The sequence below is a fragment of the Oncorhynchus nerka genome, linkage group LG24 (genome assembly GCF_034236695.1).
Source record: "Oncorhynchus nerka isolate Pitt River linkage group LG24, Oner_Uvic_2.0, whole genome shotgun sequence".
NCBI classification, from domain to species: Eukaryota; Metazoa; Chordata; class Actinopteri; order Salmoniformes; family Salmonidae; genus Oncorhynchus; species Oncorhynchus nerka.
In genome coordinates, this window is record NC_088419.1 from 19600983 (window position 1) to 19673071 (window position 72089).

A 72089-nucleotide genomic window follows, 5' to 3' on the forward strand; every position below is an offset into this window, starting at 1 on the left:
ACAGCCAACTGTGACACAGCCTGGGATCAAACTCAGGGCTCTAGTGACACCTCTAGCACTGTGATGCAGTGCCTTAGACAGCTGCGCCACTTGGGAAGCCACCTTCTGAATTTATTTAAGCTTAACATAACAAAAGAGTTGAATACTTATCGACTCAAGACATTTTAGCGTTTCATTTTTTATTAATTTGTAAACATTTTTTCAAACATAATTCCACTTTGACATTATGGGTTATTGTGTGTAGGCCAGTGATACATCTCTGTAACACATTTTTGGAGGAAAACGTCAAGGGATGTGAATACCTTCTGAAGGCACTGTTCCTCCTGACAAAACTACAGATGTAGGATATTAATTTAATCTGTCTTCTGTTGCTGAGAACTTGTAGTGTATTCAAGGTTTAAAAATACTTTTAAGACTTTGTAATTTCAGACTTGATTTGCCCTCACGAAAAATGTATCAACCCCTACAAAACTAATTCCATTAATTATAATCCACATAATAATTCCCATTTCCTGCCGATTCAGGATTATTTTCCTACTGTGGCAAACTGTCTCAATTTAAGATCCTACATCTGTAGGAACTCCAGTCCTGACTGTAACTCTTCCACATATTCAGCATTCTTTACTTATTGATTTAAACCATAACCATTTCAAGTGTGGTTTTCCCTTTTTTATCAAAGACAAAGCACATGTTTTTGTGTTCATTTTTTCCCCTACACAGTGGGGGGATGAAGAAGTAACCTTCGGTGAAGAAGTGAAACACCTACTATACCTCTGATACATGATCCAGAATGATAACCACACTGAAACACCTACTATACCTCTGATATATGATCCAGAATGATAACCACACTGAAACACCTACTATACCTCTGATATATGATCCAGAATGATAACCACACTGAAACACCTACTATACCTCTGATATATGATCCAGAATGATAACCACACTGAAACACCTACTATACCTCTGATATATGATCCAGAATGATAACCACACTGAAACCATACTATGTCCTTTGGGTTATGCTCATCCTTCGCAGGAAGAATAAATAACATATACGCTAGATAATGACTTTCCTGATAAGGATAATAGTGCTGCCTTATCCTATAGAATTGTTATACAGTGATATACAATGGTTGATTTGACAACCCTGAGCTGAAGGACCATTGTATCCCAGTAAAAGAATGCTGCCTGCAGACTCCAGTAGCCTCCTTCAACCTCAGATCCTCAGGAAGGAGCATTGTGAACCGTCATCCATCCTCCCCTGGACAATGGCTAGTATCCCTTGTTTCCTCAGTGCACTCTCCACCTCTTTCATACCCACAGACAGACATGCTCTGTGAGCCTGGAGCAGCACATGGTGTGCATCCCAAATGGCACCCTATTCCCTACATTAGTGCACTACTTTTGACCAAGCACTACTTTTGACCAGAGCCCTATGGCCCCTGGTCAAAAGTAGTGCACTATATAGGGAATAAGGTGCCATTTGGGACGTACAAGAGTTTCATTCCCTGCAGCCAGTGGCACAGATGTTAATCCCATGGCACAGTGGCACTCTGGAAATCTTGTCTACTCGTCTAAGTGTGGCCTTGCCTGGCTGCCTGGCTGCTGGTCGTCCACTCCCTCTCAAGAGCTCTTCACGAGGAATCTGACCGACGCCACAGTCTATACAGGCAAACGTATATGTCCCGAATGGCACCCTATTCCCTACATAGTGCACTACTTTTGACAAGAGCCCTATTGGCCCTGGTAAAAAGTCGAGCACACTAAATAGGGAATAGGGTACCATTTGGGATGTAGCCTGGATAGAACGCATGTCTCACAACAAAACAAAACACGACACAACAAAACACAACACGACACAACACTCAGGGGCTCCTGAGTGACGCAGCGGTCTAAGGCACTGCATCACAGTGCAAGAAGCATCACTGCAGTCCCTGGTTCAAATCCAGGCTGCCTCACATCCGGCTGTGATTGGGAGTCCCATAGGGTTGTGCACAATTGGCACAGCGTCTTCCGGGTTAGGCTGTCATTGTAAATAAGAATTTGTTCTTAACTGATTTACCTAGTTAAATAAAGGTTTAAGTAAATTAAAAACAACACAACAGCCCCAGGCTTTTATTTTGGACTGAATATACCTGGGTGGCAATGTAGGGGGAATTTTCACCTCTTGTTCACCATAAAGATGTCAGTGCTGTAACTTGCATGTAAGGTGAACTATTTAAATCACTAACTGAACAATTCCTATAAAATGTTTGAAACCCTATCACTCAAAATAGTATCCCAAATAAGCACTTCTCTTTTCTTTTTGCATTGACTTTACTGATAACAGCTTTATTGAGGAAAAATGTACTTACTATGACGGTGATATGTGGTTGTCTCACCTAGCTATCGTAAGGTGAATGCACTAACTGTCAGTCACTGTGGATAAGAGCATCTTCTAAATGTATTTTGTCCATAGATTTCATAGATTAGTGGGTAAGAGGTCAACGATTACCCTCCCCCTCCCCCCTCTTCCTCTGGCTGGGAGTTGGTTGCTGGGCTGGCCAGGGCAGGAGCCAGGTGGTCTGGATCCCTCCTGTGAGTGGCTTGAGTGGCTGCCTTTCCAAGAGCCCCGGAACACAGCTGCTTGTCCCATTGCTCTTCACAAGATCAGGGGATTAAATGGAGAAGAGAGAGAATGAGGGACAGAGACAGAGTAATAGGTAGAAATTGAAAAACGGGAAATGGAAAAAAGGGAGGGTAAATCGAGATCTTTCTAGCAAACATAGTAGACCTATGTCATACTGCATACAGACATGAACCAGGGTTGTGAGAATAGAGAGTTTCACAAAACAGCATCTTCAATTCAAGGTGTTCTTGACAAAATCTGAATTTTGAACTACATTCCCTGTGTATACGTGGCATGCGGCTCTCCCACCTTCTGTCAAGGTTCATGAAAGGTTAGTTTAGCGCGAGGAAGTTAACCTCAAAAACTGGACAAAATGGAAGTAAGAAATTATATTTTTCCTACAGCTTTATTTCTAGAAACTCTAATGGTATTACGTGGGGAGTCACACAAGGTAGGTAGGGATAACACAGAGAATGGCCCTGACGAGAAGATCTCCGGATGCAATTAACAAAATAGAAGTCAGAGTTTATTCAGCAAGGGTGCATGTCAGGAGACCACTCCCCCGTATAAGACCGACACAAAATCAATAAAGCTTACATCGGGAATGTTAATGATCATTCTCTAACATGAGGGATAAACTGTGGGTGATGTTCTGCCAGGTGGGTGTAAATCCACGTTAACTGTTTTTTCACATCATAATGACTGTGTAGTGTTCTCCTTAACACAAAAGAGAACCCACAACATGATTAGTCTCGTAATATCCCAATATCAATACGTCGTTTCAAATATTGCATTTTTCCTGATCCGCAGAGGGCAATCTTCTTCAGTTAGCTGGGACAGAGATGTGGGTGATTTCGATGAAAATGCAATCACTCTCCTGAGTGTTTATGTGGTTTGCTAAATGAATTGTGACGTGCGCTGCAAAGAATAGGCGGGAGAAAATCAATTTAATTGCGATACCTAAACTGCAAAGTGCCACTTATACTCGCGGTTGGGCACTTTGTGGCTGTGCTTTTCATTACGGTGTACTAGACAGTAGCATAAAATCATATTACACGTGAATAACCTGATTGAAATAGTGATAATATCTATCACATTACACAGTCAATATACAAAATAGCAGAATTTTTTCACAACCTCAGCATATTGTACTAAGCTCATAAGGTACATTCTTCAAGAATCAATGGGTATAGCCTACATTTCATTACAATAGAACAGTAGTCAATCTTACAATCTATTCCTGTAATGCTCCTTACACAGTATGCTATGGCCCAGCTGTGTGAGGCTGAAGTGAACGGCCGTCATATTACACATGGCATATGCAAACTAAATTGGCTAGCATGATACAATGGCTCACATCAAAGGAACCATCACAGTTCATTTCAAGTGCATGCACAATACACCAGGCCAAGGATCAGGCATGTCCAGCGAAGTAGTCTTCTTCACAGAATATAAAATCTTCCTTGTTCTTGGTGGATGTCTTTGCATATTCATCTATTTTCAAGTGACCCTTTAATTATAGAGAGCAGATTCATATTCTTTGGATCTTTGTTTTGTACAGATGTTTTCATGCCAATAATTGATAACACATATTTCATGACTATATCTCACAATTAATTTCAGCAATAGGGGACAGAATCACAATAGGACATGGTTATATATACATATATAAACATTTACATTCATATAATTAATCATTTAAGCCCTTAAATGGCTCAATAAAGACATTGAAGAAGGTGATATGGAAATGATGTAAAGTCCCCATTCCCTATCATATCAGTCTTGATGCTTTGCCTCATGGTGTAAAAAAAAAGACTAAACATAGGCTATAAAAAGAGCTGTTGTGCTGCGATATATTGCTCCCCAAATTTGGGACACCGTACATGTAGAAATACCATGGAACTGGAAATAGATCTTTATCTCCTTTTGGAGTTACCATGCTAGCCTGCCAATAGAATACCATCAAATTGACGTGTGTGCCCTTGAGATGATTGGACCTGATATTGTTAGGTGTGTCATAGAAACACCTTGGAAAGATGACCTTGAGATAGGCTAGCTACATACAGTATGGGCGTATACTAGGCTATAGGCCTATAATCATTATTATCCTCGTCATTGGTATGTCTACCAGTCTAACAGCTTACTATGGCATTTGACCAATTTCGCTTCGAAATGGATTATTTTGCTTAATTTGCCATAAAATGCGCTATAAAAATAGAACCTGAAAGTTTCAGATGTGTCGATAATGCACGTATTTCTTGGTGTAGGTGTATCAATTTCTATTCCTGCTACTACTAGCCTACAGAAACACCATTCAATTCTAAATTATTATATACGATCATTTATTTGATATCGGCTGCTGATATCCTTTGATTGCACTTGAATCAATACAGTTGTCCACACTTGAACAATATAGCCTACTGCGGAGTCCAAAGCTAAAGCCACCGTCCCCAACGTATTAGCATTTCATTCCCTAAGAAACATGAATTGAAAGACAAAGAATACTGGAGCAGATGACAGGGTCTTGAGTAGGCTCACACTTTTATCACTTGGAAATATGTACAATGCAGACCCACGTACCTAGACGACTGCATGCGAAAAATTTAACAGTTTGGTGCACTAATCTGCCAAAACAATCAGCAGTTAATAAAAGGGTCAATCCATAAAATACACATTGGGAAAATCAAAATATAGTAAAGCAATAAATTAAAGCCCTCCGTGAGCAGAAAGCTTGAGAATAAGATGCTATTATACTTATACTAATATGTCCATATTTGGCTTTAAATTCGCTTTAAAAAGTAGTACGTATATGCTACATATAGATGCCGCTTGAATTTCCGGATAGCACATAGTAATCGATTATGTCTAGAATACAACTTTTTCTTAAAATGATCTTTTACACGATACCCAAGTGCTTCCATTAAATCAAGTAAACATATGACAAAATATTTGTGTGGTATCTTATTAAATAGCCTGTTATCATGTTGAAAAAATACTCTATTATACATAACTAAATTGAATGTCAATTATAGGTCTATCTTCTTGTGATTTTGGTGCACTGCTGTAAGTAATTCTAACTTGTTTTCTCAGGTAAAGAGGTGGTCTTTGGCGACAGGTCAAGTTACATTTGATTGCAAAGCATAAATGACTAGGCCTGACATCTCATCGTGCCATGATATTTCTCCTGAATGTCAAAATTAAGATTAGTTCAGTAGACTTGACTAATTTCACAACTGTATCAAGTAAATTCCCTTTCCAATTGTTGATTTATGCATTTAGGCTACTATGCTCTTTAGACCAACGAGATTTTGCTCGTGCATGCCCCCAAAAGCAATTTTTATAGGGCATAGACTACCTACCTACAAGAGAAGCCACCGTGTGCATGCAGTGGAACCTAATATTTAAATCTGACCTCTCCTCTTGTGAAACATATTGTCATTATTTACAAAATTGTCAGACAGTGTAGTCGGCAAACATAGCCTCTAGGCCCTCCGTTGAGCAAATACCCAGGGGGTTTGGTGTAATTCAAATGAACTAATCGTTCATAAGGGATTGACTAAACAAAGAGAGCAGACATACAGGTTCGTCTCGTGCACAAGGAATGACGTCCCAACACGATTCGATAAGATTAGTAGTTTGTAGCACAGCTGTATAACTTAATATAGCTGCCCTTTGTCTTGCAAACAGGACTTCCATTTCTGTAAATGTCTCTTCTGCAGGAAAACGAATAGGCGCCAACTGTCCAGCAACATTCTGAAACCGTCGAACCGTGTAGGTTACAAAATATACTTCGGTAAATCATTTCTATCCATCTTGTTTATTTCTTGTTGACCTCGACGTGACATGAAAGTTGAGATCATAGCTTTTCGTTTAGTTGAATTGGGTTAGATAACAAGCACGGACTACGCACAAGCTCATTTGCTTCACTTACATCTCCGGTGTATTAGCAGGAACGGTTCAGGACCCGGCCTTCACTCTAAGCGCACAAACCCTTTACTGACCTCTCCAAATCTCTCATGTTATTGAGCCAGTGATGCCGAAATGCATCAAGTGCCCCATTGATGGCAAATATGCCATCCCTCTACTGCAAGACATAGGGGTATTTTCAAATATAACCTCAAACGAATTGCATGCGGTTTTTGTGTATGATCCTAAAATATTTTATATGCATGTTTAACCCCATAAATGTGTAGGGTGTACTTTTATGGGGGATAGGTGATGCACAATTATTATATAGAGGTAATATATAGCATAACAATATTTGAACACAATTCAAATATCATTTAGAATTCACAATAATTCGCAATTTGGTCCATTTCTGTCACCTCAAAATAATCTGTCATTGTCGGGAAACAGAAATTATGTAGAAAAAAAAGGCCTATGATTTTCTCTCTTTTTTTGGGGGGGGGGGGTCATTGTTCTGCTTAGTGCAAGAGTGTCTCTTACTTTCTTTCCCAATCAAAATGTATGTTGTATTTTGTGCTATATTAGTTATGATGAAACAGACTATTTACATCCAGTGTCGCAGCGATAATCAAAAGTGAAATTGAGTTGACGGTTTTGGCCTATTGCTAGTATTTACACAATTACCTAAAACAGTTTTTGGATTGTTTAATCATTTGCAATGTCTAGGAAAGTAATAGGCCTATATCGGCCATAGGTCGTCTATGGGCTATATTGTTGTAAACGATTATGTAATAATACCTTTCTATACAATTTTTACCTATTTTGGGTTTAAGCGTTTTGCTTCATAGGATGCTATTACATTATGCAAAGAATATAGCCAATTTGCTACACCATAATCAGCTCAATGTTCTATTTCTATTAATAATTGCTACACAAACGATTAGGTTACGGAACACCAATCTATCATAATAATTGCAGTCTAATTTGACCGGCTTCATTCATATTGATCAGGTATTCATGATAAAAAGTTACCAGTCAATAGAAACATGGTTAAGACAAAAACAATTTACCTGCAATGCAATGGACCCGAGCTGAAAATATCATGTTTCACCTGCTGTAAGCCAGCACATGCGATAGTCTATTCGAATAATAATGTGTGAATAGGCATATGTATTGATAGCTATCAATGCACGTTTTAATGTAAATACCGAAGTCATTCGTTTTTTTCGTTGTCTATGGAGCCATGATAATAGGAGCGCGTACGTTGGAATGAAAGTAGTGAGCAAAATTAGTAGTGCGGGGGTCCCTAGCCATACCCTCTGCCTGAAAGGTCCACGAGGTTGAGAGGTTTGGTTATTTGCATACAGAAACACACTGCGCGGCGATGAGTATCTGCGGTAATAAGGCTACTTCTGGTAGCCATCACAGCACAATTGGTTTATTATTAACTATGATACAACGGGTGCATAGCCTACACATGAAAAGTAGAAGAATTTATCCAATCTGTACATTTTAATGAAATGTATGCTACAATTGTGCGAGGCAAACCTTGACGCAGGCCTTAGCAAAATTAGGAACAATGTTATCGAAATTAAATACTCTGGGCTTATAGCCAACAAGAGAACAAGCATAAAACAATATGCTATACAGAATAGGTCTGCATTCGACAAGACAGAGAAGAGGACATTTAAAAACGTTTTTTAATTGGAAAATTAACAAAACTGAAACCATGAGTAAAGAGTAAACAAGAGAATGTTTCAATAGGCCAGTCAGTATCTAGTAAACGTGACTGTTCTTCAGCACTTAACCATTATACGGCCTTGCAATCTCTTTCTGCTACAGGGACTTCACCGCTATGTGCACAGAATTTACAAAAAGTTTTACTTCACTTTTAAGATTGACAAAAGAGAACATTAGGTGAAGATAACAGACATTGTATTTAACTGAACTAAATTCACCTGTTATTAAGTCAATAGCCTGCACCAAAGACATTCCTGGTAAAAAAAAAGAATTAGGCAGTTTTATAGTGAGTGACTTGAAAGTCACGAAATCACCATTACATTTGACCCTTTTCAAATGTTCAGATTAGCCGACTCGCATATAGCCTACCTCTGAAGCATTCGATGAGTTAAAGCAGGTGAACTCAAAATCGTCTACCTGAGATAAAATTACCATTATAGATCAAAGTCGAAATGACAATGAGTTATTAACAACATTAGCATGCTACTGGTGATCCATCATTTTTGTTTTAGAAAATATAAGGCCTTAATACGCATTTAATTGTCTTAGACGAATCTTGTTCACATCAAGACTGGATTGGCATTGAATCGCTGGCATTTTGTGCGTTCTATGAGGATATTGTGCTATAAATGATATTCTATCCGTGAGCTGTCCAAAATTAAATGTAGGCTAATTGCAAAATATTAAAGTACAAGGATGACTGGAATTATAAATCAACAAGTGGAATTTATCCGTCTTCCAATGAGTGACTCGTTAACCGCAGTGAACACAATGTCACTGGAAAACATAGGTAGGCTGTTTTTATTTCTTCACATCTACATATTTAAACATATTAATCCACTGTATTGTCTGAATGAAATGTAGTAAAGAATAAGCAAAAATACATAACAGCTCATAAAAACGATATGGTCTAATGCACCCATTTGTCAACATGAGAAATGACACACATAAAAATGCAAAATCATCAGAATGTGGCAGGTTGGATGATGAACTAAAGTGTCTTCATTTTTGTGCCCGATTCTCCGTCTCGTGCCTGCTCCAAGAGCTCTCGAGTTAATAAAAAGGTTGCCATTTCATTAGGCTATGGCAACAGTTTTACCTAACTTCAACAACAATATAGCTTGAGACCAAATACACTTTTAAAATACGTTTCAAATCAAGTCCATATCCGAGGTATTTGTGAAGTTGACGTTTAAAGTTCAAACCATCTAGACGGCATCTTGCTGATCTGAACTAAAAAGTAGCATTTTCCTCAATTACCCCGGTAAAATGTCAATGGCCATTGTTGGATCGTTTGGCTCGTTGCTCCGCCCCTTGTGTTTGTCGTAAACCTGGCGCCTGGCTAGAGTAAACACAAGATAAGAGCGTCCAAGGCTCCCCTCCTTCTCCAAGGCGATCAATTGGATATCTCAGACGGACCCACAAGTACTCTATTACGTAGGTGTCCTGTGAGCAGTGAGGGGACAACAGCACCACAGTCGGGCTTGTTCCGCGTTCAGCCATATTCACCTGCGGGCTAAACCATGTCCTTGAGCCCAAAGCACTCAACTCCTTTCTCAGTGACAGATATTTTAAGCCCGATCGAGGAGACCTACAGAAAGTTTGGAGGAATGGACTGTACAGGGAGCCTCGCGTCTCCGCTGGGAGCATATCGACAGACTTCGGTGTCTCAACCGGGACTGCAGCAGCACTCCATGGGCCATAACACCGGGGTGGCGAGCGCTTATCACATGCCACACAGCGTCTCCCAATTTTCCAGCGCCATGGGTGGATACTGCAACGGCAGCATCGGTAATATGGGAGACCTCCCGTCGTACCAAGACACCATGAGGAACGGCGCAGCAGCAACTGCATGGTATAGCGCAAACACCGAACCCCGCTATCCAACAAGTAAGTTGAAAAAAACTCAGTCTTTTTTCTTTTCAAATAAATGCCAAAGACAATTCGTTTTCAATAAAAATAAAAATGAATGGAAACTACATTGTAATGGTGCATGATGCACAGCACATAATTTAGACTGCATCTAATATGAATTTATTTAACAGCCTATATCTGTGCGCTATTGCAGTTTCTAGATTCATGGGGGCTTCCAATGGGATGAACATGACCGGGATGGGGACGCTTGCTGGGATGGACGCCACCAAGTCCATGGTGACCCTACACTCAGCGCCCAGGAGAAAACGAAGAGTGCTCTTCTCTCAGGCCCAGGTGTACGAGCTGGAGAGGCGGTTTAAGCAGCAGAAATACCTGTCAGCACCAGAGAGGGAACACCTAGCGAGCATGATCCACCTGTCACCAACACAGGTCAAGATTTGGTTCCAGAACCACCGGTACAAAATGAAACGCCAGGCGAAGGACAAAGCCACACTGCAGATTCAACAGGAGAATGGCAATGTGTGCCCACAGCAGTCACCGAGGCGTGTGGCAGTCCCGGTTCTCGTGAAGGATGGCAAGCCCAGTCAGAACGGATCCAGCACACCGACGTCTGGGCATCAGCAGGTGCAGCAGCAGGACGTCTCTAGTGGAGCGATGACAGCTTCGGGCAGTGCGGTGGTCAATCACCATCAAAATCAGCTGGTGCATCATCCATTATCCACTGCTGAAGAACTGGAGGAAATGTCCCCCAGTCCCCCTATTTTACACAGCCAGATTAACATGGCTCAGACAGAAGCGGCTCTCCTCGAGTACACCAATAACATGGTCAGTTCAAACCTGCTTTATGGCAGAACTTGGTAGAAGGAAGAAATGTACATTTGAATTCGGGAGACAATAACGTCAAGTGGATTTTAAGCCGGAAAGACATTGGTCGTTGATGACATTGAGGACAACAGAAGCACCAGAATTTCTTGACATTTTGGAGGTGCATGGTGCACCTATTATTAATTAACAGTCGGCCGTGCGTGTATACTTTTGATCAAGAGTATTTGATAAAAATGAGACTACCAAGCACTCCGTAACGGTATTATTCGGGTGTAAAAGGGAGTGAAGTTATTTGTTGCGATTCAATTCTTTAAGGACACGAGGGTATCAGTTCGATGAATGAACCTTAACTGTATATAGCTAACAAAAATATTTCATGTGACTATGATTTTTGTTTTTAAACGAAATATGTTAAAAAATTGTTTTGGTAAATTGCAAAATGTGATTGCTGCTGCATATCGTAAATATATACAAATCACATTCCTGTTAAACTTTAACAAAATATCGCTTGGCATGTAAGCATTACTGCTTATTTATGTTGATAGAATAATTATGAGGCACATTGACTGGAATGCATCGAATTTCACAGGTATAGCACAATGATTTCAAACAGATCTAATGTAATTTAATTATTCAAATGATATTGTACTTTACATTATAGCAATGTTACAATTTGTGTTGTTTATTTCTTATTACCACCACACAATTATTGAAAGAAAACAGATTCAATAAATGTAAATTCCAATATTTTCTGCCATTACAAGCCATCATGGTTAAGTGGAGATACACATTTAAGCACCTAGTCTATACAGCATGATAAAGTCCTAAAACGCAAGACTACTTGCAGGAGATTAAATTGGACCTGTTAGGCTACTGTTTGGGCGAAAAAGGTATATTATCAGGTGATGAAAGGTTAGAATTTCCAAGCAACTGTAACTGCACTCAATTGTTTCAGATTGTCATTTCCAATAAATATAATTTTCTTTTTGTTATTCCTGGGTTCTTTGTGACTTTGAAATACAGGCTAGCAAAAATGCTAATTAATGTGATGCTAAATTAGCCTAGTTGATAATATGACCCAAATTAAATAAAGGAATGGGGACATAATTGAGACAAAATATTATTATAATTTTGGTGGGTGTTTAAATTGGTCCTGTTTCACACATGTACAAGTGTATATTATTGCATGTGTGAATTGCATATCCGAACTCCCCGAGACATCTTCACAGTGGGGTGAAGGCCAGGGTTTGCCATTATCAATGGCGACCCAGGAGCGATTAGGATTAAGTGCCTTGCTCAACGGCTAATAACAGATTTTTTTTCACCTTGTTAGCTCGGGGATTCAAACAAGCGACCTTTTCGGTTACTGGCCCAATGCTCTAACCACTAGACTACATGCTGCCCTGTACTGCATGACCAGCACCAAGACGCCAGCAAGCCGAAAAAGTACATTGTGCAACCTGCCCGCTAAAATACCATTCACCCCTTCATCTACCTATGAAAATGGACCGTGACGATTTAATGAAACAAGACAGGATATAAAATAGGATGCTATTGGTTAATGACATTATTTTGCCTCAAAAACAAAGGCCTGATGCAACTGCCGTCGAGTTTGCCGATCTAAATGAATGACTAAAGAATTAAGTTGATAAAAAACCTAAATAAACCCATTATCTACAGTGTTTAACTCCTTAGTGATTTAGGTATTTTAAGTTTACAAACAAATGAATTATTTTTTCTACGAATGCTTGACAAAAAAAGCTAGAGGTTGACAGTAATCAGCAGAAATGTGATTCTAAAAACCAAAGATGTCATGCAAAAAGTTGAATTTGGTTTTATTTTGGAAAATAGAGTAACTTGTACACTGAAATATGGAGCTAATCTTTCCAAATGAACTGACAATGACAATTGTCTTGACTGACTTGTAATTTCACAAGTTTTACAGGTATTCTTAAAAATGCATTACATAAAATAACATTTTTTTAGGTAGAATTAAAAACAAAAACATCTTACAAGTCAACAGCCTGAAAAAGACATGTATTGCGAAAAAATAAAACATTAAAATCGCCTTCGGCACTACTAGGTCTGAATTTAACTCCAATTGTATTTTCCTTCTGGGGGTGGCAAGTGGTAATTCCGTCCAGAGTGGTATCCCTGTAAAACACAGAAAACAAGGGCCAAATCAGTCAGATATTTGAGTATGAAGATCAAAGATGTCAGACATTTCAACAGTTTGCTTCGTACTAGTCTTCTTCTAATGTATATTTTGAGAGGCTGAATTAGTAGTTACCCTCTGTCTCCCTGCCATATACAGTGCCTTGCAAAAGTATTCACCCCCCTTGGCATTTTTCCTATTTTGTTACATTTTTATTTGGATTTAATGGACATACACAAAATACTTCCAAATTGGTGAAGTGAAAAAAATAACTTGTTTAATTAAAAAAAAATATATATATATATAAAAAAAAAATTGTTTTGTGCATATGTATTCACCGCCTTCGCTAGGAAGCCCCTAAATAAGATCTGGTGCAAACAATTACCTTCAGAAGTCACATAATTTGTTAAATAAAGTCCACCTGTGTGCAATCTAAGTGTCACATGATTTCAGTATATCTATATCTATATCTATATCTATATATATATATATATATAGATATATATATATATAGATATATATATATATATAGATATATATTCTGGAAAGCCCCAGAGTCTGCAACACCACTAAGCAAGGGGCACCACCAAGCAAGCAGCACTATGAAGACCAAGGAGCTCTCCAAACAGGTCAGGGACAAAGTTGTGGAGAAGTACAGATCGGGGTTGGGTTATAAAAAAAACATCCAGAGACTTTGAACATCACACGGAGCACTATTAAATCCATTATTAAAACATGGAAAGAATATGGCACCACAACAAACCTGCCAAGAGAGGGCCACCCACCAAAACTCACAGACCAGGCAAGGAGGGCATTAATCAGAGAGGCAACAAAGAGACCAAAGATAACCCTGAAGGAGCTGCAAAGCTCCACAGTGGAGATTGGAGTATCTGTCCATAGGACCACTAAGTCGTACACTCCACAGAGCTGGGCTTTACAGAAGAGTGGGCCAGAAAAAAGCCATCTCTTTAAAGAAAAAAAAAATAAGCAAACATGTTTGGTGTTTGCCAAAAGGCATGTGGGAGACTCCCCAAACATATGGAAGGCACTCTGGTCAAATGAGACTAAAATTGAGCTTTTAGGCCATCAAGGAAAATTCTATGTCTGGCACAAAACAAACACCTCTCATCATCCTGAGAACACCATCCCCACAGTGAAGCATGGTGGTGGCAGCATCATGCTGTGGGGATGTTTTTCTACCGACAGGGACTGGGTAACTGGTCAGAATTGAAGGAATGATGATGGCACTAAATACAGGGAAATTATTGAGGGAAACCTGTTTCTGTCTTCCAGAGATTTGAGACTCGGACAGAGGTTCACCTTCCAGCAGGACAATGACCCTACGCATACTGCTAAAGCAACACTTGAGTGTTTTAAGGGGAAACATTAAATGTATAGCCTAGTCAAAGCCCAGACCTCAATCCAATTGAGAATCTGTGTTACGGCCTCCCGGGAGGCGCAGTGGTTAAGGGCGCTCTACTGCAGCGCCAGCTGTGCCATCAGAGTCCCTGGGTTCGCGCCCAGGCTCTGTCGTAACCGGCCGCGACCGGGAGGTCCGTGGGGCGACGCACAATTGGCCTAGCGTCGTCCGGGTTAGGGAGGGCTTGGTCGGTAAGGATGTCCTTGTCTCATCGCGCACCAGCGACTCCTGTGGCGGGCCGGGCGCAGTGAGCGCTAACCAAGGTTGCCAGGTGCACGGTGTACCCTCCGACACATTGGTGCGGCTGGCTTCCGGGTTGGATGCGCGCTGTGTTAAGAAGCAGTACGGCTGGTTGGGTTGTGTATCGGAGGACGCATGACTTCAACCTTCGTCTCTCCTGAGCCCATATGGGAGTTGTAGCGATGAGACAAGATAGTAGCTACTACAACAATTGGATACCACGAAATTGGGGAGAAAAAAGGGGTAAAATTAAAAAAAAAAAAAAAAAAATTAAAAAGAGAATCTGTGTTATGACCTAAAGATTGCTGTACACCAGCAGAACCCATCCAACTTGAAGGAGCTGGAGCAGTTCTGCCTTGAAGAGTAGGCAAACATCCCAGTGGCTAGATGTGCCAAGCTTATAGAGACACACCTCAAGAAACTTGCAGCTGTAATTTCTGCAAAAGGTGGCTCTACAAAGTATTTTAATTCCAGGTTTTAAAGCAATAAAATAGGAAGCCACTATCATACTCATGCAAAATAACTGATCACTATCCACATAAACAATGTTCTGACTTAAAGCCATACACAAACATCTGTAAACAAACATGTGCATAGTATAGGTAAGTGCTCCTAATGCCCTGGAGGCATGCTCCTAATGCTCTGGAGGCGTGCTCCTTGTAAGATGGACATTGTTGGCGTCAATAATAGTTACTATCCAGGAAAAAGTTTCAAAAGGCCTAATTCATGGTAAACAGGAGTTAGTGCACTCAAACAGGCAAAAGTCACTTCGTGCAGGCTTTATTCCATGATCAAATGAACACAGGTAGGGCTGGGCGATATGGAAAAAATCTCATATCCCGAAATAGGTCATTTCATATCCAGATAACGATACAATTCACGATACACATTTCCTGTAAATTCAATGAATAAATAGTATATATAAAATTACCACATGTAAAGGCCTATTTCTTATTACATTTTGAATTATACTCAACAAATAAAAAGGTATTTGCATTTGGTACCTTGGGTCAAGTGTTAGTATCAACTCACGAAACCCCCGTTTCTCAACTGTGTAAATTGGGGCCATCATGTCTTTGCAGATGTAAGTTGTAACGGCAGCTGTTATCTCCTTCCATCTTCGTGATTCTTTGCCATATGGTGTGCCGCGGGCAAAAGCCTCTTAAAGTCTTGAGTCGGGGGTTTGTTTTGAGCACTTGACTGTACTTTTCTGGGTCTCATCCATAGACTCTCCGTACTGTTTCACATGATTCTTGCGTAGGTGGTCAAATAGGTTAGTGGTGTTCGAGTTTGTTGTCGGGACCGGCCTGCGGCATATTTTGCGGAGGTTGGATTTCTGGTCCGTGTCAGACTTTTGATACCCAAACCACGTCTATGCGACCAAAGTTACCCCTCTTTTAGGTACGAGCTCCCTGTCTCCGTGCCACGTTCACTAGCCTCCATGTTTGTTTGTGGTGCAAATGTCCTTCCACACGACGTGTGGAAGTACACAAAGTGTTGTCCAATTGACAAATTTTTTTGCCGTAAAGAGTGCGATTTGCGACACAACGAAATAAACGATAGAGCATAACAGGAAACAATGTTTTTCTATCGTCACACGATATAAATCGTCATATCGCCCAGCCCTAAACACAGGTATATTGACGTTGAGGTCACGTCTTCCACATTATTGATGTCATATGTTAGTCCTAAATAAAGTCAGCTGAATAATGTAGTTACCGGTTGTCCTCCACGGTCTCCTCTGCGGTCGTCCTGACCACGCTGCTGATGGTAGCCGCCCTGGCCCTGCCCCCCTCCGTGGCCTCCTCTCTGAGTCGACCGGTCCCAGCCATGCCCACCACCACCACCATACTGCTGCCTGTGTGGGTACAAACATTGTTGTTTTGGACTTTAATGCCTTATTTAATTTGTTAATTTCTAGACTGTAGGGTCTACATCACAAATCAACTCTTAACTGCCATGTCATAGAAGATGACTAAATGAAATCACCGCTAACTTGCAATAATTTAGATGTTATCAGAAAGTAAATGAGACAAACCAGAAATTAACACAGCTAGCCAATGAACCGTTCAAGTCATAATAACAGAATATAATACAATAAAAAATAGTTTCATAATTTGCCGTATTGTACATTGCTCTTCTTAGATGTATTTTTAAAATTGCCATTAGCACAGTTTACATTTATTCCGAGGGACTTACAGGAGCAATTAGGGTTAAGTGCCTTGCTAAAGGGCACAGCCTTTTCACCTAGTTGGCTCGGGATTCGAACCAGCAACCTTTCGGTTACTGACCCAACGTTCTTAACTGCTAGGCTACCTGACGCCCTGTACTGGCATGATCCAAATTTCAGCTCCAAGACACCAGCAATCCGAATAAGTAGATTGTGCCGATTCATATCTAAATTCTGACATCTGTATGTGCCTTAGCCTTTCAGTACGTTTACATGCACAGTAATAACTCAATATTAAAATAGATGGCAGCAGGTTGAGTATGGCAGTCATGTTAACGCCTTAATCTGCTTATTTTAAATCTGCGCATGGTCATATTCGAAGTAAGCAAATGCCAATTAAAACACCTGGTTTCTGAGTAATCTTTCAAATGAGGAGTTCTAGTGGTGTATTTGATCTGCACATGTGACATCACCGGTAGTGCAAGCTTCCCTCTTATGCATGAGTGAAGTGAGATCGGAAAACAAAGCATGCACTTAGTTTTCATATAAACTTTATATGTCCGAATATGCTTCACAAAACTAATTGTTTGCGATTTTTTGCATTTATCATAGTCCCCTCGTAGCCTGATTTCAGATGTGTCCCTGTGAACAATATTAGGGAAATTGCAAACGTTTAAGTCAAACTATTATATTAATCTGACTACCCGCAATTGTTTTGTGTGCATGTTAGCGTCTCATAGACAGCTACAAACACATTAGCCATGCTGGGCAATTTAGGCTTCAGGCCCTCCCTGCTCCAGTCCTACCCATTATTCAGTCTAAATATGTCAAAGCGCCTAATCAGGAGCAAAAACCCCCCCAAACCTTTTCCAGTTCTATTGATGCAGCTTTCAATTGACCATGGTGACCTAGCAACATCCCTGCTAATTAGTATCGACCTGGAGATTTAATTCAGAAGAAAAAAATGGCCACCCATTTCACATGAATAAAAGTACAAGAATATTAAATGTATGCCAAAGTATCTAATAAACCAGACATTTACATGTGACTTGAATCGTGAATTGCACTCATCCCTAAAATGAGGACGTCACATTGCATGTGACGCCCACACCACCAGTCCAAGACTAATGCCTCAGCAATGTGTCCATCCATAAGCCAAGCCACCATATTAAGTCTCATATTATTCACTACAATGGTTGAAGGAAGAAGGAACCGTCCTAGAAGGGCCCATCCCTCATTATTGAACCATGTCACATTCATCCCCAATGCCAGACTTAGCCGTGCACTGGAATCCGTAATCCCTCCTACAGGTTCCTTATGCATGTCATTTCAGTCCAGCTGGTATAAGTAGTTATAGAAACAGTTTTCAGTTCACCACTAATAACTAGTGACCTAAGGTGACAGAGAGCAACAATGGACCTGGAAGGCCTGAAAAGTTGAACCAAAGAAGCTGATTAGTCCTTCAAGAGGTCTGGAGAAAGAATCAATGACGGGTCTGTGCGGACACTGTGGCGCCGAAATGATACTGCCAGAGCAGTATTAGTGATGCCTCATTAAGTTGGCCAAACCTCCTCAAGAGAAATTTGTTTAGCGCTCCCAAATTCTTAATTCATCTCTAAGCCCCCCCATGGTGAAACCCAGTGGTCTCAACTAATAAAGCAAGATGTTTCATCTACCTGTACATTTAGTGGGACTCAGTGGTCCCCCACTAAAGCACTGGAACAGTTTGTACTAACCACATATTACGCTAAACCTCATGTGTAGTAAAAAAAAACAAATGTGTATCAAGGTTAACTTAATATGCTGCAGCGAGCACCCTTTAAAAAAATAGTACTACATCGGTTTATAAAGTTTATATAAAATTCTACTGCATCAGTCATGAACTTAGTAGGCCCAGGATGAGGGAATACCGTGTAAATACATGCCTATGTATAAAAAGCAGACAAAGCCGTAGACTCACCTTGGATATTGCTGCGGAGGGTTGTATGGGGGAGGTGTCCCTAGAAGACCCTGCTGCCTAGAATCTGTGGGCGACAAGAGACTTTCAAAAAAGGGCGCCAACACACTACTAAGTGAACATAACGAGCGCAACTCTTAAAGAGCAATACTTTATTTATCTAAGAATTTTGTTCTGATGAGTTGCCATCAGTGTAATTTCTACACACACACACACACACACACACACACACAGATAAAATCAGCTATGAGATTTGTCTCAGTAGAGTGTAAATGTTAAGATTGACAAAATGGGACACCACTTAATTTGAAAAATAATAATAAGACAATTCCTTTGAGTGAAAGTTAAAAGTGCTGCACGAAATGTTTGCCAATCAATATGGAAACTCAGATTTGGTATACAACACTGCAACAGCATGCCAAAATGTACAAGTTAATTAACCCAATTAATTTCAGCTTTAACCTCAATATCAAACCCATAAATTTCAATCTTAAAACTGATCCAAGAGATAAAACAATCCCAAAGATAAAATGAAGCCCATTGAAGCACTAAATCACAATAAGATTTGAGGTGGGTGGAAAAGAGAAAAAATGCTTCATTTGCATTCCTTCCTTCAGGAAAATGAAATAAGCATTCAGTGGGCAGCATTGTGGATGGCTCAAGTACCCCTGGTTCTAGCGCAGCGAGCCCCTTTGAGAGCCGCTTCTTCTAGATCCGCTGTTGCCAAGGCAATGACCAGCTGCAAGCCTGGGACTTGTTTGTTTATAGGGGCAGGCCTGGTGAGTGGGTGAGACAGGAGGAGAGGGGGCGGGGTGAAGGGTGTGATGAAAAGAACTTCAGCAAAGAAAAGCCAGTCATTTACAAACCTGGATTGGAGGCTGGTGTTAAAAGAAATTTGATAAGAGGCGATGGGATCCCTGGGAAATAAACACGTTTGGCCTGGTGGTACAATACCTAGTGCTCAGTGTTATGACATGTAGAGAGTTTAACATGGTCTGAGATGACCAAGAGAGAATATAGACTGGTTGGTCAGTCTGATTTACGGTGGAGTAAAGTAGACCACAAGCCAACATAACTGAGCAAACTAGGGTTTTCAGATGTATAATTTTCAGCCACTTGAGAAACAGTTATTTTTTCTATGTATAACCGAAACATACCAACAATGCATAACTGTTTGTCCAGACGAAGTGATTAGGTTGGATCTGTAGATGAGTAAATCTTGACAGTTAATAATCTCTTGGACCAACACAACCTTATGGAGGACCACCCACTCTGGCCTGTGTCTTCTGTCCTACTCTGATGACCAGCAGGCAGTCACTCAACGGCAGACATTACAATTACACACCTGTCAATCTCCTTAATTAACAATGATCTACAACTTTAGAGCCCTGGGCCATGTGATACAAAAGACAATGAAGGATTACACCTAAAATCCCCCGGTACAATATACAGTCACTGTATTAACCCAAGGGATTTACAACTAGCTCAAACCAACTCACATGTCCCTCAATACACATGTTCTTCCATTACTATAGTAAAACAGTTGGTGAAGTTATAGGTCTAGAACTTATACGTTTGGAAATAGAATTCCATGGGATAAGGCCGTTAAACTGCAACTTTTAAACGGTGCGACAAAAACACAATGTGACTGGACGTCAGAAGACTAATGGCGACCAGCGGCGTCTCCCCGGTGGGTCATTACACAGCAGCAATAGGCACAACAAAACCCCACAGCATGTTTCAGAGACAGCACGTTGACACATCACCACATGGGGGTAGAGGTGCAGTCAAAGGGGAAGTTAACTTTGGTTTCAACCCTCCCTAGTCTACCACACATCCAATCAAATGGGATCCTCCCAGAAGGCTTTTATCAGAAGGGCCAGTGTGTCCAGAAGCACTTGACAATCTCATTACCACCCCCAGTCTCCCAGAGCAGCTAGCACCACTAATCAGCAAACGGGGACACCGGGAGGGACACAGGAGCCCCCCCAACCCAACACAAAGGACCCAGCCGGACCAGGGTGATTACTGACAACCTAGTGGATCCTCTCAGAGAGAGACAGTTAACAGCAACAAAAGCATGTCTTTGAACTCAGAGCACACTACCTTCCTAGAGTTGTTTTCTAGTCTCGTCTCAATAACTAGTCAGGCTAATTGTGCTGTTGGGACCGATAATGCCAAGTCTGCATGTATACAGTGCCTATAGAAAGTCTACACCGCACTTGAATTTCTACACATTTTGTGTTACAAAGTGGGATTAAAATGGATTTAATTGTACATTTTGTCAATGATCTACACAACATACTCTGTCAAAGTGGAAGAACAATTCTACTATATTTGAAAGACTAATGAAAAATAACACTAATATATCTTCATTAGATAAGAATTCACCCCAGAGTCAATACATGTTAGAAACACCTTAGGCAGTCTTCTTGGGTAAGTCTCACCTGTATTGTGCTAAATTATTACATTTAAAATTATTCACGCTCTGTCAAGATGTTGGTGATCATGACTAGACAGCAATTTTAAAGTCTTGCCATAGATTTAAGCATATTTAAGTCAAAACCGTAACTTGGCCACTCAGGAACATTTACTGTCTTCCTGGTAGGCAACTTAAGCGTAGATTTTGCTTTGTGTTGTATGTTATTGTCCTGCTGAAAGGTGAATTCCTCTCCCAGTGTCTGGTGTAAGACACACTGAAGCAGGTTTTACTTTAGGATTTTGACTGTGCTTAGCTCCATTTCTTTTCATCCTGAAAAACTCACTAGTCTTTGCCGATGTCAAGCATACCCATAATATGATGCAGCCACCACCATGCTTGAAAATGAGGCAGTTAAGTTAGTCAGTAATGTCTTTGAACCCCCCCAACATGAGGTTTGCATTTATGCCCAAAAGTGTATTACTTAGCTATGTTTTTTTGCAGTATTACTTTAGTATTTACTTTAGATTTGCACTCTTCTTTTCACTCTCATTGAAGTCATTACTGTGGAGTCACTACACTCTCATTGAAGTCATTACTGTGGAGTCACTATACTCTCATTGAAGCCATTACTGTGGAGTCACTATACTCTCATTGAAGCCATTACTGTGGAGTCACTACACTCTCATTGAAGTCATTACTGTGGAGTCACTGCAATGTTGTTAATCCAGCCTCAGTTTTCTACCGTCACAGTCAATGAACTCTGTAGCTGTTTTTATAAAATCCCTAATGGTCTCATGGTGACATCCCTAAGCAATTTCCTTCCTGTCCTGCAGCTCAGTTCAGTTCAGATGGACGGCTGCATCTTTGATTTGTCTGGGTGGTTTAATACATCAGCGACAGCATCATTTCCATGCTTAAAGACATATTCAATGTCTGATTTATTGTTACCCATCTACCAATCACAGCAGTTTCTTTATGAGGCTTTTGAAAAGCTCCCTGGTCTTTGTAGACAAATCTGTACTTGAAATTCAATACTTGACTGGGGAACCTTACAGATGTATGGGGAAAGAGGAAGGGGGTAGTCATTAAAAATAATGTCAACCCCCATTATTTCACACAGAGTGAATTCATAACTTGTGATTTGTTAAGCCAGATTTTACTTCTGAACTAGCTTAGTTTTGCCTAAACAAAAGGGGGTGAATACTAATAATTTTTTAATAAATAAAAATACATTTTCACTTGACGTGTATTTTGTGTAGATCAATGACCCCAAAAAATGACAATTACATCTATTTAAATCCCACTTTGTAACAACAAAATGTGAAAAGTTCAAGGGGGTGTAGACTTTCCATAGGGAATGTGGTTATTAATCTCATTAAATATAACAATTCATAATCATGAAACCTGTACATAAATTAGTTGACCAAAATGGCTAGATTCTCTTATTACGGATAGGCATGGGAATAAATACTACAATTATTTCTACAATTATTTAATGTAAATTGCTCTTACTGACTTAATGTGTAGGCCATCTGGTTATTCAAGGAAAGTGTCAAAGGTACAGTAGTTGGTGAAATTAAGCAGTTCCAATTCACATCAACTAAATGTTAATATCAAGCCGCCAGAAGTGTAGGAATAATTACATCTCTTCAGGAGGACTAGAAGAACATGAATAAAAAAATCCCACCGTCACGTAAAGTGACAATTTGAAGAGAAACAGGCCCACAATCAGATGGGCCAGAGTATTAACCCTGATTGCCTTAATCAAAATAACGCTCATATAGAAAAAGAGAGGATGAAGTTCGGTCCTACGCTGCTAATTGGCAAGTTTACCATCAGGAATAAACAGCATAGGCCAGGGGAGGCACTGGCTGCCACAATCCGAAGGAGCCAAGGCTTATTTGCATCAAGTGCCACCATAATAGTCTCGACTCCCCCACAAGCTATCAGCAGACAGATGAGATTATTCATCCATTTGCAAATTGGCACATCAAAGTCAAATTGGAGAACCGAGTCTGCTTCCCAAATGACAAACTATTGCCTATATAGTGCACTACTTTTGACTGGAGCTCTACGGGCACGATATAGGTCAAAAGTAGTGCACTATGTAGGGAATAGGGTGCTATTTGTAACACACACCTGCTGTCAGAGGAGCATGAGGCAAGGGCCCAACCAGGAGCCTCTGATTAGGGGCAGGGAAACAGAGAGAGAGAGAGAATGTCCCCCCTCCATATGTAGGTTATACCATTCTAACTTCCCAGTGTTGAACAAAGGGCCATTTAATTGTATAATATAGTTATTTGTCTTTTCAGAAGAGGTATGATATTTCAGCCAAGGAGAAAGGAAGCGAAATGTTCCCGCAAGTAAGGAATGATGAAACAAAAGGCCTTATCGGAACGGAGATTACAGGCCGTCTGACAGCCTTTCTATTGCCCATTTTAGATGGAGAGAGAGTTACTACTTGACACAATGTAAAGGCTATATTTTAGTTGATCAGAAATGCAGTAAAGGTGTGTTTGTCTGAGGCCTGTCCTGCCTGTGTGGGTGTAGGTCTTACGTTGGAAGGCTGGGAGGTGACCACCACTGCCGCTGTGGGGGGGCCTGTTGTAGTTCCCCTGGTGGTAGTTGCCAGGGGGCGGAGCGTTGCTGTACTGCCCACCTCCCTGCTGCTGTCTGTTCATGCTGTGACTGAAAACAACAGAACACGCAGAGTAAGTCACAGACGTTAAACATCAGTTAACGGCTGTTCCATATACACTTCTATAAGCGCCAGCCAAATAGACATTTGGGTCCGGATGCCACGCCAAGCGCACCCAATACGGTGGCTACTTTAGATTCAGGAACACACCAAGTCTGAGGCATTAAACATCAGCTAACGGCAGAAATCCTACACATACAGAACACATTTCATAAAACATTCCTACTGAGATGCAGTATATTATAGACATGACTGCTAATACTAACCATTTCCTGCTAGACAGACTGACGAGTTTCAGAAGAAAGTTCTTTGTTTCTAGTCATTTTGAGCCTGTAATCGAACCCACAAATGCTGATGCTCCAGATACTCAACTTGTCTAATGAAGGCCAGTTTATTGCTTCTTTCATCAGAACGACAGTTTTCAGCTGTGCTAACAATTTCAAAAGGGTTTTCTAATGATCAATTAACCTTTTAAAATGATAAACTTGGATTAGCTAACACAACATGCCATTGGAACACAGGTGTGAAGGTTGCTGATAATGGGCCTCTGTACTTCTATGTAGATATTCCATGAAAAATCAGCCGTTTCCAGCTACAATAGTCCATTACAACATTAACAATGTCTACACTGTATTTCTGATCAATTTGATGTTATTTCAAAAACAAGGACATTTCTAAGTGACCCAAAACTTTTGAACGGTATGTGTGTATGTGCGTGCACACACAAGTTCAGAATCAGCCAGATGTTCAATTGCCCAGGTTCTTTAAAGGGGCAATCCGGGACAGGTACATTCATTTTTAGACTTCATGAACTTTGAACTTTGTTTAACTATTTACTTTGTTAAATGGAACAGTAAACACTGTATAGTTTAAAACATCCCTCAGCTGTTCATCAAAAAACACATGGTGGGGGTGAGCATTGTTTGAATTAGACTGCAGATTTAAATGATAATTCAGCCTTCTGAGAACGTCTGACTAAGTAAAATAAAAGAGCTTAGATGGCATAAATCAAAAGGTGGGTATTTAATGGCGACTGTTGAAGGGACATCATAAAGGTCGGTCAATGCTATCTAGTTTGAAGTGGTGTGCACGTACCCCAGGGCCCTGAAGGCTGACTGGTCAAGGTGGACCTGCTGCCTGTTGGAGTTGAAACCCAGTTGGGGCCTCCAGTTACCCCTGCCACGGTTACCTCTCTCCCAGTCCCCAGGCTTCAGAACCTTCTCAGGCATCCTGAGGAAAGATTGTGGTAAGTACAATTTTTAGATTTTTCAAACAAATGAACAGTAACAATCAACACCATACAATGTCAGAGCTCCATGATCAAACCAAAAAATAAAGACAACACACATTTTAGACCCCACATGGGAAAATACAGGGCAGTCGGAAAGTATTCAGACCCCTTCCCCTTTTCTACAATTTGTTACGTTACAGCCTTATTCTAAAATGTATTCAATAATCAATTAATTTCCCCCCTCAATCTACACACAATACCCCACAACGACAAAGTGAAAATAGGTTTATAAATGTTAGCACATTAACTTAAAAAAACCCAGAAATAACTTATTACATAAGTATTCAGACCCTTTGCTACGAGACAAAAAAACCCCAGCTTGGTTGCATCCTGTTTCCATTGATCATCCTTGAGAAGTTTCTACAACTTGGGGTTCACCTGTGGTAAATTAAATTGACTGGACATGATTTGGAAAGGCACACACCTGTCTATATAAGGCCCCATAGTAGACAGTGCATGTCAGAGCAAAAACCAAGCCATGAGGTCGAAGGAATAGTCTATAGAGCTCCGAGACAGGATTGTGTCGAGGCACAGATCTGGGGAAGGGTATTAAAACATTTCTGCAGCATTGAAGGTCCCCAAGAACACGGTGGCCTCCATCATTCTTGAATGGAAGAAACTTCTAACCACCAAGACTCTTCCTCGAGCTGGCTGCCCGGCCAAACTGTGCAATCGGGGGAGAAGTGCCTTGGTCAGGGAGGTGATCAAGAACCCGATGGTCAATCTGACAGAGCTCCAGAATTCCTCTGTGGAGATGGGAGAACCTTCCATTAGGACAACCATCTCTGCAGCATTCCACCAATCAGGTATTTTATGGTAGAGTGGCCAGATGGAAGCCACTCCTCTGAAAAAGGCACATGACAGCACACTAAGAGTTTTCCAAAAGGCACCTAAAGGACTCTGACCATGACAAACAAGATTCCCTGGTCTGATAAAACAAAGATTAAACTCTTTGGCCTGAAAGCCAAGCGTCTCATCTGGAGGAAACCAGGCATCAGCTGGTCAATACCATGACGCATGGTGGTAGCATCATGCAGTGGGGACGTTTTTCAGCATCAGGGAGTGGGAGGCTAGTCAGGATGGAGGGAAAGATGAACGGAGCAAAGTACAGAGAGATCCTTGATGAAATCCTCCAGAGCGCTCAGGACCTCAGACTGGGGTGAAGGTTCACCTAACAGGACAGCGACCTTAAGCACACAGCCAAGACAACGCAGGAGTGGCGTCGGGACAAGTCTCTGAATGGTCCTTGAGTGGCCCCAGCCAGAGCCCGAACTTGAACCCGATCAAACATCTCTGGAGAGACCTGAAAATAGCTGTGCAGCGATGCACGCCATCGAACCTGACAGAGCTTGAGAGGATCTGCAGAGAAGAACGGGAGAAACTCCCCAAATACAGGTGTGCCAAGCTTGTAGCGTCATACCCAAGAAGACTCGAGGCTGTAATCGCTGCTAAAGGTGCTTCAACGTAGTACTGAGTAAATGGTCTGAATGCTTACGGTTATGTGATGTTCTAGATTTGTAATACATTTGCAAACATGTCTAAAAATGTGTTGCCTTGTCATTATGGGGTATTGTGTGTAGATTGATGAGCAAATAAAACAAAAACAATGTAATACATTTTAGAATAAGGCTGTAATGTAACAAAATGTGGAAAAGGTGAAGGGGATTCATTCATGCCTGTATTGCAGATGGCTGAGAAAATGCCTCAAAAGGAAGCTTGAAGCCTGTGGAAGTCAGCAGACTGCTACAGGATTCTTTAAAGGCCCAATGCAGTCAACACATTTTTTTTTCTTGTGTTTTATATCATATTGTACAACAGCTGATGAAACACTTTTGCGCCCCTTGGGCAGTGGAGATCTGTTGATATCCCTCTAGTGGTGTAGGGGCTGTGCTTGGACAAAGTGGGTGGGCTAATATCCTGCCAGGTTGGCCCTGTCCGGGGTTATTGTCGGACGGGGCCACAGAGTCCCCCGACCCAACCAGTCTCAAGTATCTATGCTGTAATAGTCTATGTGCCGGGGGGCTAGGGTCAGTCTGTTATATCTCGTGTAATTCTCCTGTGTGAATTTAATTATATTCTCTCTCTCTCTCCCCTCCCGGAGGACCTGAGCCCTAGGATCATGCCTCAGGACTACCTGGCCTGATGACTCCTTGCTGTCCCCAGTCCAACTGGTCATGCTGCTGCTCCAGTTCTGCCTGCGGCTAAGGAACCTTGAACTGTTCACCGGACGTGCTACCTTGTCCCAGACCTGCTGTTTTCCACTCTCTCTCCCTACCACACCTGCTGTCTCGACCTTTGAACGATCGGCTATGAAAAGTCAACTGAAATTTACTCCTGATGTACTGACCTGTTGTACCCTCTAAAACCACTGTGATTATTATTTGACCCAGCTGGTCATCTATGAACGTTTGAACATCTTGAAGAACAATCTGTCCTTAAATGACCATGTACTCTCAATCTCCACCCGGCACAGCCAGAAGTGGACTGGCAACCCCTCAGAGCCTGGTTCCTCTCTAGGTTTCTTCCCAGGTTCCTGCCTTCCTAGGGAGTTTTCCCTAGCCACTGTGTTTCCACATTTGCGTTGCTTGCTGATTGAGGTTTTAGGCTGGGTTTCTATATAGCACTTTGTGCCCTCTGCTGATCTAAAAAGGGCTTTATAAATACATTTGATTGATTAAAAGTTCATATTTTTCCCCCCGGCTGAAAACACAATCTAGCATTAGAATGTACTAGACGGCCACCAAAATAGAATAGAGCTCGTTTGGCAAAAATGTCAACCTGTGGGGGGAGCCTGGCTGGCTACATGTGTTTGTGGAAAACACTGAGAATATACACCAGGTGTTATACACACAGTGAGATTATATACAACACTGATGCAATGGGAACATGTTAATTATAAAAACTAAGTATTAAAATAGCTATATTTATATATAAAAAAACAATTAACTTACTTAGCTCCAGGAAGAATGACAGCCTTGAACACAAAGGTCTCTCCGTACTGTGGGTCCTTATATTTCACTCTGCCAAGATAAAAAGGAACAATTTACACATTTATAAAACAGAATTTTTGCTACAATTGATTTTATGAATTATTAATGTGTTAGTTCATATTGGAACTTAACCTGTATTTAGCCTAAGTGAAAACAGAAAAATTATTTCCAAGAACATTTGTCAAAAACAGCAGCCAAGCGTTGATGAACATGTCAGCAGAATAAGACCCTCAATATTTATCGAAAAAGAGCATCAAGCTCATCACCTTGCACTTTCTCGACCCTGTGAAGTTCATCATTTATTTAGTTTGTAGCCTAATAAACTGCATACTTTCCCTAGTGGGAGGACCACACATGTTATCACGTGACTCCAAATGTACTTTGTCGACATTTAGAAAATGTACATAAAAACGTTCTGTTTCCATCAAGCCTGTCATGCCATTTTTTTTAATCCTACATGTACTTAACTCACATAGAAAGGTTGGATGGAAACCTGGTTAATGGGACTATGGAAGAACAAATATTGGGCAGCAGACCAGACAACACCATTTTGGTTACGTATAACCCCTGGGAACCAGAGGTTGTGAGGGTAAAATATGAATCCTTACCCAATGGCAGTGTTCTGTGCAATGTCCCGCAGCATGGGGATGGGAGACTGCACTGGCCTAACAAATGATGTTTCATAGTCATAGGTTAGCCGGGATTCTCTCCACAGAAGGATAGATAAATGGTAACTTCTAAAATGTATGATAATAAAATAGATATTCCTTACTTATCTGGTAGGATAGGGTCTTCGTCAAGATTTAATGTACCTTGAATTCCATGGCATAGTTCTGCTGGCATCTCAGTGCCCTGAGGAAAACACACATAGCAATGTTAATATCATACTATATTTAAGCAATAAGCCCAAGGAGGTGTGGTATATGGCCAATATACCACGGCTAAGGGCTGTTTTTAAGCACGACGCAATGCAGAGTGCCTGGACACAGCCCGTAGTCGTGGTATATTGGCCATATATCACAAACCAAGGTTTATTGCCATTGCTATTATAACCTGGTTAATGTAATTAGAGCAGTAAAAATCAAATGTTTTGTCATACCCATGGTATATGGTCTGATATTCCACGGCTGTCAGCCAATCAGCATTCAGGACTCTAACCACCCAGTTTATAATACACTATACAATAAACTATTAGTTGATCAGGCTGCAGGGACATAGCTTTACATACCTCATGAGATTCTCCACGGTACAGTTCCTGGATGAAGTCACTGCAAGGATGAGACTTCCCAACAAACAGCATATCACTGCCAAGGCTGTTCCTCTTGTCTGAAAGAAAGAGAGAAAACATCAGCTGGAGTGACTGACAGTCAATATTCAAAACGATTTCTAAAAGGGAGTTCTTTACACAATAAACCTATTGATTAGCACTAACACCACGGTCATTCAAGATACACATGGCTATGCGAGTTCAAGTAGTAATTTCACAGGTGGAGTACTTCAGTGATAAAGTAATGTTAGACAGGTCATTCAGAAAGTAGTTGACCTTTTCTCCACATTTTGTTCAGTTCGAGCCTTATTCTCAGATGGATTAATAAAATATCTACACACAATAACAAAGCAAAAACAGGTTTTTAGAAAGTAGGAAAATTAAAAAGAACAGAAATACCTTATTTACATAAGCATTCAGACCCTTTGCTATGAGACTCGAAATTGAGCTCAGGTGCATCCTTAAGATATTTCTACAACTTGATTGGAGTCCACCTGTGGTAAATTCAATTGATTGGACATGATTTGGAAAGGCACACACCTGTCTATATAAGGTCCCACGGTTGACAGTGCATTTCAGTGCAAAAAAACAAGCCATGAGGTTAAAGGAATTGCCCATAGAGCTCCAAAACAGGATTGTGTCAAGGATCAGATCTGGGGAAGGGTACCGAAAAAATTGTTCCCCAAAACAGTGGCCCCCATCATTCTTAAATGGAAGAAATGTGGAACCACCTAGACTCTTCCAACAGCTGTCTGCCTGACCAAACTGAGCAATCGGGGGGAGAAGGGCCTTGGTCAGGGGGGTGACCAAGAACCCGATGGAGCTCCAGAAGAAACATCTCTGCAGTACTCCACCAAATCAGGCCTTTATGGTAGAGTGGCCAGACGGAAGCCACTCCTTAGTAAAAAGGCACATGACAGCCCGCTTGGAGTTTGCCAAAAGGCATCTAAAGGACTCTCAGACCATGACAAACAAGATTCTCTAGTCTGATCTAAAGATTTAACTGTTTTGCCTGAATGCCAAGTGTCACGTCTGGAGGAAACCTGGCACCATCCCTACAGTGAAGCATGGTGGTGGTGGCAGCATGCTGTGGGGATATGTTTCAGCAGCAGGGACTGGGAGACTAGTCTGGATCGAGGGAAAGATTGTACTTAAAAAATAAATCAATATTAACTAGGCAAGTCAGTTAAGAACAAATTCTTATTCACAATGATGACCTACACCAGCCAAACCCGGACAACATTAGGCCAATTGTGCACCGCCCTATGGCACTCCCAATTACGGCCGGTTGTGATACAGCCTGGATTCGAACCAGGGTGTCTGCAGTGACGCCTCTAGCACTGACCTCTGTGCCACTCGGGAGCCCCTTGATGAAAACCTGCTCCAGAGTGCTCAGGACCTCAGACTGGGACAAAAGTTCACTGAAAAGGACAACGACCCTAAGCACACAGCCAAGACAAAGCAGGAGTGGCATCGGTACAAGTTTCAATGTCCTTGAGCGGTCCAGCCAGAGCCAAGACTTGAACACGATTGAACATCTCTGGAGAGACCTGAAAATTGCTGTGCAGCGATGCTCCCTATCCAACCTGAATCTGCAGAGAAGAATGGGAGAAACTCCCCAAATACAGGTGTGCTAAGCTTGTAGCATCATACCCAAGAAGACTTGAGGCTGTAATCGCTGCCAAAGGTGCTTCAACAAAGTACTGAGTAAAAGGTCTGAATAGTTATGTAAATGTGATAATTTTATTTGTAATACATTAGCTCAAATTTCTAAAAAGCTGTTTTCGCTTTGACATTATGGGGTATTGTGTGTAGATTGATGAGGGATTATTACATTAATTATTCAATTTTAGAATAAGGCTGTAACGTAACAAAATGTGGAAAAAGTCAAGGGGCCTGAATACTTTCCAAATGCATTGTACATTCATCTTCTAAAGGTGTGTTCGTCACACTTGAAATATTTAATTAATAAAGTACTGTAACTGTACTACTGTGATACATATTCCGAAGGAGTAGTTTACAATGGAGGATTGAAGTTGAAGAATCCCATTACTCACTTTCCTCTGGAGAAAGGTTTGGGTAGACTTCAGCCAGGGCTGCCCTCAGCCTGCGCTCATCCACGAAGGGAAGCAATGCAACACCTACACACGGAGGGGAAAACGCATTCAATCAAATGTATTATATAAAGCCCTTTTTAAAATCAGCAGTAATGCTTTACAGTTACCAGGCCTGGACCCCAAAGAGCAAGCAATGCAGTGAGTATATCATTCAGGACATACAAACTAACCACCTGCATTCACTGCCATGTCAAGGTGTCCGTTTAAATAGTCTATTATTCTGTTGACTTACCCTGCCAAGCATATTTCTTTCCATTCAAGTCAATGGCAAAGTCATCAGGGTAGAAGTCAATGATGGAGGATTCCTGTTGGAGACGAAGCGACAGGTTAGGAAAACATGGGTGACAAAGCAGTTAAATCAACTTCTATGATCATAACATTGGTCACACTTTATTTGGATGGTCCCCTACATAGAAAATCTATCAGTTTCACATCTATTGCCCCTTATAGATTAGCTACATATGCTCGGACTATGCTGAAATAGTTAACATTTTAAAATTAAGTGAAACTTACTGGGTTGCTCATGAGTGACCGCCATGTTTGGGGCAGGAAGTTTCCACTGGCGGCAGGGAAGACACCCATCAGCTGTTCCAGGGGCTTGAACTGAAACGCAGGAACATTAGACCACACAAAACAGACAGGCCTAACAATGGGAGAGAGAGAAGCCTGACGTCCTCCATTCTTACCGGCTTGGTCCCAAGCTCAAAGTCGGTGAACATGCCTTTGATGTCTTTGAAGTCCGAGGCAAATGGGGCGTAGTGGAACGGGAAGTACCACTTCCAGGACGCGCACCCCTGTCAATCAACAGACAGTTAATGAGAGGACCAGGAGAAATGATCCTCCAATAACGGAATTTCCACTAAGCGTGATTAAATTACTAGCTAGCTAGGGATCCATTTACTCCAGATTTGACTTTACTTTTCATTTATTGACATAAATGACTGAATTCAACATCAAGAAAATAGTAAATCATTACTTTGATTTATTTGCGTAAATAACTGACAATTCAACAGGAACATTTGAATACACAGCCTACTAAATAAGAACGCCCAGGGATTAATAAATACCCCTGGACTAGGCCAGCAGATGCGGTCAAATATATTGCACCCTTGCAATTTACAATGTAGTGCATTGAGGGCAAAGAAACACTTGACTCAAACCACATTCATTCAAATTTGGAATAATTGAGTTCAGGCCATTTATGAATTTGAAGTAAAAAAAAAAAATCTCAATATCAGTTTAGATGTTTTCTTCTTGGTCCTGTGCAGTTGTAAATCAAACAAATACACGCGTGAACACCAAACATTTTCTCAATTTCAATTCATTTTGAGAGAAAATGGGGACCCTCTAATCTAGGTGACACTTGCCTGTGACTGACATTTAATTATTTTAAGATTGCATACTTGGAAAACTGGTAGGCGAAGTAGAGGTTGTTAAACCATAAAAGTTGAATCATTGGAAGGAATGGTGCAAATGGCTTGGAATTGGGTTTGGGAAGTCCGCCAACTGGCAAACGTACATGTCCCAAAACACTTTCCAAAACCAGAGTTGATCAGGCTGTTGAGTGTGTCTAGTTGTCCCACTCCTCTTCAATGGCTGTGCAAAGTTGCTAGATATTGGCGGAAACTGGAACACAGTGCCGTACACGTCAATACAGGGCATCCCACACATGCACAATGGGTGACATGTCTGGTGAGTATGCAGGCCATGGAAGAACTGGGACATTTTCAGCTACCAGGAATTGCTTACAGATCCTTGCAATATGGGGTTGTGCATTATCATTCTGAAACATCAGGTGATGGCGGTGGATGAATGGCATGACAATGGGTGTCTGGATCACGTCACGCTCTCTCTGTATTCCAATTGCCAACGATAAAATGCAATTGTGTTCGTAACTTTTGTCTGCCCATACCATACCCCACCACCACGGGGCACTCTGTTCATGTCAGAAAACCTCTTGCCACTCAACTTCATACACCCTGTCAGCCAGCTGCCCGGTACAATTGAAACCGGGATTCATTCGTGAAGAGCACACTTCTCTAGTGTGCCAGTGGCCATCAAAAGGTGAGCATTTGCCCACTGAAGTCAGGTACGATGCCAAACTGCAGTCAAGTGAAGACCCTGGTGAGCAGGACGAGCATTCAGAAGCTTCTCTGAGACAGTTTGCACAGAAATTCTTCGGTTGTGCAAACCCACAGTTTCATTATCTGTCTGGGTGGTTGGTATCAGACGATCCCACAGGTGAAGAAGCCGGATGTAGACGTCCTGGGCTGGGGTGGTTACACGTGGTCTGCAGTTGTGAGACCAGTTGGACGTACTGCCAAATTCTCTAAAACGAAGGTGGCTTATGGTAAGGAAATGTACATTAAATTCTCTGGCAACAACTCTGGTGGACATTCTCAAAACTTGAGACATTTCTGACATTGTGTGACAAAACTGCACATTTAAGAGTGTCCTTTTGTCCCCAGCACAAGGTGTACATGTGTAGTGATCATGCTGTTTAATCAGCTTCTTGATATGCCACACCTGTCAGGTGGATACTTATCTTGGCGAATTAGAAATGCTAACTAACAGGGATGTAGTTCTTTTCGTGGATCATTTATTTTAACCCATGAAACATGGGACCCACACTTTACATTTTTGTTCAGTGTATATTCAAATTATATTTGTGCAGGGGCAGGTTTTTTACTTAAAAAATTCCACCAAAGAATCCAGGCTTGAAACACTTATCCTTGGCTAGTGATTTACAATTTCAAAGTCATACCAATGGTTGACTGTTGGCTGGATGGAATGCTCTGCTCTTAGAGCAGGGCTTTCATAACTCAATCTTATTGGTATATTAATACATTTACTGCATGGTGATGTCACCATGGAAGGCCCAAACTCCATCCCACCAAAAAAGGAATAAACAACTCAAACAGCTCTTACACTAAAGGAGCATTATCATAATTTTCACAATTTCACAGTATTATTCCAACCTCAGTGTGGGAATATTTATTTTTTACTGCACTGGGCCTTTAAAGGCAATTTTGTGGCGGCCATTATGTTAATTCTCCACTGTGCTCGTTAACTTTTTCAAATAAGACCTTGCAAGTAAGCATTTAATTTTACTGTGTACACTACATTGTATCCTGTGCATTTGAAAAATAAAAAGTTGATTTGAATCAGTGTCATACCTGGTAGTAGTATCGGAGTACCCAGCAGAGACCCTCCACGTAGGACTTCACCACCTTTTTGCGGAAGTCATCGTCAGTCGCGTCAACATCAAACTTGGTTTTGTAGTATCTTTGCTTCCAGCCATCCTCCCACAACCTAACACACATGGACAGTCATGTTCTATTGTAAGGTTGAGATGACAAAGCCATCTAAACAGCCAGCAAGGACAAAAGACTTGGGCCTCCTAATCAATAGAACTCTGTGAGAAGGCCATACTCAGTCTTGCATGTCTATCACAATTCCGTGTAACATTTACTATATGCAGTGCATTCTGAAAGTATTCAGACCGTGACTTTCTCCACTTAAGTAACAGCTTTATTAAAAACTATATAAATTGTTTCCCCTCCATCTACACACAACAACCCACAATTAAAAAGCAAAAACAGGTTTAGAAATATTTGCAAATGTATAAAAAAAAGAAACTGAAATATCACATTTACATACAGTTGAAGTCTAAAGTTTACATACACTTAGGTTGGAGTCATTAAAACTCATTTTTCAACCACTCCACAAACTTCTTGTTAACAAACTATAGTTTTGGCAAGTCGGTTAGGACCTCTACTTTGTGCATGACAAGTCATTTTTCCAACCATTTTTTACAGGCTATTTTATTGTATCACAATTCCAGTGGGTCAGAAGTTTACATACACTAAGTTGACTGTGCCTTTAAACAGCTTGGAAAATTCCAGAAAATTATGTAATGGATTTAAAAGCTTCTGATAGGCTAATTGACATCATTTGAGTCAATTGGAGGTGTACCCATGGATGTATTTCAAGGCCTACCTTCAAACTCAGTGCCTCTGCTTGACATCATGCGATAATCAAAACAAAATCAGCCAAGACCTCTGATTTTTTTTGTAGACCTTCACAAGTCGGTCATCCTTAGGGAAAAATTTCTAAACGCCTGAAGGTACCACGTTCATCTGTACAAACAATAGTATGCAAGAATAAACACCATGGAACCATTCAGCCGTCATACCGCTCAGCAAGGAGACGCGTTCTGTCTCCTAGAGATTAACGTACTTTGGTGAGAAAAGTGCAAATCAATCCCTGAACAACAGCCTTGTGAAGATGCTGGAGGAAACAGGTACAAAAGTATCTATATCCACAGTAAAACAAGTCCTATATCGACATAACCTGAAAGGCCGCTCAGCAAAGAAGAAGCCACTGCTACAAAACCGCCATAAAAAAAGCCAGACAACGGTTGCAACTGCACATGGGGAAAAATATTGTACTTTTTGGAGAAATGTCCTCTGGTCTGATGAAACAAAAATAGAACTGTTTGGTCATAATGACCATCGTTATTTTTGGAGGAAAAAGGGGGACGCTTGCAAGCCGAAGAACACCATCCCAAACGTCATGCATCATGTTATGGGGGTACTTTGCTGCAGGAAGGACTTTTGCACTTCACAAAAAGATGGCTACATGAGGTAGGAACATTATGTGGATAAATTGAAGCAACATATCAAGACATCAGTCAAGAAGTTAAAGCTTGGTCGCAAATGGGTCTTCCAAATGGACAATGACCCCAAGCATACTTCCAAAGTTGTGGCAAAATGGCTTAAGGACAACAAAGCCAAGGTATTGAAGTGGCCATCACAAAGCCCTGAACTCAATCCCATAGAAAATTTGTGGGCAGAACTGAAAAAACTTGTGCGAGCGTGGATGCTTACAAACCTGATTCAGTTACACCAGCTCAGGGTTAAATGTCAGGAATTGTTAAAAACGGAGTTTAAATGTACTTGGCTAAGGTGTATGTAAACGTCTGACTTCAACTGTAAGTATTTAGACCCTTTACTCAGTACTTTGTTGAAGCACCTTTGGCAGAAATTACAGCCTCGAGTATTCTTGGGTATAAACAATACAAGCTTTGCACACCTGTATTTAGAGTTCCTCCCATTCTTCTCTGCAGTTCCTCTCAAGCTGTCAAATTGGATGGGGCGTGTTGCTGCACAGCTATTTTCAGGTCTCCCCAGAGATATTAGATCGGGTTCAAGTCCAGGCTCTGGCTGGGCCACTCAAGAACATTCAGAGACTTGTCCCGAAGCCACTCCTGCGTCATCTTGGCTGTATGCTTAGGGTCGTTGTCTTGTTGGAAGGTGAACCTTCACCCCAGTCTGAGGTTCTGAGTGCTCTGGAGCAGGTTTTCATCAAGGATCTCTCTGTACTTTTTTCCATTCATCTTTCCCTCAATCCAGAATAGTCTCCCTGCCGCTGATAAACATCTCCACAGCATGCTGCCACCACCATGCTTCACCGTAGGGATGGTGTCAGGTTTACGCCAGACGTGACGCTTGGCATTCAGGCCAAAGATTTCAATCTCGGATTTCATCTGACCAGTGAATCTTGTTTCTCATGGTCCGAGAGTCCTTTAGGTGCCTTTTGACAAACTCCAAGTGTGCTGTCATGTGCCTTTTACTGAGGAGTGGCATCTGTCTGGCCACTGTACCGTAAAGGCTTGGTGTGGTGCTGCAGAGATGGTTGTCCTTCTGGAAGGTTCTCCCATCTCCACAGAGATACTCTGGAGGTCTGTCAGAGTAACCATCAGGTTCTTTGTCACCTCCCTGATCAAGGCCCTTCTCCCCCGATTGCTCAGTTTGGCAGAGCGGACAGCTCTAGGAAGTCTTGGTGGTTCCAAACTTCTTCCATTTAAGAATTATGGGAGGCCACTGTGCTCTTGGAGACCTTCAATGCTACAGAAATGTTTTGGTGCCCTTCCCCAGATATGTGCCTCGACACAATCCGGTCTCGACACTCTACGGACAATTCCTTCGACCTCATGGCTTGGTTTTTGCAGTGACATGCACTGTCAACTGTGAGACCTTCACGTCTTTCCAAATCATGTCCAATCAATTGAATTTACCAAATATGGACTCCATTTCAATTGTAGAAACATCTCCAAGATGATCAATAGAAACAGGATGCACCCAAGCTCGATTTGGAGTCTCGTAGTAGAGGGTCTGAAAACTTATGTAAATACACTTTTTTAAAATCTGTAATACATTCGCAAAAAATTCTAAAAACCTGTTTTCAAATTTGTAATTATAGGGTATTGTGTGTAGATAGATTACTTTTTTTATTTAATACATTTTAGAACAAGGCTGTAATATAACAAAACATGGAAAAAGTCTAGGGTTCTGAATACTTAATAAAATCTCCATAGACAAACATTGGCTGTAAAATGGTCTATTCTGAATTAGTCTGACTTTAAACATGGCACCGTCACAGGATGCCACCTTTCCAACAAGTCAGTTATTCACATTTCTGCCCTGCTAGAGCTGCCCCAGTCAATTGGAAGTGCTTTTATTGTAAAGTGGAAATGTCTAGGAGCAACAACAGCGTAGCCACGAAGTGGTAGGCCACACAAGCTCACAGAATGGGACCGCCGAATGCTGAAGCGTGTAAACATAGTCTGCCCTCGGTTGCAACACTCACTAGAGTTCCAAACTGCCTCGGAAAGAAACGTCAGCACAATAACTGTTCGTCTGGAGCTTCATGAAATGGGTTTCCATGGCCGAGCAGCAGCACACAAGCATAAGATCTCCATACACAATGCCAAGTGTTGGCTGGAGTGGTGTAAAGCTCACCGACATTTGACTCTGGAGCAGTGGAAACACGTTCTCTGACGTGATGATTCACCATCTGGCAGTCCGACGGACACATCTGAGTTTGGTGGATGCCAGGAGAACGCTACTTGCCCCAATGCATAGCACCAACTGTAAAGTTTGTTGGAGGAGGAATAATGGTCTGGGGCTGTTTTTCATGCTTTGGGCTAGGCATACTTTCGGTCATATAGTGCATTATAGCCAGTAAGAGACCATTTCCTCATCTTCCATACAGGATTTGGGAATTACAATAGTCCATTGAAGACATGGAAGAGTAACTAGTTTACTGCTTTAGGAAGCAGCTGAAAGGTTTTGCCATATTAGTGGATTGGCGATACACTGCACACAAAATGAAAGATGAGCAGCATCTGTCTAGCCAATCCTTCACACTGGCCCACAGGGAGAGCAGCCTTGTAACAGCAAAGCCTCCATGAATACCAATTTAGCCCAATGGATTCAACAGCCTTCGCGAGTACATCACAGAGGAATTTATGAGAATATGCCTCCTTTCCATATTAATAACTTGCAGGCAAGGCAGGAGGAGCTCCCAACCACAGAGGAGCTCCTAAGGGAACCATGCCGAACTGGAGAGGCATAAATCAGACCATCCACACCCTTGCTGAAAGGCCTGCCTGGTTGGTTGACTGACTGGCTACTTGGATGAGACTGTCCTGGTTAGTTTACTCCCTAGTTGACTGACTGTAGCGTAGCCATTTACCTGACGTTATCCTCAGGCTCTGGCTCGCTGTCACTGTCCTCGGCTTTCCGCTTCACACCCCGGCCATCCTGCCCATCACTGCTTCCTGCCTGGACAAAACACACATCCTTACAAATAATTATACCTAAACCATCTGGCAGCAGATCGGTTTCTACCAATTGGGGACAGATTTTCATTCAAATATTCTAAAATCCACAAAGAACAAATATGCACATGTCCCTCCAGAGGTGTTTCCATTAGACTATTGTGCATAAATTACTTTGGCGCTTAAGTTAATGTACTGAATAAAAACAGTTTAATGCATTTCCAACTCTACCTATGTGTTTCTCAAACTTGCGATAAATAGCATACTTGCCCATTTATAAGAAAATAAAACATTCAGTTAATGTGTGCAGACCTTCACCTTTGCCACACTTCATTCATGTGCAAATATCTCAGGCTATTTTTCTCATACATTTAAGTAACAAAGGCAGATTGAAGAGGCATTAAGAGCTTCAGAATATACATGAATAAAAAATATAAACTAGCCCAGACCAGCATCAAAAAAACATGGAAATGTGTACTGCGCTCACACTTGAGGTACATATAAACGCTTGAACATGGACAAAAGTCCTCCACCACATTTGATCAATAAAAGACATGTAAAATTCTAGACCAGTTTACAAATCACTATAAAACAGAAGGTTCTCAGTGGAGGCATACCTGGCCACCATTCTTCATCATGGCTTTTAGGGATTGCGCAGCATCCTGAAATAAAAATACATCTTTAAACACCTATAAATTGTATAAGTGTCCTATATCGCCCTAACACCTCAACATTCGTATAGATGTTTACTGTGCGGAGAGCATGCAAGGAAGCATCTCACTGTACTGGGTACACTACTCTGCATCCTGTGCATATGGCAACGTTGGATTTTAGTGGATAATAGGTGTCTTTTTCTTGCACCGTTGACCAGAAGCAATATCCCCCTGATAAGCCCCCCCATCATACCTTGTTGTGCTGGTCCCTGCCTTGCATCCGCATGTCGAAGGCTTGGTGTCGGGCGTTCTGGACAACCCCAGGTCTGCCTCTGCCGCCAAGGGCCTGGGGGGCGAACTGACCAGCGGTCATGTAGGCTGGGCCCTGCTGCTGAGCCTAGGAAACACACAACTTATCATTTAGTTTAACGATAGCTAGTCAGTTGTACAACTGAAATGCGTCATTCGCATTTAACCCTGATTCAGAGAGGTGGGGGGGCTGCCTTAATCGATATCCACGTCATTGGTGCAGTTGTTGTCCGGTATTAACTGCCTTGCCCAGAGGCAGAATGACAAGATTATTACCGTGTTGGTTCAGGGATTCAAACCAGCAAACGTTTACTGGTTACTGGCTTAACACTCCTACCCCCCAGGCTACCTGCTGGCCCCAGGTTTAAGAGTCTGTGAAATTGGCCTATAAAGTCACTGGTTTCACAAATCTTGCACACACACGTTTGGTTTCCGAGATCTAAAAATCTGCCATTGTCCAAAAAAGCAAATAAGACTACTGGCATACAATACAGCAGACCTCAAGGGCCACAGTTGTGCACCCCTGATTTAAAACATCTATTAAGGGAAGGTTTCGAACAATACACAGCGCTACCACATTGACAATATAAATCAGAACAAGTAAAAAATAGTTTAATTGCCCATTGAAATAAATGGCCTTGCATGCATACTCATAATTCTAAGAAAACATGAAGGTAAGGAGTTAAGTTCATCCAAAACATATTGTCAAGGAAATGAAAATGCATTCAACCACACAGTACAAAGTCAAGCTACAATAAAATAGCCCAATCCACTTCACTTACCTTCATTCTCTTCTTTTTGTCCTTATTCCTTCGCTTGAATCCCTCCTACAAGACAAACTTCATTTACACAAACAGTCAACTGGAAAAGTTACAGAACAGTGATTAACCGCAACTAAAATTGGCATCAGCTAAAATATCTTAAAATGACAGCTGAGTGTCTGACAAATACCCGCTCGAAAAGAGAATTTATGAAACACCCAAGCCATGATTCATGTAAATCCTATGGAAAATCTCCCACCCCTCAGTTTAACAAAGGAAGAAAATGATCTATTGAAGAGGAATAATTCCCTGCGGAAAGCTACTGCTTCCAACTTCCATCTTACATCGTCCTCTTTGCGCTTCTTGAAGATGTTGTCCTCAGCCACGCCGATGGCCTGCATGATCAACTCAACACTCTCCAATTTGACAAAACCATTCTCTGTGATGTAGCCCTGTGAGCAGAGAAAGACCATGTTAAGGCTATGAACAGATACCTGGGCAAGGAAGAAAGTCAGGACAGCTTTAAGGGCCAGTTTCCCAGACACAGATCAAGCCTAGTCCTGGACTAAACAACTATTCCAATAGAGAAATTACACAGAACATGTATTTTCATCCAGGACTAGGCTTAATCTGTGTTTGGCAAACTGACCCAACAGCTTCTGGGGTGGGGGATTCTAAGTAACGTCGCCTAAGAAACCATGTGAGACAGTCATAACCAAGCCTACACAGAGAACACTTACTCCAGTCTTGTGCACGACGTCTTTGTAGATGCCCACCAGTCGATCTATCGCACCCTCTCTGAAGGACACATGGAACATACCATCAATAATTGAAAAGTATGGAAACCGCAAGAATGTATTTTTGTCAAGGTGTTTACAAGACGATAAGCTTCATCTCGGTTCCGTCAGGTTTACCTAATCTCTAAGGACGGTAAGTGAGGCAGGAAATCATTGCCAACAAAGAAGCACATGAAGACCCAGTCGTCGACAGTCCTCTCAAAGTCAAAGGGAAAGGGCAGACTGGCCATTGTCAGCTCTCGCTCCAGGTACTATAGGAAAAGGAAGCATGCCTTGATAAACTGATAAAAAAAACTAAAAATGAGATATGTCTCATTTCGATCTGAAATGTAATTTCAATTTCTCTACCATAAGCCGCCTGTCAGTAATAAAGCCCTTTTGTGGAGAAAACTCATTCTGAGTGGGTGGGCCTATTGCTGCACCCCTGCCCAGTCATGTGAAATCCATAAATTAGGGCCTGATGAATTCATTTCAATAGACTGATTTCCTTATGAACTGTAACTCAACAAAATCTTTGAAATTGTTGCATTCATATTTTTGTTCAGTATAGTTACATGACCATAAATATAATTAATAGTCTTTTTGGAAATTCTAAGACGTCAGACAGAACGTACCTCGCGCAAAACGCACAGCCTGATGAATATGAACTCCTGTTCAGAAGCCGGCATAGTGTCTGCAAACTCATCATGCTGCAATAAGAACACATTATTAGTCATAATTGCTCATAAAACGGAGAACAAATGTATTGTACACTTTTTGGGGGGTGGTTTACTGAGCACAGATTAAGCGTAGGCTTGAACGGTAAACCAAACCCAATGGAGAATCTCCATTGAAAATGCTTTTTAGTTTAAGACTAGGCTTAGTCTGCCTGTGAAAATGGCCCTTAGAAGGATACTTTAGGATTTTATCTACTTCCTCAGTCAGATGAACTCGTGATAATTCAATTTGTGTCCGTGTCCAGTATGAAGGAAGTTAGAGGTAGTTTAGCAAGCCAATGCTAAGTAGCATTAGCGCAATGACTGGAAGTCTATGGGTATGTGGTAGATTCTCCATTGAGATGGGGTCAATTCCAAATTTAATTTGAAAATCCAATTAAATTCTTGATTTCCCCCATGAAGTGGAGAATTTAAGTGGAATTAAATTAGAATTGACGGAATGAAAAGTTAGAATTGGAAGGGACCTCTTATTAAAAAAAAAAAAAAATTAAAATCAGAATTATAAAAACACTTTAATCTTTGGAATTTAAATTAAATATTTGTACATTTCCCAGTTAATGGTATGAATGCACATGGTATAAAACATTCACTGTAGGATTTGATTTGAATAATTTCAACCTGCATTCCTATATTTCCAGCATAGCAAGGCTGTCTCTAGTGTAACATGCTCAGACCGAAGGAAATTAATACCAATTTGTGTAATTGTTAGGGATAATAAATATTGAATTGAGAATGTAAATATTGGAATTTACCCAACATTGGAATTCAGAGGAATTGGATTCTCAGAATGCAAAGACTGACCTGGAATTTGAATTTAATAAAATTTACAGGGAGAGAGAATTGAATGAGGAATTGACCCCAACCTTAATGTCTATAAAGTACATTTACCTCTCCCTGTTTCTCCCTGGCCACTCCCTGGCAATCCTTGATCTCATGGCCTTTCTGTCCACACATAGCACAGGGCCTAGGCTGGTTGGGCTTGAACTCTTCTCTGATGATGGTGAAATTGGGCTCGTGAGTGGCAAGACCCAGCATGATCAGGTCAGCTAGGGAAATGAACAGAAGATGCCATCCAAATTCAAAAAAATACAATTGGAAATTTAGAGGAAATTCAGTAACTCTGTTTGGACAGTGGTAGTTGATGAAAAAGCTTCTTTGTTGTTCAAATGTAAAACCAATGATTTTCAGCCCTAGACCTTGATCAGGGTTTTTGTGGAAACAGAAAATCTTGAAATACAGTGGAAGGCAGAAAACAGCTCTGAAGTACTGCGTTTTATACATGTACTGTCATCAGGAACAATGAACTCAGGTTTCTAAGGCTTTATGTTAATTCAATTACCTAGTCCACATGAGCCACGCATGCATTATTATCTACATGTGTCATTAATATACACGTACAATAGCATGATTTATCCATTTGAGGGGAGTGAAGCTTCACCCAAAATGGCACCCTTTTCCCAGCATAGTGCACTACTTTTGACCAGAGCCTTATGTGCCCTGGTCAAAAATAGTGCACTATATATCGGGAATAGGATGTCATTTGGGACAGGCTGAATGCATCAGGCTCCTCTTCAAGCTAATTACATGCAATATTTTCCCTCTTTTGTCTACCAAGGGCATCATGAACCATTGAATGACTGAAGCTTTTATCTATCATGTCCTGCATAATTTCACCCATTTAAAACTAACTGGCCATTAATATAGCAGGACAATAAGGCCAGCAGAAAACAGAGAAGCCCTATCCTCTAACAAAATCCAAGGTTGGAGAGTTGCAACTAATGTTGCCAAACTTTTAAACAAGTGTAAGAACATTTTTATATTCACTATATCGATAACCATTTAGCAAAGCATCGCCTGCAGTTACGGTGCATAACTAAATCCTTTGCCGTCGTTTTAGAAAAACAAACATACGTTATCACGGTCACCCACAGGTCTTTTGCCCATCTGGCTCAATAAGGTAACATTGTGTGCCCTACAATTATTAACAACCATTTATCAAATCCTGAATAGGTATCATTGTGCATTTAGAAGCCTTCTAGCTGGTTTGACAAGTCTTTCCTACAGTAAATGTGAGATCTAATTTGCATCATGTCTGCATTTATCACGCACTCTCATAATTCATCAATACTATGAAGGATACACGAAGCACAGCTTTTTGGAAGCGTTCTTGCCATTGATGCTCAATTTTATCCCATTGTGTTGGTTACTCTTTACTACAGAGACCATTGTGGTGCAAAGCTTACCGTCAGCTCCACAAAGACAGTGGTGTGTGTTGGGGTCATGGTGGGGTTGAGCTGTATATATAAAAAAAAAAAGATAAACGCATCATTACATATAGTGATCTTACACACGATTGCAGAGCTTGTACTAAGATGGAAGGCCATTTGTGACTTTGTAATATGCCTGTGATTTCAGCCAAGTATGTCACAAATGACCTTCAAAATGGTCAACAATTTCATATTGAAAACTATCTTGACTCCTACCTCTCTGCCGTCTAATATAGTCCATGATCTTATGCTCCCCCTCACCAGGGACACTGGCATCAGACAAGATTACCTAGAATGAACAACAAAAGCTGTCATTTGAGCAATATTGAATGCATATGACAGTGTCAGACATGACCTTTGTTAAATTTCCAAGAAAATATGTTCTTCTTGACTGAGTAGAACAGACCAACACGTAAAAAAGCAAGCTTTGACATGGTAAAAATTAAAGAGCACCAATGCATTAGAAATTGTTGTGGTCTTTGTCCACAGATGCCATCACCTTTTCGGAATAACACCTACTGTAATGTTACGCCATCCAGGGTCATTACTGAGTCTATCTGCAACGTAGTAACGGAGACACTTTGCAAGGTTGTCCATGAACTCTGTGCCCTGGAGATGATTTTCAAATGAACAATAATTAATTTTCAGACAGTCTTCACAACTTTGCAGTTTCACAAAAAGAGCTGGTCCAAAAGTACCAGGGGCAAGTTCTTCTGCACTGTTAAAGTAACTGTCCAGTGTTTCCAGATTTCTAGGAAACAGAACCGATAGTCAAATAATTCATACATACATATACATATATATTATATATATATATGTATATACACACTGCTCAAAAAAATAAAGGGAACACTTAAACAACACAATGTAACTCCAAGTCAATCACACTTCTGTGAAATCAAACTGTCCACTTAGGAAACAACACTGATTGACAATAAATTTCACATGCTGTTGTGCAAATGGAATAGACAACAGGTGGAAATTATAGGCAATTAGCAAGACACCCCCAATAAAGGAGTGGTTCTGCAGGTGGTAACCACATCTCAGTTCCTATGCTTCCTGGCTGATGTTTTGGTCACTTTTGAATGCTGGCGGTGCTTTCACTCTAGTGGTAGCATGAGACGGAGTCTACAACCCACACAAGTGGCTCAGGTAGTGCAGCTCATCCAGGATGGCACATCAATGCGAGCTGTGGCAAGAAGGTTTGCTGTGTCTGTCAGCTTAGTGTCCAGAGCATGGAGGCGCTACCAGGAGACGGGCCAGTACATCAGGAGACGTGGAGGAGGCCGTAGGAGGGCAACAACCCAGCAGCAGGACCGCTACCTCCGCCTTTGTGCAAGGAGGAGCAGGAGGAGCACTGCCAGAGCCCTGTAAAATGACCTCCAGCAGGCCACAAATGTGCATGTGTCTGCTCAAACGGTCAGAAACAGACTCCATGAGGGTGGTATGAGGGCCCGACGTCCACAGGTGGGGGTTGTGCTTACAGCCCAACACCGTGCAGGACGTTTTTCATTTGCCAGAGAACACCAAGATTGGCAAATTTGCCACTGGCGCCCTGTGCTCTTCACAGATGAAAGCAGGTTCACACTGAGCACATGTGACAGACGTGACAGTCTGGAGACGCTGTGGAGAACGTTCTGCTGCCTGCAACATCCTCCAGCATGACCGGTTTGGCTGTGGGTCAGTCATGGTGTGGGGTGGCATTTCTTTGGGGGGCCACACAGCCCTCCATGTGCTCGCCAGAGGTAGCCTGACTGCCATTAGGTACCAAGATGAGACCCTCAGACCCCTTGTGAGACCATATGCTGGTGCGGTTGGCCCTGGGTTCCTCCTAATGCAAGACAATGCTAGACCTCATGTGGCTGGAGTGTGTCAGCAGTTCTTGCAAGAGGAAGGCATTGATGCTATGGACTGGCCCGCCCGTTCCCCAGACCTGAATCCAATTGAGCACATCTGGGACATCATGTCTCGCTCCATCCACTAACACCACACCACAGACTGGGTTGATAAATTTGATTTCCATTGATAATTTGTGTGTGATTTTGTTGTCAGCACATTCAACTATGTAAAGAAAAAAGTATTTAATAAGAATATTTCATTCATTCAGTTCTAGCATGTGTTATTTTAGTGTTCCCTTTATTTTTTTGAGCCGTATATATATATAGTAATTCATTAGCTAGCTAGATATATATTTTACACATACACACAGTACCAGTCAAAAGTTAGGACACACCTACTCATTCAAGGATTTCTCTTACTTTTTACTATATCGTAGAATAATAGTGAAGACATCAAAACTGTGAAATAACACATACAGAATCATGTAGTAACCAAATAAATGTTAAACAAATCTAAATATATTTTATATTTGAGATTCTTCAAAGTAGCCACCCTTTGCCTTGATGACGGCTTTGCACACTTGGCATTCTCTCAACCAGCTTCAAGAGATAGTCAAATGGAATAAATTCCAATTAACAGGTGTGCCTTGTTAAACATTTATTTGGGGAATTTCTTTCCTTCTTAATGCGTTTGAGCCAATCATTTGTGTTGTGACAAGGTAGGGTGGTATACAGAAGATAGCCCTATTTGGGAGAAGACCGAGTCCATATTATGGTAAGAACAGTTCAAATAAGCAAAGAGAAACGACAGTCCATCATTACTTTAAGACATGGTCAGTCAATACAAAAAATGTCAAACTTTGAAAGTTTCTTCAAGTGCAGTCGCAGAAACGATCAAGCGCTATGATGAAACTGTCTCATGAGGCCCGCCACAGGAAAGGAAGACCCAGATACCTCTGCTGCAGAGGATAAGTTCATTAGAGTTACCAGCCTCAAATTGCAGTCCAAATAAATGCTTCACAGAGATCATGTAACGACACATCAACAGGCCTTCATGGTCGAATTGCTGCAAAGAAACCACAACTAAAGGACACCAACAAGAAGAAGAGACTTGCATGGACTAAGAAACATGAGCAATGGACATTAGACCGGTGGAACTCTGTCCTTTGGTCTGATAAATCCAAATTTGAGAATTTTGGTTCCAACCGCTTTGTCTTCGTGAGACGCAGAGTAGGTGAACGGATGATCTTTGCATGTGGTTCACACCGTGAATGGGTCCCCTTGTCCCCCCAACTTTGTTATATACCCTTTGTTGGCAATGACAGAGGTCAAACGTTTTCTGTAAGCCTTCACAAGGTTTTCACACACTGTTGCTGGTATTTTGGCCCATTCCTCCATGCAGATCTCCTCTAGAGCAGTGATGTTTTGGGGCTGTTGCTGGGCAACACAGACTTTCAACTCCCTCCAAAGATTTTCTATGGGGTTGAGATCTGGAGACTGGCTAGGCCACTCCAGGACCTTGAAATGCTTCTTACGAAGCCACTCCTACGTTGCCCGGGCGGTGTGTTTGGGATCATTGTCATGCTGAAAGACCCAGCCACGTTTCATCTTCAATGCCCTTGCTGATGGAAGGAGGTTTTCACTCAAAATCTCACGATACATGGCCCCATTCATTCTTTCCTTTACACGGATCAGTCGTCCTGGTCCCTTTGCAGAAAAACAGCCCCAAAGCATGATGTTTCCACCCCCATGCTTCACAGTAGGTATGGTGTTCTTTTGATGCAACTCAGCATTCTTTGTCCTCCAAACACAACGAGTTGAGTTTTTACAAAAAGTTATATTTTGGTTTCATCTGACCATATGACATTCTCCCAATCTTCTTCTGGATCATCAAAATGCTCTCTAGCAAACTTCAGACCGGCCTGGACATGTACTGGCTTAAGCAGGGTGACACGTCTGGCACTGCAGGATTTGAGTCCCTGGCGGCATAGTGTGTTACTGATGGTAGGCGTTTGTTACTTTGGTCCCAACTCTCTGCAGGTCATTCACTAGGTCCCCCCATGTGGTTCTGGGATTTTTTCTCACCGTTCTTGTGATCATTTTGACCCCACGGGGTGAGATCTTGCGTGGAGACCCAGATCGAGGGAGATTATCAGTGGTCTTGTATGTCTTCCATTTCCTAATAATTGCTCCCACAGTTGATTTCTTCAAACCAAGCTGCTTACCTATTGCATATTCAGTCTTCCCAGCCTGGTGTGACTGTTTGAGGTTGTGGACAGGTGTCTTTTATACTGATAACAAGTTCAAACAGGTGCCATTAATACAGGTAACGAGTGGAGGACAGAGGAGCCTCTTAAAAAAGAAGTTACAGGTCAGTGAGAGCCAGAAATCTTGCTTGTTTGTAGGTGACCAAATACTTATTTTCCACCATCATTTGCTAATAAATTCATTAAAAATCCTACAATGCGATTTTCTGGATTTTTTCTCTCTCATTTTGTCTGTCATAGTTGAAGTGTACATATGATGAAAATTACAGGCCTCTCATCTTTTTAAGTGGGAGAACTTGCACAATTGGTAGCCGACTAAATACTTTTTTGCCCCACTGTATATGCGAAATAATTACGTTAAAAGCAACTTTTCTGCATTGGAATGGTCTGGACATGCTAGAGGTCGACCGATTAATTAGGGCCGATTTCAAGTTTTCATAACAATTGGAAATCGGTATTTTTGGACACCGATTTGGCCATTTAAAAAATATATATATTTTTACACCTTTATTTAACTAGGCAAGTCAGTTAATTAAGAACACATTCTTATTTTCAATGACGGCCTAGGAACGGTGGGTTAACTGCCTTGTTCAGGGGTAGAACGACAGATTTTTACCTTGTCAGCTCCGGGATTCAATCTTGCAACCTTACGGTTAACTAGTCCAACGCTCTAACCACCTGCCTCTCATTGCACTCCACGAGGAGCCTGCCTGTTACGTGAATGCAGCAGAAGCCAAGGGAAGTTGCTAGCTAGCATTAAACTTACCTTTTAAAACAAATCTATCAATCATAATCACTAGTTAACTACACATGGTTGATGATATTACTAGTTTATCTAGTGTGTCCTGTGTTGCATATAATCGATGCAACGCAAGGGGATGATTTAACAAAAGCGCATTCGCGAAAAAAGCACAATCGTTGCACGACTGTACCTAACCATAAACACCAATACCTTTCTTAAAATCAATACACAGAAGTATATATTTTTAAACCTGCATATTTAGCTAAAAGAAATCCAGGTTAGCAGGCAATATTAACCAGGTGAAATTGTGTCACTTCGCTTGCGTTCATTGCACGCAGAGTCAGGGTATATGCAACAGTTTGGGCAGCCTGGCTCATTGCAAACTAATTTGCCAGAATTTTACATAACTATGACATAACATTGAAGGTTGTACAATGTAACAGGAATATTTAGACTTAGGGATGCCACCCGTTAGATAAAATACCAAACGGTTCCGTATTTCACTGAAATAATAAATGTTTTGTTCTTGAAATGATAGTTTCCAGATTTGACCATATTAATGACCAACGGCTCGTATTTCTGTGTGTTATTATGTTATAATGAAGTCTATGATTTGATAGAGCAGTCTGACTGAGCGATGGTAGGCACCAGCAGGCTCGTAAGCATTCATTCAAACAGCACTTTCGTGCGTTTTGCCAGCAGCTCTTCGCAAGCACAGCGCTGTTTATGACTTCAAGCCTATCAACTCCCGAGATTAGGCTGGTGTAACCGATGTGAAATGGCTAGCTAGTTAGCGTGCTAATAGCGTTTCAAACGTCACTCGCTCTGAGACTTGGAGTGGTTGTTCCCCTTGCCCTATAATTATTACATTATTGCTTTTTTTGGTCCTCCAATAATCGGTATCGATTTAGAAAAACCATAATCGGTTGACCTCTAGGGCATACCACAACTGAATGGTGTGGGCGTGTACCGTATATTCGTGCAAGAAGACCACTGATTGGTCAGGTCATCCTCAGGAGGGTGACGTCATCCTCTATTTTTTAAATATTTTTTTAAACTAGGCAAGTCAGTTAAGAACAAATTCTTATTTTCAATGACGGCCTAGGAACAGTGGGTTAACTGCCTGTTCAGGGGCAGAACGACAGATTTGTACCATGTCAGCTCAGGGGTTTGAACTTGCAGCCTTCCGGTTCCTAGTCCAACGCTCTAACCACTAGGCTACCCTGCCGCCCCATGAGGAAAGCAAGCATTTAAAAAAAAAAAAGTGTTTCTGTAATTTATGCTTTGGCCACAAATACGAGTGTATGATGACTCAACAACATTATCTGAGTAGGAGTTAATAGATTATTACATTTTTAAAAGTAAGACTTTCACTGAACAGTTACTTTAAGATATTGGTGACAGAAATACAGCCTTAAAAAAAAGCCTCATACTTACTGGGGTGATACAGTTGCTGTCAAATCTCTCCTTGATTTCAACCGGTGGAAGATACCCTCCTAAAATGTGAAGATGGGCAGAAAAAAAGTTGTATATATTTAGTATGCAATTCTGTTATGGAAAATATTTGTAATTAAATAAGTGTTTAACAAAGACTCCCATCTAAAGACTATTGGAAGGGTAAGAAAACCTCTGAAAATATATGCACCTTTCCCGAGGATCTCCTCTCGGATGCGGGATTTCTCCTCAACCAGTTCCACTCCTTCCTTAGAAGCACGGAATCGCCTGGAGCGCTGCTGGTTCATTTTGGCACGAGGGGCCTGTTCAGAGATAATATGTATAACAAATTGCTTTGTACAGAACTGTAGAAAATCTAAATAGGGATTCATAGAAAATTTTATTCTCTCATGAAAAGAAAGCAGCAGAATTTACCACTCCATCAATAGCCATGTAGAGAACCCTTCTGGGTCGCACAATATTGAAGAGCCGATCCATGTATTCAAAGATGGCAACCATCATTTCATCTTCATTTTTGGGTGCAGCCCTGTGAAAGTGAAGTAGAGTTTGAGGGTTTATACTACATTATCATCACAATTCATGGTAATATACAAGAGTACCACCAATACCATGGGCCCTGGTCAAAAGTAATGCACTATAAAGGGAATAGGGTGTCATTTGGGACAAAGTCACATTCTATTTAATTATGTTAGTAAGACTAACTTGTCTTCAGGATGTGTACAGGGGTGAATGATCCCATTCATGTCCAAGTACAAATTGTCAAACTCCACTTCATTTGGATTCGGTTTGCTGGTATCAACAGGAATTCGTACCCCATTACATTCCTTGGACTAGGAGTAAAAGGGAAAAATAATTAAACATTATTCCTATTATCAAATGCATGTCTGTTTATGTACTGTTGCAATGACGCAACTAATATAAATAAGGTGGTTAGCGAGATTTAACGTTACTTGGTTATGCATTAGATTCCGTAACACGCCAAGTCAAAACATTGGCGGGCTGTCTCGCTTCTGCTTGTTCGCAAACCAATGGAATACCAACTCGACACTTGCGCAACACAGGCAGAAGGCTCTGCACACGAGTTTCTGTGTCAATCACTGCAAGTAGCATAGCTAACGTTAGCTATCTAACTGCGTGCATCCCATACATTGTTGTTCATTCAATCGACAAATGATATAATATGCTCTGCTAGCTATGTCGTTGAAAAGAGAAAATTATGAAAACTAACTATTTTAATATCTAAAGTGCAATAAGGTTAGTACATGCTAGACGTACTAAGAAATAAAGGGCACAATTATTACACGGTCTTAAATACGCAACACACTAGCTAACGTTAGCTGCCTACAAACACGTACCCTCTCCTCAGTACAATGGACAACAATTGTAGAATATTTCCGACTCAACCAACGAAAAAATGCGGGGACTCCCATCTCCCGTAGTTTTACAATACGCTACACACAGCTATAAATTATGATATAGATTTAAATTAATTAGTTTTAAAAAAACGGCTGTAGAAATAGCCGTTTTGCTAGCTACGCGTTAACAAATAAGCTCATGGCAACAGTTGATATCCGGGTTATGCTGTTTTCATCTTCCGGGAGCAATTGTGTACAGGACAGGAGTCGAACAGCGCCCCATCGCGAATTCAAACAACGAGAAGGCCGATGAGGTATTCAATTCTGAAACATTCCAATTCTGCGATCATAACCAAGTGAGAAGGTAGTATTTATTTACAACATATTATTGGGAAATATCCACTTGGATGACCCTCCAACTGGTAATTACTAGTGGTAAACTCATCTATCATGCTGGCTTCAGATGCTCATGGGAAACTGGGAGTGGTAAGTCCAACATGATTGTGGTCAAGTACTTTTAAAGTCAGAACAATTATTCAACCAATAAGATTTTAGTTAGCTTGATTATCCATAGTTTGGTTGTAATTGTCAAAAACGTATTTGTCAAATCAAAAACTTTTTTTGACCAATGGGTCAAACAATGCTAATTGTTTTTAAATAACCTCTAAGAACCAATATTCCAAACCTCATGCCTATTATAATCCGTTCAAACGTTGTCTTTATCCTTGTAGGATAGCCAAAATTAGGGTGTTAAAATATATTTTTATTTCAATGGAGGCCAGAGAAAATAAGTGGTCAAAAATAATGAAAATTGTGCAGCATCCGGTCAGCCAAACTGGATGCTGTGTGAGAATGAAGGCTGCCTGACAGGCTCACTTTCCCATTGAACCCCTCTTGTTGAATCCGCTGGACAGAAAACAATATAGAGGTAAGATAGATATGGACTGAGACAAAACCTTTTACATTGAATTCACTTCTTGTCATGCTAATTTTTCTTTTTGCAACCCACAGAAACAACTTTGAAGACGACCACCACAAAATGTAAAATTCTCAAAAGTTGTGGGTGAGAAAGCTGTACCTCTCAGTCAACATTGCTCGGTGCTTATTATCGGATGTATTACATGCAGACCGGACACGGCGTGTGCGATCGCAAAATAAATTTAGAAATCCATGTTATTCAATTATTGCACCCATACTGCTCACGCGCGCCAACGAGCGTCTGCGTTGCCAAGGGCTAAAATAGAACTCATTCCTGTTTCTGATGCAGATCGCACTGCAAGTCCTGCCTCTCCCATCTCCTCATTTGTTTATAGAAGCAGGTACCCACGTGCCATCTCCTCATTGGTTATACCCATGTGGGTGATTGAAAGATGAACTGTGTTGCCGGTAGTCGTGGTAATACAATGAAAGTTTAGATGCGTTCACCATATAAGTTAAACGATTAAAAAGCCTGGAAGGAGGAGAGATGACTAGAAACGATTCGGTTGGCCGTTTTATATGTGGATTAATTGTCGGAGTAGAGGTCCTTGTGCATTTCAGGTAAAATAACAACTCAATGTTTATATCCCAGGACAAATTAGCTAGCAACAGCAAGTTAGCTAAATAGGACAAATTAACGTTAGCTAGCAAGTGCCAGCTAACTAGCTAAATTGCCATACATGTTTAATGCTTTTCGACCTGTCCCCAAATTAATGTAATTGGTTCAGAGTTTCTTTTGATATTTTAACCTGCGTGTCGTGATCGCGTTTGGTGTGGGGGGGCAAAATACATTTATGCACGATGGCGCACGCGCGCAGGCGGTTTGAGTTCCGTGTTAGGTTACGAAATCTGACTTTTTGCATATACTCTTAATTAAATGTTAGCGAGAGGCCCCACTGAATGATTCAGAACCTGAATAATCATTTGTCTTGGTAAAATTGGGGGAAAGGAAATAGGAAACTGGGAAGTGGTAAGTCCGACATGATTGTGTTCAAATACTTTTGAAGTAGATGGTGCCGGAGGGTAGGGCTGCCGTCTTATCGGCTCTTAACCAACCATACTGTTTAACCATACTGTTTTTTTTGCGTTGTTCGTAACTTGTTTTGTACATAATGTTGCTGCTACCGTCTCTTACAACCGAAAAGATCTTCTGGACATCAGAACTGGGATCTTCTGGACATCAGAACTGGGATTACTCACCTCAAATTGGACGAGGAGTTCTTCTTCAATGAGTCAGACGCGAGGGATATATTACGGACACCCGACCAGGCTCAGATCTGCTAGCTAACGTTCAATTGCTGAAAATAAATGGGACGAACTGAAAGCACGTATATCCTACCAATGGGACATTAAAAACTGTAATATCTTGAGTTTCCCCGAGTCGTGGCTGAACGACGACATTTAGAACATACAGCTGGCGGGGTAAACACTCTTCTATCTGCAGGACAGGACAGCAGCCTCTGGTAAGACACGGGGCGGGGGCCTATGTATATTTGTAAACAATAGCTGGTGCACGATATCTAAGGAAGTCTCAGGGTTTTGCTCGCCTGATGTAGAGTATCTCATGATAAGCTGCAGACCACATTATCTACTGAGAGAGTTTTCATCTGTATTTTTGTAGCTGTCTACATAACACCATAGACCGATCTGGCACTAAAACCGCACTCAATGAGCTGTATTCCGCCATGAGCAAACAGGAAAATGCTCATCCAGAGACGGCGCTTCTAGTGGCCGGGGACTTTAATGCAGGGAAACTGAAATTCAATCAAATTCAAATTTCAATCAGCATTTTAAATATGCAACCAGAGGGGAAAGAATGCTAGACCACATTTGCTCCACACACAGAGATGCGTACAAAGCTCTCCCTTTCCCTCCATTTGGCAAATATGACCATAACTCTATCCTCCTGATTCCTGCTTACAAGCAAAAATTAAAGCAGGAAGCACCAGTGATGTTTTCTATAGAAAAGTGTTCAGATGAAACAGATGCTAAGCAACAGGACTGTTTTGCTATCACAGACTGGAATATGTTCTGGGATTCTTCCGATGGCATTGAGGAGTACCACTCATCAGTCACTGACTTTATCAATAAGTGCATTGAGGAAGTCGGATGTCGCAGTGTTTGCAAACTATTACAGACTACAAAGGGAAGCACAGCTGAGAGCTGCCCAGTGACACGAGCCTACCAGACAAGCTAAATAACTTCTATGTTCAGTTCGAGGCACGTAACACTGAAACATGCGTGAGAGCATCAGCTGTTCCGGACGACTGTGTGATCACATTCTCCGCAGCCAATGTGAATAAGACATTTAAACAGGTCAGGATTCACAAGGCCGCTGGGCCAAACGGATTGCCAGGATGTGTACTTTGAGCTTGCGCTCTGGCAAGTGTTTTCGCTGACATTTTCAATCTCTCCCTGTCTGAGTCTGTAATACCAACATGTTTCAAGCAGACCACCGTAGTCCCCATGCCAAAGACCACTAAGGTAACCTACCTAAATGATTACCGACCGGTGCACTCACATCTGTAGCCCTGAAATGCTTTGAAAGGATGGTCTTGTCTCATATCATCACCATTATCCCAGAAACCCTAGACCCACTCCAATTTTCATACTGCACCAACAGATCCACAGATGATGAAATCTCTATTGCACTCCACACTGCCCTTTCCCACCTGGACATAAGGAACACCTATGTGAGAATGCTATTAATTGACTAGAGCTCAGCGTTCAACACCATAGTGCCCTCAAAGCTCATCACTAAGCTAAGGACCCTGGGACTAAACACCTCCCTCTGCAACTGGAGCCTGGACTTCCTGACGGGCCACCCCCAGGTGTTAAGGGTAAGCAACAACAAATCCGCCACGCTGATCCTCAACACAGGGGCCCCTCAGGGGTACTCCCTGTTCACTCATGACTGAACGGCCAGGCACAACTTCAACACCATCAATACGTTTGCTGATGATACAACAGTGGTAGGCCTGATCACAGACAGCGATGAGACAGCCTATAGGGAGGAGGTCAGAGACCTGACCATGTGGTGCAAGGACAACAACCTCTCCCTCAACGTGATCTTGACAAAGGAGATGATTGTGGACTACAGGAAAAGGAAGACCGAGTACGTCCCCATTCTCATCGACGGGGCCGTTGTGGAGCAGGTTGAGAGCTTCCTTGGCGTCCACATCACCAACAAACTAACATGGTCTAAGCACACCAAGACAGTCATGAAGAGGGCACGACACAACCTATTCCCCCTCAGGAGACTGAAAAGATGTGGCATGGATCCATAGATCCTCAAAAGGTCTTACAGCTCCACCATTGAGAGCACCCTGACGGGTTTTATCACCACCTGGTATGGCAACTGCTCGGCCTCCGACCGCAAGTCACTACAGAGGGTAGTGCGTACAGCCCAGTACATCACCGGGGCCAAGCTTCCTGCCATCCAGGACCTCTATACCAGGCGGTGTCAGAGGAAGGCCTTAAAAATTGTCAAAGACTCCAGCCACCCTAGTCATAGACTGTTCTCTCTGCTACTGTACGGCAAGCGGTATCGGAGTGCCAAGTCTAGGTCCAAGAGGCTCCTAAACAGCTTCTACCCCCAAGCCATAAGACTCCTGAACAACTCCTTCTACCCCCCCCACCCCCCCCCCCACACACACACACACACGCTGCTGCTACTGCCTGTTATTATCTATGCATAGCCACTTTAATAACTCTACCTACATGTACGTAATTAACTCGGCCCCCCGCACATTGAGACATTGACCCACATATAGACCAGACCCACTATTGTTATTTACTGCTGCTCTTTTATTATTTGTTATTCTAATCTCTTACTTTTTGGGGGGGATTTTCTTAAAACTGCATTGCTGTTTAACCCTCCTGTTGTGTTTGTTTCATGTTTATTAATTCTGTGTTCCTGCTCCAAAATGACCACCCCGTTGTTGCTGATTATAAATCCATAATAATACATATATTTTCATCTAATGTTGTGTTAAATCTTTTTATCAACTGAAGTTATTGTGAACATTACAAGTTTTGAACTTCTATTTGCTATTCATTGCCTGTAGGCCTCACTGACCTGAGCTCATACAACTCGTTAATTTGAATTTTAAAAAGCATAATGTATGGATTATTTTGACTATAACAAATACTCAGATGAAACATATTGTGCTATTTATCACTGACTACTTTGTGTCAAAGTTTAACAAGGACTATCTCCTCCTCATCAGTGTCATTATCAAAGATATGATCATGAGCCTCACATACACTATATCATTTGGTCATTGTGCTGCCACAGAAGGAATTGTGTGCAAGGCCTCAAAAAAGCTTCATATACCAGAGCTGTGAGAAAAGTTCTATATATTATTGAAACAATGTTGTGATTGTTTGTGAGAATGCCAACAGGTGTGGTTCCCATTGGGGAAAGATTATATTGGGGAAAGGTTCCCGAGGGGCTTGCCATGGAAGCCATGAAGGGGAGTGAGGTGTGTGTGTGCTCAAACATACATGCATGTGGGGGTCTGGGAGAGGAAGTGTGTCCATCTGATGAATGGGCATGTGCCTTAACTCAATTTTATACACTCATTTTAGTCTCACCCATTAATTTCTAATGACCAGTCATTTTTGACCTAGAACACCACAGGTGTACAAAAGTTAAATAAAACACCCCAAATTTGATGAAAATCATCCATTTGTATTTTGTGTGTTCAGATGCCCTGTGTGGACTAAGTCGTGGAACCTTATTTACATTTAAGTCATTTAGCAGACGCTCTTATCCAGAGCGACTTACAAATTGGTGCATTCACCTTATGACATCCAGTGGAACAGCCACTTTACAATAGTGCATCTAAATTTTTTAAGGGAGAAGGATTACTTTATCCTATCCTAGGTATTCCTTAAAGAGGTGGGGTTTCAGGTGTCTCCGGAAGGTGGTGATTGACTCCGCTGTCCTGGCGTCGTGAGGGAGTTTGTTCCACCATTGGGGGGCCAGAGCAGCGAACAGTTTTGACTGGGCTGAGCGGGAACTGTACTTCCTCAGTGGTAGGGAGGCGAGCAGGCCAGAGGTGGATGAACGCAGTGCCCTTGTTTGGGTGTAGGGCCTGATCAGAGCCTGGAGGTACTGAGGTGCCGTTCCCCTCACAGCTCCGTAGGCAAGCACCATGGTCTTGTAGCGGATGCGAGCTTCAACTGGAAGCCAGTGGAGGGAGCGGAGGAGCGGGGTGACGTGAGAGAACTTGGGAAGGTTGAACACCAGACGGGCTGCGGCGTTCTGGATAAGTTGTAGGGGTTTAATGGCACAGGCAGGGAGCCCAGCCAACAGCGAGTTGCAGTAGTCCAGACGGGAGATGACAAGTGCCTGGATTAGGACCTGCGCCGCTTCCTGTGTGAGGCAGGGTCGTACTCTGCGGATGTTGTAGAGCATGAACCTACAGGAACGGGCCACCGCCTTGATGTTAGTTGAGAACGACAGGGTGTTGTCCAGGATCACGCCAAGGTTCTTAGCGCTCTGGGATGGCGAGATCATGGAACGGGCAGTCCTTCCCCGGGAGGAAGAGCAGCTCCGTCTTGCCGAGGTTCAGCTTGAGGTGGTGATCCGTCATCCACACTGATATGTCTGCCAGACATGCAGAGATGCGATTCGCCACCTGGTCATCAGAAGGGGGAAAGGAGAAGATTAATTGTGTGTCGTCTGCATAGCAATGATAGGAGAGACCATGTGAGGTTATGACAGAGCCAAGTGACTTGGTGTATAGCGAGAATAGGAGAGGGCCTAGAACAGAGCCCTGGGGGACGCCAGTGGTGAGAGCGCGTGGTGAGGAGACAGATTCTCGCCACGCCACCTGGTAGGAGCGACCTGTCAGGTAGGACGCAATCCAAGCGTGGGCCGCGCCGGAGATGCCCAACTCGGAGAGGGTGGAGAGGAGGATCTGATGGTTCACAGTATCGAAGGCAGCTGATAGGTCTAGAAGGATGAGAGCAGAGGAGAGAGAGTTAGCTTTAGCAGTGCGGAGCGCCTCCGTGATACAGAGAAGAGCAGTCTCAGTTGAATGACTAGTCTTGAAACCTGACTGATTTGGATCAAGAAGGTCATTCTGAGAGAGATAGCGGGAGAGCTGGCCGAGGACGGCACGTTCAAGAGTTTTGGAGAGAAAAGAAAGAAGGGATACTGGTCTGTAGTTGTTGACATCGGAGGGATCGAGTGTAGGTTTTTTCAGAAGGGGTGCAACTCTCGCTCTCTTGAAGACGGAAGGGACGTAGCCAGCGGTCAGGGATGAGTTGATGAGCGAGGTGAGGTAAGGGAGAAGGTCTCCGGAAATGGTCTGGAGAAGAGAGGAGGGGATAGGGTCAAGTGGGCAGGTTGTTGGGCGGCCGGCCGTCACAAGACGCGAGATTTCATCTGGAGAGAGAGGGAGAAAGAGGTCAGAGCACAGGGTAGGGCAGTGTGAGCAGAACCAGCGGTGTCGTTTGACTTAGCAAACGAGGATCGGATGTCGTCGACCTTCTTTTTCGAAATGGTTGACGAAGTCATCTGCAGAGAGGGAGGAGGGGGAGGGGAGGAGGATTCAGGAGGGAGGAGAAGGTGGCAAAGAGCTTCCTAGGGTTAGAGGCAGATGCTTGGAATTTAGAGTGGAAGAAAGTGGCTTTAGCAGCAGAGACAGAAGAGGAAAATGTAGAGAGGAGGGAGTGAAAGGATGCCAGGTCCGCAGGGAGGCGAGTTTTCCTCCATTTCCGCTCGGCTGCCCGGAGCCTTGTTCTGTGAGCTCGCAATGAGTCGTCGAGCCACGGAGCGGGGGGGAGGACCGAGCCGGCCTGGAGGATAGGGGACATAGAGAGTCAAAGGATGCAGAAAGGGAGGAGAGGAGGGTTGAGGAGGCAGAATCAGGGGATAGGTTGGAGAAGGTTTGAGCAGAGGGAAGAGATGATAGGATGGAAGAGGAGAGAGTAGCGGGGGAGAGAGAGCGAAGGTTGGGACGGCGCGATACCATCCGAGTAGGGGCAGTGTGGGAAGTGTTGGATGAGAGCGAGAGGGAAAAGGATACAAGGTAGTGGTCGGAGACTTGGAGGGGAGTTGCAATGAGGTTAGTGGAAGAACAGCATCTAGTAAAGATGAGGTCGAGCGTATTGCCTGCCTTGTGAGTAGGGGGGGAAGGTGAGAGGGTGAGGTCAAAAGAGGAGAGGAGTGGAAAGAAGGAGGCAGAGAGGAATGAGTCAGAGGTAGACGTGGGGAGGTTAAAGTCGCCCAGAACTGTGAGAGGTGAGCCGTCCTCAGGAAAGGAGCTTATCAAGGCATCAAGCTCATTGATGAACTCTCCGAGGGAACCTGGAGGGCGATAAATGATAAGGATGTTAAGCTTGAAAGGGCTGGTAACTGTGACAGCATGGAATTCAAATGAGGCGATAGACAGATGGGTAAGGGGAGAAAGAGAGAATGACCACTTGGGAGAGATGAGGATCCCGGTGCCACCACCCGGCTGACAATCAGATTAAATTACATTTTAAACTACATTTTTTAAACTACATTTTTCAGCGAAATCTTGCAAATCGGTCCAATTCGACCATTGGACTCTTCACCATCTGGCAGTCTGACTGGCGAATCTGGGTTTGGCGGATGCCAGGAGAACGCTACCTGCCCGAATACATAGTGCCAATTGTAAACTTTGGTGGAGGAGGAATAATAATCCGAGGCTGTTTTTCATGGTTCGGGCTAGGCCCGTTAGTTCCAGTGAATGGAAATCTTAATGCTACCGCATACTTGTGGTAACAGTTTGGGGAAGGCTCTTTCCTGTTTCAGCATGACAATGCCCCTGTGCACAAAGCAAGGTCCATACAGAAATGGTTTGTCGAGATTGGTGTGGAAGACCTTGACTGGCCTGCACAGAGCCCTGACCTCTACCCATCGAACACCTTTGGGATGAATTGGAACACAGACTGCCAGCCAGGCATAATCGCCCAACATTAGTGCCCTACCTCATTAATGCTCTTGTGAGGGGGGTGTAGATATGACAATGAGTTATATGGAGAGGTGTGTGAGTTGGGCCATATAGGGACCCACAGTGGAGGTGTCATAATACCCATAAAGACTAGCCGTCAAACAGGAAAATGGTTCCAATCGTATGTCCACCATCCTTTTTTCCCACACGGAATTTTAGAAACACTTAAAATAAGGGCTGTGCTTCATGTAGGCTTACAGGTGTGGTTCCCATTGGGGAAAGATTATATTGGGGAAAGGTTCCCGTGACGTTTTGATAACCATTTAAATCGAGTTTTATAAACATAAAAGGAAAACAATTGAAACCATTTCCATGTTTGATGGCTAGGTTTTATGGATATTATGACTCATACTGTGGTACTCTTGCTGTCCTGCCTGAGCATTTCAAAATGTAATGAGTACTTTCGGATGTCATGGAAAATGTATGGGAGTAAAAAGTGCATATTGTCTTTAGGAATGTAGTGGAGTAAAAGTTGTCAAAAATATAAATAGTAAAGTAAGGTACTGATACCCCCCAAAACAACTTAATATTTTTACTTAGTTACTTTACACCACTGCTATACCCTGTCTTAACCGGTTTTAACATAATTGCAGACAACAGTACTTTTCCGTAACAACACGTTTGTGGCATCTTTTCTTCCGTTACACGCACTTGTTCGGAGACGCAGATAGCTAATTAGCACAGGTAGTCGCCTCTATCTTCTGTCTGTCTTCTTTAAACAAGCGCTGTAACATGGTAATATGGCATTGTGGAAACCGTAACCCTTTAAAAGGTGTGTAGTAATTTAGCCTATTGTTTTTATTGAAATTGTATTATGGCTGATATGAAAGTCAAGTTCCATAATGTTTCCAAAACTGTATCGCTTGCCGGGAGTATTTGCGTTTAAAAATAGCTTCAGTGCTCCCTTCGTGAATATACCGTATGAATATACCGTCTATGAATGGATAGATATCCGTAGGACATCCACAATGTGAGGATTCCTTATTTTGTCTAGTAATTGAGCACCCACTCTCAACTTTGGTTTGTGGGCTAGGTCAGGCATTTTGCAATATTTCCTTTAATATTTGAATTGATTTGGTCCCTTTTCATTCAGGTTTGAGAAACGTTGTCCTATATATTTTGAACATATTTAGCATTAATATTCTTCAGAGAACAAAAAAATAACGTATACCATGATTATAATAGTGCTTCTCATCTCTATTCTGAATGGTATTCTGAATGGAAATGCATCTGTGGGTTATAATAATAACTTGTTGCACCAGGATAATAGCTGCAATAGCAACACATTTTAAATAGAAAATGGGGGCTCCTCTATTCTGCATGGCCTCCTTCAGAAGAAAAAGTCCATCAGCTGTTCTACTTCAGACAGCACCGGGCTGATTTCAAGACAGTGCTATTACCACAAAGAGCTACTGATGGAAAACACTTGCCTACTCCAATTCCCCATTTCCATAAACATTCATTTTGTAGGGAATTTGATTGAGTAAGATTTAGCCAATGATCTGAGTGTCTGAGACGGGCACACACTGAGAGGAATGGGGGAATGTGATGCAAATCACTGCAGGCATCTCAGACTCCGTGTTCTCTAACAGGTCATGTATATTTCATCGGGCCATGCTTGGTTGGTCCAGCTTTTTAGATGTTCAAACTAACATGGATAACTTAATCTGTTAGTGACAGATGGTATTAGGTTGTGTTTACACAAGTAGCCCAATTCTGATATTATTTTACTAATTGATCTTTCGACCAATCAGATCAACTATTTTGCCAATAATTGGGCAAAAGACCAGAATTGGGATACCTGTGTAAACACAGCCTTATAGGGGACAACAGAGGTTTTCTCACATATATGCTCAAAAAAAAGAAATGTGATAATGGGGAATAGTAGATAAAAAAAAGTAGATAAATATATATATAGATAAATAAATATATATATATATATATACATACATACATATACATACATACATGTGTGTGTATATATATATATATACATACATATACAGTGGGGCAAAAAAGTATTTAGTCAGCCACCAATTGTGCAAGTTCTCCCACTTAAAAAAATGAGAGAGGCCTGTAATTTTCATCATAGGTACACTTCAACTATGACAGACAAAATGAGAAAAGAAATCCAGAAAATCACATTGTAGGATTTTTTATGAATTTATTTGCAAATTATGGTGGAAAATAAGTATTTGGTCAATAACAAAAGTTTATCTCAATACTTTGTTATATGCCGTTTGTTGGCAATGACAGAGGTCAAACGTTTTCTGTAAGTCTTCACAAGGTTTTCACACACTGTTGCTGGTATTTTGGCCCATTCCTCCATGCAGATCTCCTCTAGAGCAGTGATGTTTTGGGGCTGTTGCTGGGCAACACGGACTTTCAACTCACTCCAGGACCAAAGCATGATGTTTCCACACCCATGCTTCACAGTAGGTATGGTGTTCTTTGGATGCAACTCAGCATTCTTTGTCCTCCAAACACGACGAGTTGAGTTTTTACCAAAAAGTTATATTTTGGTTTCATCTGACCATATGACATTCTCCCAATCTTCTTCTGGATCATCCAAATGCTCTCTAGCAAACTTCAGACGGGCCTGGACATGTACTGGCTTAAGCAGGTGGACACGTCTGGCACTGCAGGATTTGAGTCCCTGGCGGCGTAGTGTGTTACTGATGGTAGGCTTTGTTACTTTGGTCCCAGCTCTCTGCAGGTCATTCACTAAGTCCCCCCGTGTGGTTCTGGGATTTTTGCTCACCGTTCTTGTGATCATTTTGACCCCACGGGGTGAGATCTTGCATGGAGCCCCAGATCGAGGGAGATTATCAGTGGTCTTGTATGTCTTCCATTTCCTAATAATTCCTCCCACAGTTGATTTCTTCAAACCAAGCTGCTTACCTATTGCAGATTCAGTCTTCCCAGCCTGGTGCAGGTCTACAATTTTGTTTCTGGTGTCCTTTGACAGCTCTTTGGTCTTGGCCATAATGGAGTTTGGAGTGTGACTGTTTGAGGTTGTGGACAGGTGTCTTTTATACGGATAACAAGTTCAAACAGGTGCCATTAATACAGGTAACAAGTGGAGAACAGAGGAGCCTCTGAAAGAAGAAGTTACAGGTCTGTGAGAGCCAGAAATCTTGCTTGTTTGTAGGTGACCAAATACTTACACAATTGGTGGCTGACTAAATACTTTTTTGCCCCACTGTATATATATATAAAAGAGATAGATTTTAAAATACACATTTCTTCCCTGGGATAAAACAAAGTCTGGGACTAAAATGCTCTCGAACAGCTTCTACCCCCAAGCATAAGACTTGACCAGTTAATCAAATGGCTACTTGGACAATTTGTATTGTGCCCCTTTTTTTGTTTTTGCACTGACTCTCTTGCACTGTTTCTATGCACATCCACTGCACTCTACCCACACACTCACAAATACTACATTCACACATACAGTCGTGGCCAAAAGTTTTGAGAATGACACAAATATTAATTTTCAAGTTTGCTGCCTCAAGTTTGTATGATGGCAATTTCCATATACTCCAGAATGTTATGAAGTGATCAGATGAATTGCAAATAATTGCAAAGACCCTCTTTTCCATGCAAATGAACTGAATCCCAAAAAACGTTCCACTGCATTTCAGCCCTGCCACAAAAGGACCAGCTGACATCATGTCAGTGATTCTCTCGCTAACACAGGTATGAGTGTTGACGAGGACAAGGCTGGAGATCACTCTGTCATGCTGATTGAGTTCAAATAACAGACTGGAAGCTTCAAAAGGAGGGTGGTGCTTGGAATCATTGTTCTTCCTCTGTCAATCATGGTTAACTACAAGGAAACACGTGCCGTCATCATTGCTTTGCACAAAAAGGGCTTGACAGGCAAGGATATTGCTGCCAGTAAGATTGCACCTAAATCAACTATCGGATCATCAAGAACTTGAAGGAGAGCGGTTCAATTGTTGTAAAGAAGGCTTCAGGGTGCCCAAGAAAGTCCAACAAGCGCCAGGACCGTCTCCTAAAGTTCATTCAGTTGTGGGATCGGGGCACCACCAGGTACAGGGATTGGACTGCTGAGGACTGGGGTAAAGTCATTTTCTCTGATGAATCCCCTTTCTGATTGTTTGGGGCATCTGGAAAAAAGCTTGTCCGGGGAGAGACGAGGTGAGTGCTACCATCAATCCTGTGTCATGCCAACAGTAAAGCATCATGAGACCATTAATGTGTGGGGTTGCTTCTCAGCCAAGGAAGTGGACTCACTCACAATTTTGCCTAAGAACACAGCCATGAATAAATAATGGTAAAAACACATCCTCTTAGAGCAACTTCTCCCAACCATCCAGGAACAGTTTGGTGATGAACAATGCCTTTTCCAGCATGATGGAGCACCTTGCCATAAGGCAAAAGTGATAACTAAGTGGCTCGGGGAACAAAACATCAACATTTTGGGTCCATGGCCAGGAAACTCCCCAGACCTTAATCCCATTGGGAACTTGTGGTCAATCCTCAAGAGGCAGGTGGACAAACAAAAACCTACAAACTCCAAGCATTGATTATGCAAGAATGGGCTGCCATCAGTCAGGATGTGGCCCAGAAGTTAATTAACAGCATGCCAGGGCGGATTGCAGAGGTCTTGAAAAAGAAGGGTCAACAAAGCAAATATTGACTCTGCATCAACTTCATGTAATTGTCAATAAAAGCCTTTGACACTTATGAAATGCTTTTAATTGTACTTCATTATTCCATACTAACATCTGACAAAAATATCTAAAGACACTGAAGCAGCTAACTTTTTGAAAATTAATTTTTGTGTCGTTCTCAACTTTTGGCCACGACTGTACACGCGCTCGCACACACAAAACACACACGCACACATGCATATTGATACCACACACACACTCACACATAGACACATTTTCAAACTCTTCACATACACTGCTTTATTCTGTTTATCTATCCTGATTGCCTAGTCACTTTTACCCCTACCTAAATGTACATATTACCTCAACTACCTCGTACCCCTGCACATTGAATCGGTACTGGTACTCTGTGTATATAGCCTCGTTACAGTTATTTTATTGTGTTATTATGTTCTTTTTTTATTCATCAAATCTGTCATACTTTTTAACTCTAAATTGTTGGGAAAGGGCTCGTAAGTAAGCACTTCACAGTAAAGTCTACACCTGTTGTATTCGGTGCATGTGACAAATACAATTTAATTTGCGGTGATCAATTTATATCAACAATTTGTTAAAGGCAGTTGTTGCAAGAGAATCATAAAGATGTTTGTACTTTCAACAAAACACTTGATAATGCACTTTACAGAGGGCAGAGATACTTGTACTTCACAGATTACCTTGTTATGAGCAAAATATCACAGTCAAAATACAAAGGCAAAAAGTAACATGTCCATGACGAAGTTCTTGAGAAATTTGATAATTTCCATTAGATAATAACACAGTGGTGTTGCTCTCAGTGACCCAACTGGTTTGGATTGCCATGGAGACCGTTTCCAAACTGATGTCAGACAGAGGGAGAGGGCCCTCCTCTGGTTCTTCTCAGTCATTGTAACCAGTGGAATGTCAATCCTATAGTTTAGAACCATGTCCACCTTCGCCTCCTCTGTGATTTGGCCTTTCCCTTCTAATTTCTAGAGACCCAAAACACTTGGAGGAGAGAAGTCCAGGCAGAAATGACTGCGAGCGGCTTTAACTGGTAAGACCTGGAAAAACTTGCCCTCGAACTGAGTGAGATTGTAGGAGCTAAGGGCTTAAAGGGTGACTGCACTTTCTGATTTGGCCTCATTTTTAAGATTGCCCATTAAGAAATGATAGTGGCCTTGACTGATGCCAAACTAGAGTTGTTTTGGAGGTGTGGTTTGTTGCATAGAAATAGAATGACTAGAATGGGCATCCCCATTCAATTCAATGATGGCATAATGGTTGTACAGGCGACCATTGCGAGTGTACCCATAGGAGCAAAGCAGGAAGTAAAACCAGGCAGTTTACCCATCAATCTTGAGCTTAAAAATGTCAATATCTTTTAAAACTGTACACCAGTGTTATTAAAAGTCGGTACAGTGTGGTCAGCAAAAATATAATACTTTTTTTGGGGGGGGCGGGGACAACATAAAGAGTACAGATTATTGTATGGGACGGTATAAACACATTTGTTTTAAAGATAATTAGAAAAATACAATTTTATTGAGTAAATGTATTTATTGGTTTGTTTTAATTTTGACTTGAGATGAAAATGCAATGAATTGAAGGTTGTTTGTTGATGTAAACATTTTGGGATGGGATTGCATTAAATACTTGGGGTAAAATGGGGTCCCCAGACATTCTGGCAGAAAAAATGGTTCCCCCGCTGAAAATGTTTGAGTACAACTGTGTAAAGTACACAAATGTAGAGAGAACTAGATAAACAATTATTCCTCAAATTGTACAAAACAACAATAGCAATACAATTTTAACTAAATCAACACAATCTATTTTTATGTCTCTGTGTCCAGTATGAAGGAATTTAGATTTAGTTTCGTAAGCCAATAGTATTAGGGCAATGACTGGAAGTCTATGGGTATCTGCATAGTAGAAACAAAACAATGCTATCCACGAGTTCCTCTGACTTTGGGGAAGTAGATCATCCTTAAGTATCCCTTTAGTCATAAATGAAAGATGAAGATTCAGTTCTCACCATACTATGAGTTATAGGAAAATGAGCACATATAAATATTTTGAATCCACAAAGCATGTAACACTAGATTCAATGAAATGCAATGCAGTGCCCATGCCTGGAATCAGTCGAGTGCAGTGTTTTGCCAATAAGGCTTCACTTTGCCCCCTGAACTCATTCTATATTCATAACAAGAGACATTTGGACAATACACCTCTCAAAGGCTGCTGAATAGGTTTAATACTCATGTAAACAACTCGAAACCAATTACTTAATGAATCGGACCCTCCCAGAGTGAGCAGCCTCACAAAGAACGGTACATGCATTGTATTTGGCATTGAGTCCTCAAATTTAGGCCATGATCTCACAGTTTCAGTCGCGGTAAAAACAACAACAAATAATAATATCCCTGATTCTTAACACGTTGGCAACACAAATACACAGGACTGGCATTTTCAAGCATCTCTCAACATGACTTTTGATAACCCATGAACTTGCTAATAGTATACTGAAGTGATCACAAACACACATTATACCTTTTTCTTATACAGTACTTGTTATTCAACACAGAACACACAAACCAAGTCAACGCATAACCAAAGTAGCAAGACAATTCAGTGAACCTTTTGTATAATCTGTATTTTAAGTGTGGGAAATACAATACAGTCTCTTCTATGTTATTCCAAGCTGTTTTTCATCCAACTATTAATCGCTTCTTTTGATTAACAGATCTGCGAGCCGGGATGCCTGCCCTTGAAAAGGTCAGTGTGAACTCAGATATTATAATAGATCAGTTAATGTGTCCAAGGTTCCGATGGGGCCTTGAGCCCTGAGCCTCTTTGAGGGTGTCTACACACATCTGTTTCTGCTCATTGTTCCGCCTAGATAAAGAGAACCATAGGCAATGTTTCATTGTGACACACACCAGAACCATGTTTCATTGTGACACACACCAGAACCATGTTTCATTGTGACACACACCAGAACCACGCTTCATTGTGACACACACCAGAACCATGCTTCATTGTGACAGACACCAGAACCATGTTTCATTGTGACACACACCAGAACCATGCTTCATTGTGACACACACCAGAACCATGCTTCATTGTGACAGACACCAGAACCATGCTTCATTGTGACACACACCAGAACCATGCTTCATTGTGACACACACCAGAACCATGTTTCATTGTGACACACACCAGAACCATGCTTCATTGTGACACACACCAGAACCATGCTTCATTGTGACAGACACCAGAACCATGTTTCATTGTGACACACACCAGAACCATGCTTCATTGTGACACACACCAGAACCATGCTTCATTGTGACAGACACCAGAACCATGTTTCATTGTGACCCGTACCAGAACCATGTTTCATTGTGACCCGTACCAGAACCATGTTTCATTGTGACACACACCAGAACCATGCTTCATTGTGACACACACCAGAACCATGCTTCATTGTGACAGACACCAGAACCATGTTTCGTTGTGACAAGTACCAGAACCATGTTTCGTTGTGACACACACCAGAACCATGTTTCGTTGTGACACGTGCCAGAACCATGTTTCATTGTGACACACGCCAGAACCATGTTTCATTGTGACACGTACCAGAACCATGTTTCATTGTGACACGTACCAGAACCATGTTTCATTGTGACACGTACCAGAACCATGTTTCATTGTGACACGTACCAGAACCATGTTTCATTGTGACACGTACCAGAACCATGCTTCATTGTGACAGACACTAGAACCATGCTTCATTGTGACACACACCAGAACCATGCTTCATTGTGACAGACACCAGAACCATGTTTCATTGTGACACGTACCAGAACCATGTTTCATTGTGACACGTACCAGAACCATGTTTCATTGTGACACGCACCAGAACCATGTTTTATTGTGACACGCACCAGAACCATGTTTCATTGTGACACACACCAGAACCATGTTTCATTGTGACACACACCAGAACCATGTTTCATTGTGACACGCACCACAGTTGTAGTCTGCTTTGTTTGAACAACAACTAACACAAAACAACTTTTTAAAATGTTTTCTGTTTCAAGGAACTGGTGAAAGTGAACTTTGATCATCGTCTGTACCTGCACAGTCTTTTTAATACATCACATTCTACTTTTCATTACCATGGCAACAAGATATACAGTACTGTACGGGTTAGACATGCTAAAGTGTTGCATATGACATTCTGAAATACAGTGCTTGGATTCCAACATTTCTTGACATTATCACGTGGAGGGATCAGAAGAAGATCCATAAAAAGAAAGTATGTGTTAATAGAAGAAATTGTGCTCTTTTCACAAATGACCCATTCTAGCCACAGTTACCTGTACTATAGGTCTGTAGGAGGAGAGGACGGTGTAGGTCTGTAGGAGGAGAGGACGGTGTAGGTCTGTAGCAGGAGAGGACGGTGTAGGTCTGTAGGAGGAGAGGACGGTGTAGATCTGTTGCAGGAAAGGACGGTGTAGGTCTGTAGCAGGAGAGGATGGTGTAGGTCTGTAGCAGGAGAGGATGGTGTAGGTCTGTAGGAGGAGAGGACGGTGTAGGTCTGTAGCAGGAGAGGACGGTGTAGGTCTGTAGCAGGAGAGGACGGTGTAGGTCTGTAGCAGGAGAGGACTGTAGGTGTAGGTCTGTAGCAGGAGAGGACGGTGTAGGTCTGTAGCAGGAGAGGACGGTGTAGGTCTGTAGCAGGAGAGGACGGTGTAGGTCTGTAGCAGGAGAGGACGGTGTAGGTCTGTAGCAGGAGAGGACGGTGTAGGTCTGTAGCAGGAGAGGACGGTGTAGGTCTGTAGCAGGAGAGGACGGTGTAGGTCTGTAGCAGGAGAGGACGGTGTAGGTCTGTTGCAGGAGAGGACGGTGTAGATCTGTTGCAGGAAAGGACGGTGTAGGTCTGTAGCAGGAGAGGACGGTGTAGGTCTGTAGCAGGAGAGGACGGTGTAGGTCTGTAGGAAGAGAGGACGGTGTAGGTCTGTAGGAGGAGAGGACGGTGTAGGTCTGTAGCAGGAGAGGACGGTGTAGGTCTGTAGCAGGAGAGGACGGTGTAGGTCTGTAGCAGGAGAGGACGGTGTAGGTCTGTAGCAGGAGAGGACGGTGTAGGTCTGTAGCAGGAGAGGACGGTGTAGGTCTGTAGGAGGAGAGGACGGTGTAGGTCTGTAGGAGGAGAGGACGGTGTAGGTCTGTAGGAGGAGAGGACGGTGTAGGTCTGTAGGAGGAGAGGACGGTGTAGGTCTGTTGCAGGAGAGGACGGTGTAGGTCTGTAGCAGGAGAGGACGGTGTAGGTCTGTAGCAGGAGAGGACGGTGTAGGTCTGTAGCAGGAGAGGACGGTGTAGGTCTGTAGCAGGAGAGGACGGTGTAGGTCTGTAGCAGGAGAGGACGGTGTAGGTCTGTAGCAGGAGAGGACGGTGTAGGTCTGTAGCAGGAGAGGACGGTGTAGGTCTGTAGCAGGAGAGGGTACGGTGTAGATCTGTTGCAGGAAAGGACGGTGTAGGTCTGTAGCAGGAGAGGACGGTGTAGGTCTGTAGCAGGAGAGGACGGTGTAGGTCTGTAGCAGGAAAGGACGGTGTAGGTCTGTAGCAGGAGAGGACGGTGTAGGTCTGTAGCAGGAGAGGACGGTGTAGGTCTGTAGCAGGAGAGGACGGTGTAGGTCTGTAGCAGGAGAGGACGGTGTAGGTCTGTAGCAGGAGAGGACGGTGTAGGTCTGTAGCAGGAGAGGACGGTGTAGGTCTGTAGGAGGAGAGGACGGTGTAGGTCTGTAGGAGGAGAGGACGGTGTAGGTCTGTAGGAGGAGAGGACGGTGTAGGTCTGTAGGAGGAGAGGATGGTGTAGGTCTGCAGGAGGAGCGATGATTACATTTCTGATTCTGAAGAAAATAACATCATTGCATTTAAAACAGCCAGAGAGGGACTGTACCAAATTAGCCCCTTGGCCTCAACGTG

At 42.1% G+C, this 72089-nt stretch overlaps 2 protein-coding genes across 3 annotated transcripts; one reads left to right on the forward strand and one right to left on the reverse strand.

Annotated features, from left to right (window-relative positions):
* Nucleotides 1-9783: 9783 nt before the first annotated feature.
* LOC115107626 (homeobox protein Nkx-2.4-like) lies at nt 9784-10996 on the forward strand. The gene is made up of 2 exons (XM_029631074.2): nt 9784-10150; nt 10329-10996. Exons 1-2 carry the CDS (start codon nt 9784-9786, stop codon nt 10994-10996), a joined length of 1035 nt encoding a protein of 344 aa, XP_029486934.1.
* Nucleotides 10997-12778: 1782 nt separating this feature from the next.
* LOC115107625 (5'-3' exoribonuclease 2-like) lies at nt 12779-52697 on the reverse strand. Of its 2 annotated transcripts, XM_029631072.2 has the most exons (31): nt 52472-52697; nt 51819-51946; nt 51531-51642; nt 51307-51418; nt 51099-51157; nt 45334-45423; nt 45031-45103; nt 44791-44841; nt 43436-43593; nt 42446-42520; nt 41949-42082; nt 41775-41832; nt 41379-41486; nt 41056-41100; nt 40218-40361; nt 39929-39973; nt 39227-39315; nt 34864-34999; nt 32374-32481; nt 32201-32290; nt 31920-31992; nt 31628-31711; nt 29532-29629; nt 29076-29155; nt 28912-28968; nt 28265-28333; nt 25118-25252; nt 23882-24012; nt 18906-18969; nt 16495-16633; nt 12779-13114 (listed from the first exon to the last, which is right to left on the reverse strand). In XM_029631072.2, exons 1-31 carry the CDS (start codon nt 52544-52546, stop codon nt 13052-13054), a joined length of 2883 nt encoding a protein of 960 aa, XP_029486932.2. In that variant the 5' UTR covers nt 52547-52697; the 3' UTR covers nt 12779-13051. The 2 variants fall into 2 exon arrangements, with proteins under 2 accessions (XP_029486932.2, XP_029486933.2); XM_029631073.2 differs by lacking the exon at nt 39929-39973 and having other exon boundaries at nt 52472-52696.
* Between the last annotated feature and the right edge of the window lie 19392 nt (nt 52698-72089).

What these genes read in the sequence shown, in the direction of transcription:
- LOC115107626 (XM_029631074.2), top strand. Translation starts at nt 9,784, where the DNA reads ATGTCCTTGAGCCCAAAGCACTCAACTCCTTTCTCAGTGACAGATATT. An exon ending in CGAACCCCGCTATCCAACAA is followed by an intron (nt 10,151 to 10,328) that starts GTAAGTTGAAAA and finishes GCGCTATTGCAG; the next exon opens with TTTCTAGATTCATGGGGGCT.
- LOC115107625 (XM_029631072.2), bottom strand. Translation starts at nt 52,546, where the DNA reads ATGGGAGTCCCCGCATTTTTTCGTTGGTTGAGTCGGAAATATTCTACA. An exon ending in GGCTGTGCGTTTTGCGCGAG is followed by an intron (nt 42,083 to 42,445) that starts GTACGTTCTGTC and finishes CTTTTCCTATAG; the next exon opens with TACCTGGAGCGAGAGCTGAC. An exon ending in TACTCCGATACTACTACCAG is followed by an intron (nt 32,482 to 34,863) that starts GTATGACACTGA and finishes GTTGATTGACAG; the next exon opens with GGGTGCGCGTCCTGGAAGTG.